This window comes from Lissotriton helveticus, chromosome 1_1, assembly GCF_964261635.1.
Source record: "Lissotriton helveticus chromosome 1_1, aLisHel1.1, whole genome shotgun sequence".
NCBI lineage: Eukaryota > Metazoa > Chordata > Amphibia > Caudata > Salamandridae > Lissotriton > Lissotriton helveticus.
In genome coordinates, this window is record NC_136057.1 from 582243937 (window position 1) to 582316025 (window position 72089).

Consider the following 72089-nt stretch of genomic DNA (forward strand, 5'->3'; position numbering starts at 1 on the left):
GCGGCCAATCTCCGAACAAAGAAATCGACACGGACCCAAGAGGAGCGCGAGGACTCGCGCGTTGCTGAGCAAGGAAGGAGCATAATGCGAAGTAAGGAGGCTGGCAGCAGCGTGGGGGAGAAACCCAAAAAAAAAGAAAAGAGCAAGGCGGATTTGATAAACAAAGGTAATAAAGGAAAAGTGGCAGAACAGGGGAATCTGAGACAGCCACTAGTCTCGGAGGCTTTTCTCCCTGTCCCTGCAGTTAACTATCATATATCTGTTACCGCTGCACCCCCGCCAAACTCTGTGGATTTTGTAGATTTAGACTCTGATCGTGACTCCCATGTGAGGGAAGTAGACAGCAGTCTGTTGGCACCTCGCTCTTCAGCAGAAACTAACAATTTGGGAAATCCTAGCGAGAAGGCGCATATGGGTGCTGATCCACCACAAGGGGGTATGACACAGGAGAAAGAGGAGAACCTTACTGGGCAGGATAAACAGAGGCATGGAAAGGAGAGTGAAATGACAATTGATACTGGCAACGTTAGTAACGTTAATAATGTCTCAAGCAATATTGATGTCGATGTTGTCAACATGGATAATGGCAATATTTTACAGCAGTCTGAGGAAATTACCTCACCTTTAAATCTGGTGTCAGATAATGTTCTGGTTTTGACAGAAGCATTAACAGAGGCATTAAGGGAGGACCAAACCAACGCTAATAGGCACGAAGTTACCGCTTCTAATCTGTTTGTTGCTACAGGGGGTGATAGTAACGGGCCTAGTATGAGTAACCAGGCTGAGATGGGGAGAAGTGGAAATGGTAATAACAGTATTAATAACATCGGTCTTACTGCTTTGATAACTCTAACTGGTTCCCCAACTGACGAATGTTTTTTCTCTGTAAATGAGGGTGAGGGTGAGGAGGAGGGTGAAGAGGTGGGGGCGATCGGGGGAGGGGGGAGTGAGTCAGAGGACTCCTCTATTGCCGAGGAACTGGAGAGTGATCAGACATTGTCAGGTTTGGCAACAGAAACTGTAGCTACATCAGGTTCTGGAGAGGTTTCTGACCAAGAGCTATCCGCAAAACGCAAATCTAAAGTCTTGACTAAAAAAAGGAGTAAAACAAAAGGATCCATAAGCCCTGCAACTATTAATGTCGCAAAGAGACTTGACTGGGACTACGCGGCTACGTCACAGATGTACAAAGAGGGTGCTGGTGGTTTAGATGAAACCCTGGGGTCTCTGCGGGTTAATGAGCAGAGATCCAGGCAAGGCCAATCCGAAATTCAGACCCATAGTCAGGGCCAACCTCAAGGCCATAAGTCACCAATGGGGTTTGAAATGATGTTTTCAATGCTAAAACAAATACAAACTGAGGCAAGGGTGGAGAGCCGTAGAGCTAGACAGGAAAGCAAAAAAATACAAAGCTCCCTACGAAAAGTAAATAAAGCATGCACAGATTTGGCAGGGAGAGTTACAGAGATTGAAGAAAGAACTGGGGTCCTGGAAGACGAAATGAAGGGTTGGAAAGAATTTAGACAAGACCAAGAGAAGACCAACAGTGATGTGTTATGGAAGCTGGAAGATTTTGAGAACAGGCAGCGGAGAAATAACATTAGGCTTTTAGGTATTCCGGAAGGAAGAGAAGGGCAGGATGTTAGAGCTTACGCTATAGAACTTCTCAAGGGCGCACTCCCTGATCTAAAAGGCTGGGACTGGGAAACAGAGATTCAGCGTGCTCATAGATTCCCATTTACACAGAGGAAGGGGGATGTCTCAAAAAAGCCTAGAGCAATATTAATCTATGTGGGCAACTATTTATTGAGAGAGGAGATAATGGCCAAAGCAAGGCCACAGGCAAAGTGTAGATATAAGGAGGTGGAGTTTTTTGCTAGACCAGACTTTTGCCACACTACGGTAGAGCGTAGGTGGAGACTGCGGGAACTAATAGCACCGTTTCAAAGAATTGGTTGTGAGGCATACTTAATGTTCCCCAGTAGATTGAAGGTGGTAAAAGATGGCCAATTTAAAATCTTTCATTCTGAAATTAAAGCGGCTGAATTTTTGGCATGGTTAAAAGAAAGGAATCCACAGAATCATCCACACTCTCAGACACAGGCTGATAAGGAACAAGCGGTAGCTTTGGTGGCTAAAGGCAGTAAGATATAAAGTATGTATGCGGACGCTGGAATTAGAGAAGAAGCACAAGAACAGAGAATTGTACTGTATTGTAATGTAAACTTGTATATAGGTATAACTAAGTGTGCATTTTTGGTTAGTAGGTAGGAAGGTAATAGGAGTGGGGGGGGGGGGCGCGGGGCCCAAGCAGACACAGCTGCCACACATAGGTCCCACGGACCTATTTGCCTGTAGGGGGGGTGGGATAGTCGGGGTGGGGGTTCAGGGCGGGGGGCAAGGGGGGGTGAGGAACACAGAAAAAATTGGAAATATAGCAGACAGGAAATATTCTGGAACAAGAGGATTAATAAAATGGAAGAAATATATGAGCTGTATAAGGTTGTGGACCCAATATGTAGTATGTCTTTTTCTGAAATGAGCAAAATTAAGGGCATATTTGTTAAAAATCCAGGATGAGTACTCGAATAATGACGTGGAATGTGTGTGGCCTTAACGACAAGGTAAAAAGACAGAAAGTGGCATTCTTGATCAAAAATTTAAGACTAGACTTCTTAATACTCCAAGAGACTCATATACAGGTGTCCGAAATTAGGCTGCTAGACCAGCTAGGTCTCACTGTCATAGCATACTCTAGGCAGGGAACCAGGAATAGGGGGGTGGCTGTAATGGCAAGGCAAAGAGACATCATTACTAGAAAAAAATGGGAGGATGTCTGGGGTAGATGGGCTCTAGTAGAATGCCTGGTTGGAGAAACATGGGTCACCCTTGGTTCTATCTACGGATCCACAGGAGATGATCCGGAAATCTTCGAAGAGATCGACATTGAGTTGGCGCCCTGGGCTCCATTCATATTGATAGGAGGAGATTTTAATATCAATGGAGCAGGGGGATTGGGTTTGGGGCTAGGACCCCCAGTCAAATATAAGGGAAGGAAGAAAAGAGTTTTCAAAGCAGTTTATAATTTAGCAAGAAATAACGGACTACTTGATGTATGGGATACCCTTAAGCTAGGCCAAGATGGTTTTACATATTATTCAGCACCCCATAGAATAAGTGTAAGACTAGACTACTTTTTAATTAGTAGTCAAGGCATCGATGGTGCAGATATTGAGAGAATACCAAGGTTCTTATCGGACCATAACCCCCTTATTGCCACCTTAAAGGGAATGACAGCTGAAAGGAAGGTATCGGAGTGGACATTTGAAAAGGCATTGTTAGTGAACGATGCATACATCCAACACATGAAGAGATGGATAACTGAATTCTTGAATATAAATAGGCATACAGCACCTGTAGGGATAGTGTGGGACTGCTTCAAGGCTGGTGTGAGGGGAGAGACTATTAGTTTTGGGGCCAGGAAAAGGAAACAGGAGAAAGAAAGAAGTGATGGGGTAAGGAGGGAACTACTGTTAGCAGAGGAGGAATTAAATAATAGGGCAGACCGAACTAGTAATGGAGCTGTAACGGACCCGGCATATATTAAACTTGCAAAACTACGAATGGAAGCAGAAGAATATATAGCAGAGAGGGCAGCTAAATAATATACGGTTAATAGAGAGAATTGTTACGAGATGAGTGAAAGAGTTGGCAAAATGTTAGCAGCCAGAACAAGACAGAAGGCATCATTTGGAGAGATAAAAGCAATAAAAGATAGCTCAGGGGGGATTGTAACTAATGTACAACAAATTAGGGAAGTCTTCAGGAGTTTTTATACGAATCTATATCTTGAAAGTGATATAAAAGATCCTCAAGATATAATGGAATATCTGAAACATTATGAAGGGAGTCAGCTGGATGAAATAGAGAAACAGAGGATCGATAATCCATTAGATATAGAGGAAATAAAAGCAGCTCTGAAGAGTTTACCTTCGGGAAAAGCGGCCGGTCCTGATAAGATCCCGTTAGAGTTCTATAGGGTGTTCTGGGAGGAGCTAGGAGGAGATATGTTTTATACTATCAAACAGGCACAGAAGGGATGCTCAATACCAAACACCTGGTCTGGGGCTGAAATTGTTGTTATCCTTAAGAAAGGAAAAGTACCAACAGATCCTGGGTCATATAGACCAATCACTCTCATGAATACAGATACAAAGGTATACTCAAAGGCACTGGCAATAAGATTCGCCAGTGTAATAACACCTCTAGTTACCACCACCCAACATGGTTTTATACCGGGACGGGGGACTACGCATCACGTAAGGAAGCTAATAACTCTTATGGACAAAACTGAGATTAGCGGGGTTCCATTTGCGGTATTACTATTGGACGCTGAAAAAGCTTTCGACCGTGTATCATGGGTATATTTGTGGAGTGTTCTGGGAAAAATGGGATTTGGAAATGGCTTTCTGACAGCGATAAAGACATTGTATAGAGATCCAGTTGCCACAATTAGAATTAATGCAGGTTCAACGGAAAAAGTAAAAATTAATAGGGGCACCAGGCAGGGATGTCCATGCTCCCCGCTACTGTTTGCAGTATATTTAGATCCGTTAATTCGGAGATTGGAGTCAAATAGGGATATTCCCCCAATTTCCACACTTAGGGGGGATTGTAAGATCTTGGCTTATGCTGATGACGTGGCGGTTATAAAATCATCACCCACAGAGGCTATAAGATATGTGGAACAGGAGGCAAAAGAATTTGGGAAGGTGTCTGGGTATTCTTTGAATACTGGGAAAACACAAATTATAAAAAATAATAAGGCTATATGTCAGGATTTACGGGTGGTGCAGACGGGAACCTATCTGGGCATAACTATAACCTCAGATTTGGAAAAGATAGTAGAATTAAACATTGACCCAATTGTACGAAAAGTAGGGGGAGAATTAGGCAGATTGAACAATCTCCATCTCACACTGGTTGGAAGAGTGAACATTGTAAAAATGTTAATAATGCCGAAATTTTTATACCTTTTCCGAACAATTCCCCTATGGTTTGATAATTTGTGGTTTAAAAGGATTGAACGTATGACTAACAAATTTATCTGGTCCAAAGGCAAAACTAGGAGAGCAGCAAGACTCATGGCACTCCCACGGGAAAGAGGAGGATGGGCATTACCGGACTTTAAGCTCTATTACTGGGCCGCAGCCCTGCAATATATGGTAGGATTAATAGGTGGCGCAGAAGTGGAAGGAGAAGACCATTTGGGATCACTAGCAATATATGGCATACTGTTGGGAGAAGGAACTAAAAATATTTTTTTGAAAAATTTTGATACGGCTTACTTTAAAAGAACACGTTTCAAGACTATTTTGGGTGCATATAATTTATGGAAGGCTTTTATGAAGAAATTTGGACTGGGGAAGTTTAATAGATATACGAGGATATATGAGAATACGTTATTTCCGGGTGATATATTCTCCGACTCAGTATACACAGAGTGGCATCGGAAAGGGATAATAAAACTGGGGGACCTTATGGTGTCACAAGGGGTGAAACAATTTGCAACTTTACAGACAGAATTTAATTTGTCAACAAGACACTTCTTCAAATATTTACAAATAAGAAGCTTCCTACAAAATAAAAGGGGGGGACTGAGAGGATTTGAGAAAAACAACATACTAGAGATAATACATACTGGAGTAGATTGCACAATTAAAAGGTTTTACGCTGAGCTAAATGATCAAAGACCAGACGATATGGCTAAATGGGGGGAAACCTGGTCGGCGAAGCTGGGCATAGAACAGGAATGTTTTAATATATCACTAGAATTAGGGAAGAATATTTTATGCTCTGCGTCTTTACAGGCACAGCACTATAAGACCTTGTACTGGCTATATTACACCCCTGCGAAACTAGCACAATGGGGGGCAATAACCGGAATAAACTGCCCTAGGTGCACGGGTATAGACGCAGATGCTATTCATATATTCGCAACATGTCCATGCTTAGCGACAATACTGAAGGAGATAGAAGTGTTCTTACAAAGGGCATTAAAACTATCTATTAACTTAACATCTGCGACTATTCTGCTAGGGGTAGACGGAAGCAACGAAAGTGAGGTAGGAAACTACTTTATTTTTGTTGCCATGGCAGTCTATAGACTATGTATCGCTTCAGCATGGTTAGATCAATTGGCACCATCATTCCAGCAATGGTTAGCTAGGTTGTTGAGTATATATAATTTAGAAAGAGCAATCTACTCAAGGAGAGGGAAAAATGCAAGGAAATTAGGGTTGGAAATATGGGAGCCAATAACGAAATGGAAGGAAGAAGGGTGAATTGTATATATAATGTATATAATTTGTATATAATGTATAATGTATATATTGTGTATAATTGGTATCAATATGTAAGCATAAGGAGAGTGACTTCATTCCGATAAGACTGGTTGCTGTAAATATTTAGATATGAAGAAGGATTTTTCTGTTTAGGCTATAACGAGCCATATGGCGGACATTCTTTATGATTATGTATCATTGTTTTTTTGTTTATAGATACTTTCACTTGTTCCTCACCCCCTCTGGGTTCCAGAGGGTGGAAAAATATCTAAAAAAAGAAGTTAAAAAAAATAAATAAATACCGATTCAGTAAATTATTGAATCCTTAATGTAGGAAGCACTCAAGTGAGTGCTTTTCACTTGTAAGGATTCATTATTTACCACCAACTACAAGTTGGTGGTAAATAACGAAAACCTTTAAGCAATTTAACAGTGCCATGTGGCAGACATACATGCATGCATGCATGCATGATATGTGTGGAAACATGATGTGTGGGCTTTTTAAGTTACAGGATAAAGTCTCCTTAAATCCTGTGTGTCCCTGGGGGCCAACTAACCCACCAGATATGTGCAGAAAGTGCCAGAGAGTTGCATTGCAGAGAGGTGTAAAATGGGCCATGGCTTCGGACCACCTCGCTGCAACACAGCTGTATGGTGTTCAATAGAGAGACACGGTAGGCTAGTAGTACCCAGGGACTTTCAGGAGTAAAAATGACTAAGGGGCATATAATCAAGAACAGTGTTCAAATGATCCCCGGTTTAGCGGCAGAAAACTGCAGCTAAAGTGGCGATAATGGGCTTGATAAAATGCCCGGATATTCCAATAGAAGCCCATGTTCTTGATAATATGCCCCTAAATTCCTCAACTTAAACCAAGTCACAGAGTGTGTTTGCACATGTCACATCAGGCCCCATTCCTTCCCTTCACCACTCTATAAACATGTCCTATCACTGTACCAAAACCTAAGTACCTATAAATGTATCGTGTACTCTCTTTGCAGTACTGAAATTACTCTATTTATTAGTCATATACTTAAGGATTGGCCTAGCCACTAACCCTAGTACAAGTCAATTTCTTTTTATACTATGCATGCAGACCTGCAAGAAGTCACAAAGTATTACTACACTCTTCAAAATACTTAGTGTATACCTATGTAGTTTGGAATCTTTCTGCCATAGGATCCCATGTAACCTGAAAAAAAAAAGATTTGATTGGTTCATAATATTTCCCATTGTACCTATTGAAGGACCGCAATGATCTCAAACATTCTTCTTTGAGCTTTTTTGGAGAGATAACTCTATGCTTACCTCATGTCACTCTCATGCAATGTTTCAATCAATCAACTAGAAATATGTTCTAATTGTAACAGTCTGCCAATACCTAAGCACTTATGGGGAAAATGTATAAGCATCCTGTGCCAACAATATGTCACTTTTTGTAACATAGTGATGGCGCCAGACACTCCTTCATATTTACAAGGAGAGGGAAAAGGCACTCTATGTAGCTTTTCTTCTCCATGTAAATACGACCTCATCATACACACAACTTTGTGTTGAAGGGGCGTTCTATACATGTTGCTGTAGGTGTTTGCACACAACACTCATAGAACAAGACACATCTTCAGATTTATCAGAAAACATAATTCTGGACATGTGTGCGAATGCTGCACCATCCTCCAGTTGGTGTAGGAAGGCACAACAAGGAGAATTGTTTCAATGGATGCTGCATTGTACAGCATACATTGAAGGAGAAAAATGCCTTCACTGATTGTTTTTGTGCAGGAAGGTGTGTCATCCTGCACAAAAACAAACTCAGCACGACACAGATATCCTTGCACGATGGTGCAAGGGTGCCTGTGTTACCGCATGGCTGCAGTTTAAGCAGCAGTGCAGAGGGAAGCATAGACTAGAAACATATTTATGTACATATGTTGCATCCCTGTGCTTCGGAAGTACCACAGCACGTTGCAGCTAAAGAGCTTACAGTATCAGGCTGCAGCACATCCTTATAGTTCTGCACTTATACATTCACCATACACTACTAATGCATTCTTTCAGTCAATTATGCACTAAGCATGCATTCAACTAAAGTTTCACACACTATCATACAAATATAACTCTTTTTTTAACCAGAGAAGTTAGTTCTGAAAATAACTTTTTTTTTTGTTTTATTTTTTTTGGTACTTTTTTGAACGATTTTGTTGTTTGTGGTTTTTCTTCAAAAGAAAAAAGAGAACAAGAGGAGCAAACAGTTAACTTCAGGACAAAAAAAAAAGAAATGTCTAACAGTGATGATTTCTCTGTGCTGTGAAAACTAGATCCACAGACTGTTCCCCGTAGCACAGTAGTTAGTTGCACTTGATGCAGTGGAGTTTTACTTGAGCAATTTCTGGTACCAGTAGTACTAGCCACTGCCAGTGGAGGGTTATCTTGCAGTCTTCTGCACTCCTCCGGAGCCAGATTGACGGGGTGCAGAGTCTTCAGGTGCTTGTACATACTAGCTGTACCGTAGGAATATTTCTTGGTTGGATCGCCTCTCGAAAGAACTCTTTCGCAAATTCTGCAGGTGACTTTTGTTGCATTCACCTTTTTTAGGCCTTCTGGATTGGAAACATTTCTCCACACCACCCATGTCGGTGTTTGAGGGCGTGCAGATTGAGGAGAAAATTCTTCCTCCGCAGAATGCTCAGAGTCCTGTGCTGGCTGCTGTCCTGAAGCCATTGTGTGCAGATTTTACAAAATAGCACATAGTAAATCAGCCCAAACAAATTCTTCTTAGGTGAGAGATGTTCTGCCACAGATGGTCTAAGAAGAATGATTGAAATGGGTGAGGTCCTTCAATAGTTTCAATAGGAAATGTTATGAACCAATCAAATCTTTTTTATTCAGGTCACATGGGGTCCGCGCACTGTGCGCACAGGCAGCACGCACCCAACGTGACTTCGCGAAATTACATTTAAAAGTATTATAAGTTTATGACAAGTAAAAATATATAATTTTAATGAATAGCTCAGCTAATGTCTTGCCCTAATATGTATATTAAAGACATATATATATATATATATATCATTTTAGACATGAAATTTTTTTGCGGGAGTCGCGCACCCATTGCACCCAACACGTATATGACATCGCACGGAACCCGTCACCGTGCAAGTGTCACGTACAGTAATGCACATGTGTTGCAAATGCGCAGGAGTCGTGTATCGGTCGCATAGCAATTGCGCATGAAAATACGCACCCCTGGCACGCCCTACACGGATACTTCACAATCCTAAAATGGCGGCTAGGTTCCGTGCAAGGATCGAGAAAGGCACGCTTTGGGTGCGCGACTCTAAAAAAAAATTGTTAAATAAAAAACAATAAAGATAATAATATAAATATATCAAAAGAAATAAATAAAACAAAAAAACAACAATATTTCAGTATCAATATTTTTTTCACCATTCATATTAAAAATATATAATGTAATTAAAAAAATAAAATATGTAAAAATAAATATTTAAACAAATGTAGAAAATCAGTATAAAAAATAAATATAACTATTATTACATTTAAACATTGTCATTTAAAAAAACTTTTGAAATTCACTGAAAGAACGATAAGTTTCTGACATGTTATAGTTAGGAATTAGCATTTAAAAAACCTTTGAAATTCACTGAAAAAAAAAACATAGGTTTCAGACATGTTATAGTTAGGAACTAGCATTTAAAAAACTTTAGAAATTCACTGGAAAAAAACATAGGTTTCAGGGGTGTTATAGTTAGCTGGACATTTCACTCGTGCAAAACCATTGAAATTCCTCTGCTAAAGTTAGTTCTACTACTGCTGATGATGTCACATATTACATCATTCATTACATGGTCAGTGACATCACTGATGACATCACTGATGACTTCATCCACATGACAATCTGATACACCTCATCTTACACTAAAATAACCTTTCATCTCTCACTATAAAATACAGAGTACCACATTTGAAGCCATTGACACACCAATACAAGTTTCTAAAAACCCACTCAGTGATTCCTAAATCTACACACACATCTAAACACTTACCTATAGATTCACTCATACATGCTGACAAAGTTCAATAGAACACTATCAAGTATACTTATACACCTACATCGACATTACACACCAGCACACATCCTATTCACTTATGCAGTCATCCTACTCACTTATGCAAACAATTGATTATACTTACATTTACTCAGCTACACACTTATACAATCACCATTTCATTAATTCATATAGATAGTAACTCATACTTAGTGTGTTATAAAATCACTATTACACGTATAGAGCTATCCATACAGTCACTCATACAATCACTGAGTCTTATGTATACTTATTTATATACAACAACTGTCACATACGCTGCCTTTTATATTTCTACTTTGTTGGACATGTATCATTGAGAGATATATTTGCTCATCACCACACCGATAAAGACATTTACTCACCCAACAACTGTTTCCACATGCAGTCTTAACCTCATATACCTGCTAAATCAACTATTTACACATCTTTGGACAGTCACATACCCTCCACCCGACCACACATACATTCACTCTCCCATACAAATACTCAGTTAACTAATCAATAACTAATATAGACTTTCACATAGCTAGTAACTAACTTATGCAGTAGTTTACACAACAAGAGACAGAGTGATACAGATATTCACACCGTTTAATCACTATCCCATATATTTAGTGAGACACTTTAAATTAGTCACTTAGACAGTCAATCACACTGCTACTAAATCTACGATCCAGACACTTATACATCCACTCATTCTTCAATGAAGATTGCTATGTATATAATACATATTTAAATATCGAACCAAACCACATTCACTGGATGATGTCATCAATGATGTAATTTGAGATGTCTTCAGTGATGTCATCAGTGATGTCACTGACCATGTCACAAATGATGTAATATGTGACATCATCAGCAGTGGATTGCGGGCGCGCGAGTTATAGTTAGTAGAACTAACTATAACGGAGGATTTTCAATGGTTTTGTACGAGTGAAATGTGCAGCTAACTTTTTTTATATGTATATCTTGTGGTCGATGGAAGATGAATGGGTAAATAAGTGTCTAAATGGATGTTTTTTTGTAGAATTGATTGTATAACTGACTTATTAAGTATATCTTAGTGAATAGACGTATTAGCGAGTAATGTTTAAATATTGAAATATCTGTATCAGTGTCTCACTTTGTGTATAAGTGGCAGCATGGGTTGGTGATTAGCTACTTGAGTGTGTATATGGGTTATTAGTTGTTTTTTTAAGTATCAGTATGAGTGTCTCTATGGTTCGGTGGGGGATATTACTTAGCGCATAGATGCATGAATGAGTGACTCACTGTAAGTGTTTTGAAGACAGCATGTGTTCAGGACTGTATGAGTGGATGAGTGTGTGTATGGGTGTGTTAGTGAGTGAATGACTGTCACAATAGTGTCTTTATGAGTAAGTACATATGTTTTAAACTAGAATATGTGAGTATTGATGTATATAAGTGAGTATATATGAGAGTGAGAGATTGGAAGAGTTCCTGTATAAATAAGTATGTGTTTCTATAAGTGATTGTTTAAGAGAGTAAGTATGTGTACGTTTCTGTAGAAGTAAGTGTAGTGGTGTGTGTATAGCTGTATATGCAAGTAAATGGATGTTTGATACTATATTTGCATGTGTGAGTGTGTGTGAGTAACTCTATGGATGAGTGTCGGTGTGTAACAGGATGTATAGGTGTATGAGTACATATGATGAGTGAGTACATGTATGAGTGACTATATAGAACTGTTGGTGAATGAGTGGATGTGTATGTAGATGTTGGAATTACTGAATAGGTTGTTGTAACTAGTATTGGTATCTCAATTTTTTGAAAATTTTAGTTTCTATTTTTGAATATGTGTATCAAAGGTTATATTAGGGTGAGAGGAGGTCTGCCACTCTTTCACAAGGATGATGTCATCAGTGATGTCATTTGAAATGTCATCAGTGATGTCATGATTGAGGTCACTGACCATGTCATGGATGATGTAATATGTGACCTCATCAGCAGTGCATTGCGGGCGCGCAAGTTATAGTTAGCTGAACTAACTATAACGGAGGAATTTCAATGGTTTTGTATGAGTGAAATGTCCAGGTAACTATAACATGTGTAAAACCTATGGTTTTTTCAGTGAATTTCTAAGGTTTTTTAAATGCTAATTCCTAACTATAGCGTGGCTGAAACCCATGTTTTTTTCAGTGAATTTCTAAGGTTTTTTAAATGCTAATTCCTAACTATAACTTGGTTGAAACCTATCTTTTTTAGTGAATTTCAAAGGTTTTGTAAATGATAATTTTTAATTGTAATAATTGTTATATTTTTTATACTGATTTACTACGTAGTTTTAAAGTATTTATTTTTAGATATTTTATTTTTTAAATTACATTACATATTTTTAATATAAATTGAAAAAAATGTTTTTATAAATATTGAAATTGTAATATGTTTTTTTCATTTTATATTTTTTTAATCTATATATATTTTATATAGCAGGCAATGATATCCTATGAAGGAAATTCAAGTTACTGGTAAGTATGGTTAGAATTACTTTTCAGGATCAGTAGTGGGCTGAAAGATGCAGCACTGAGGTCTCTCCTGATAACAGGTGAGTACATCGGAATTCGTAGTTCAGCTGATTTTAGAGGATTTTTTTAAAGTTCCAAAACTCCACACACAGAAGAATTTCCAAGTGAAAACAGTCAATGTTAGACTATGGAAGGAAATTCAAGTTACTGTAAGTATAGTTAGAATTACTTTTCAGGATCAGTAGTGGGCTGAAAGATGCAGCACTGAGGTCCCTCCTGATAACAGGTGAGTAAATCGGAATTCGTAGTTCGGCTGATTTTAGAGGAATTTTTTTAAGTTCCAAAACTCCACACAAACATTAATTTGCAAGTGAAACCAGTCAATGTTAGCCTATGGAAGGAAATTCAAGTTACTGTTAGTATGGTTAGTATTACTTTTCAGGATCAGTAGTGGGCTGTAAGATGCAGCACTGAGGTCTCTCGTGATAACAGGTGAGTAAATCGGAATTCGTAGTTCGGCTGATTTTAGAGGAATATTTGTACGTTTCAAAAATAGACACTTTGAAACTTTCCTGGTGAAAACCACATAATAGATTCCTATGGAAGGAAATACAAGTTACTGGTAAGTACGCTTAGATTTACTTTTCAGGGTCCGTACTGGGCTCAAAGATGCAGCACTGATGTCTCATGATAACAGGTGAGTAAATCGGAATTCGTAATTAGAGGAACATTTTGTTCAATAGTGAAGGAAGGGGACGGGGCCTGAGGTGACGTGTGCAAACACACCCTGTGGCACATTTTACGTTGGGGAATTAATTCCTCTTCAATCCTGGTGTCCCCTGTGGGCCAACTAGCGCACCAGGTACCTCCAGTATGCACCAGGGAGCTGCGTTGCAGAAAGGTGTTCAGAGGCCACGCCCTCTTTTTAATAACACTCTTCAACGCAGCTCGGTGGCGCTTACTGGAGGTACCTGTTAGGCTAGTTGGGCCCTAGGGGACCTCTGGATTGAAGAGGAATTAATTCCCCAACTTAAAACGCGCCACAGGGCATGATTGCACACATATCACCTCAAGCCTGCCCCCTACCTTCACCACTGTGCAAACGTGCCCGTAGAGTAGGGGATTTAGGGCTAGATGTAGGTAAATCTATTTTACCACTTCTTAAATACCGAATTTTACCGATTCGGTATTTAAGAAGTGGTAAAATAGAGGGGGGGAGATGTAGGTAATTCTAGATGTGGAATTACCGAATCGGTAATGTTCGCTATTTACCAATTCGGTAAATACCGAACCGGTATTTCCTATTGATTCCTATGGGCTTCACAGCCCATAGGAATCAATGGGAAATAACGATTCGGTAATTACCGAATTGGTAAAAACCGAATTCTGCAAGGGTGCAGGGGGTGTCACTTTGACACCCTCTGGCACCCCAGAAATTGACATGTGCACCATGTGGCACACAGACATGCCCTAAGGGCATGTCTGTCTGTCACATGGCATAGGTGTGCATGCACACATGTGCATGTTATGTTATGTTATGTTATGTTATTTATTCTTTTGTATAGCGCAACGGCTACTCAAAAAGAGTGTCCCGGCGCTTTAGGTAAGGAGAACTACATCGCAATAACATAACACAGTAAAAGAGAAAAACGAGACAGGGACAATAAAAAGGGCAGTTTGAGAGGCCTACTGGGTGAACAGCCAGGTTTTAAGACCTCTCCTAAAAGCAAGAAGACTAGTGGTCCCCCGGAGTGAGAGCGGAAGCGAATTCCACATCTGAGGAGCCAGCAAACCGAAGGAGCGGCCACCCAGGCGCGCTCTCTTCACTCGCGGGACAGCCGCCAGAAATAAGGATTCTGACCTCAACGAGCGAGCCGAATGGTAAAAGGCAAGTCTCTTTTGGAGGTACTTAGCTCCCACCGCATGGAGAGCCTTGTAGGCCAAAGTCATTGCCTTAAAGGCAATCCGTTTGCGGATGGGTAACCAGTGCAGCGTCTGCAATAGCCCCGAGGCGCTGACTCGTCTATTTAGACCAAAGATGGCCCTAGCCGCCGCATTCTGCGCGACTTGAAGCCGCTGCAGCAAGTACTCTGGTAGGCCCAGGTAAAGTACGTTAGAATAATCTAACCTGGAGCCGATCAGAGCCTGCACGGTCAGCTTTCTATGTTCCTCAGACAGCAGAGGTAAAAACCTCCGCAGCATCTTTAAAAGGCCGAAACAGGTGCCGGTCACCCCGAGGATCTGAGCTTTCATCGTTAGCCCCTTGTCCATCTTAACCCCCAAGTTCTTAGCCATTAGGGAGGAACAGGACGGAGGGAACATATCGATGGGCCACCAGGCCTGCCAACTAGGCTCCGTATCGCACCCAAAGAAGAGTACCTCGGACTTATCGGAATTGCACTTGAGGCTGTTCAGTTGGAACCATTTAAAAACAGCCCCAAGGCAATCCCGGATACTCTCCCCATCAAAGTCTCCACCTCTCTTGCAGGAGAAGAGGAGCTGGGTGTCGTCGGCGTAGGATACGATCCGGGCCCCAAACGACTCCACCAACGCTGCCAAAGGAGTCATGAAGATGTTAAAGAGGGTCGGGCTCAATATAGAGCCCTGAGGAACCCCAACTCCCAAAGGCGGCATCACGGCGGTGTCTGGAGAGGCCCAGACCGTTTGCCGGCGGCCAGCTAGAAAGGAAGAAAACCAGCTGAGCACCGTCCCCCGCAGGCCGATCTCATAGAGTCTTGCGAGAAGGCCATCATGGGGGACGGTGTCAAAGGCCGCCGACAAGTCCAACAGCACCAGCATGACTTTGCCCCCAGTATCCAGCACCCCTTTGATGGTTTCAGTGCTGAGATTTGAACGGAAGCCAGACTAGGTGGCATGCAGGATCTCGTGAGTCTCCAGAAAGTTGGAGAGCACCGTCTGAACGTGCTTCTCCAAAACTTTTGCGAGAGCCGGCAGCAAAGAAATGGGCCTGTAGTTGACTGGGGCCTTCGCATCGAGACCAGGCTTTTTAAGCAGCGGGATGACCATCGCCTGCTTCCAGGCCGGCGGAACCACTCCCTGGCTCAACGAGATATTCAGAAGAGGGTTCGCCAAAGGATTGATCACTTCCGCGATCTTTCCCAGAAATTTAGCAGGGCAAGGGTCCAATGGCGACCCAGATTTAAGGTTGCCCATAAGCGCTAAAGAGGCAGGGGCTGACAGAGATGGAAACACAGCCAACGTGGCGCCGTGCGAGGCCAGAGGGAACAAATCAACCTCAGGTTTCAACGGCCCTGCAGGTGCTCCAGGTGGAAAGGATTCCTGTATGAGTTTGATCTTGTTTGTGAAAAAACAAGCAAGATCCGCCGCCCAGGAATCTGAGGGTACCTCTTCAGATGTAATAGACCGAGGGGAGATGAATTCTCTCACTATGGTGAATATCTCCTTGCAGGAGTTGGAGGCCGCTTCAATCCTCCCTGCAAGATAGGCTTTTTTTCCAAGGCGAATGTCCCGGTGATAGGCCTTAACCGTCGCCTTGTAGGTCAGCCTGTCCACACTATCATAGTGTGCCCGCCATGCACACCTGAATTCGGTATTTTAACACCCAATTGGATTGGGTGGTAAAATACCGAATTTGTAGGGCCTTTGGGACTCTGAAGAGTCCCACCTACATCTGAGATTTACCGAATCTGTAAAAATACCGATTCGGTATTTTGCAGAATCGGTAAATTTACCGAATCGATAAATTTACCGATTCTGTAAAAATGTGCCCCTACATACCGAAAACCCATTTACCGGTCGGTAATGGCCGAAATCGTCCGTTACCGGTCGGTAAATGGCTCCTACATCTGGCCCTAAGTCCCCTTGCATACTGGAGGTCCCTGGGGGCTAACTAGCCCACCAGGAACCTCCAGTATGTGCCAGGCAGCTGCGTTGCAGAGAGCTGTAAAAAGGGGCGTGGCCTCATTTCACCTCTCCGCAACGCAGCCCCCTGGCTTGTTTCTAGAGGGGGAACTAAATCCCCTTGAATACTGGCGGTCCCTGGGGGCCAACTATCCCACCAGGAACCTCCAGTATGCGCCAGAGGGCTGCGTTGCAGAGAGGTGTAAAATAGGGGCATGGCCTCATTACACCTCTCTCTAACGCAGCCCCCTGGTGCATAGTGGAGGTTCCTGGTGGGCTACTTGGCCCCCAGGGATCCCCTGTATTCAAGGGGAATTACTTCCCCCACTGCAAACGCGCCAGGGGTTGCTGTGTAGCCCCCCTTCTTTTTCTTTTTTTTGGGCCCTGGGGACCCCATTGCCCAGGGCCTGACCCCCAAATATATATAAATATATATTTTTAACAGGAAGGGGGCCACATGATAGATAGATAGATAGATATATTCACAGAAAAAAACATAGGTTTCCGGAGTGTTATAGTTAGCTGGACATTTCACTCGTACAAAACCGTTGAAATTCCACCGTTATAGTTAGTTCAGCTAAGTATAACTCGCGCACCCGCAATGCACTGCTGATGACGTCACATATTACATCATTCATGACATGGTCAGTGACAATACTGATGACATCACTGATGACATCTCAAATAACATAACTGTTTTGTAAAAGGGGGCGTGGCCTCTAAACAGCTCTGTGCAACGCAGCTCTCTGGCGCATACTGGAGGTACCTGGCGGGCTCACTATGTTTTTTTAGTGAATTTGTAAGGTTTTTTAAATGCTAATTTCTAACTATAACGTGTCTGAAACCTACGTTTTTTTTCAGTGAATTTTAAAGGTTTTTTAAATGCTAATTTCTAACTATAACGTGTCTGTAACCTATAGTTTTTTCAGTGAATTTCAATGTTTTTTAAAATGCAGTGACCTGCCACACATGCAGAGGCTCATGGAGGACATGCTGCGGCTGGAGGCATAAAGGATGGCACCCACCACTGAACATGAGATGTAGTTGGGATCCACCATGCCCTTCAGATCCTCATCATTGCATTGCTGCCACAAAGCGTGGCTCAGATGAATGCTGCTGCCACCACACCCTCCACATCTCTGCCCCCTGGTGTGTTAGCACCTCACAGTGTGGCAGCCATATGCACTGCGCCCCCTGAAGTGTCAGTGGCACACAATGCGGAAGACAGTCCATCACCATCCACTGATGTGTCAGTGGCACACAGTGTGGAAAACAATCCACCTTTGTCCACTCATGCCTCAGTGGCACACGGTCCCGCAGCTGGTACAGAAAAACCCACAGGTGGGGCAGTGCACACATACAAGGACAAGGACGGGTTTGAGATCACAAGAAGGCACTACGATTCATTTCCGCCACCTGGCCTGTTTATCCTTGGTGCCACCCATGGCCCCACGACCTTCCATTGTCCCAGGTTACACTCTGATGCAGTCACCTTGGCCTGCGACATGGCCTGCCATATCCTCTCCAATGACCAATGACACGGCGACCTCACTGGGGACTGTATCCTTCCAGTTCCACAGTACCTGTCATCCCCAGGTGGACTCTGGTTCACCCTCCCCGAGCCCATTTTGCAAAGTGTGCTTGTCCTGTCCCTCTACCGCTCCAGCTGCTAAACTCCACTGTATGTGCAATAAACATCCAGTAACGCACTACTGTGTTATGTTTTACCTAATTTATGTATGGATATGTGGAAGAATGTAGAGACAGTGATTCACCTTATGTCAATGATGCTCATCTAATAGGATGCCAGTCACAGTATGCTACATAGCCTATTGTGTTTCTGGTGCCGTAAACACTACAATGGGGACACACGCATTAGTCACTTCCTTGTCCGGACATGTACTGAACCACGCCCAGAGCCTCAGATTCATTTGGCTTTCCCTGCCTTGTTCCGTCGTACTCCACGGCACGCCACTCCGATTACATTCCAATGTTGGCCCCATATAGCTACCTCTCGCAGGCGAACTCGCTGTTGGTGTGCAGGTCAGTGGTCTAGTTATCAACATTTCATGGCCACTCCCTGAGGGCAGGTTTGCACACACACAACACTCATCCTGCCCATGCGTCACAGGCCATGTGACCACGCAAATATAATGGATCGACAACGTCACATCCTTTATTGCCGATGTTGACTGGATTGCGGACGCTCCACGGGTTAAAAACAGTCTATGAAAAGTTGCACAGAGGGTTAGTCACACCCTGAGCTGTATGGCTGTCATGAGCCTTCCACCACGTGCCGCGGACTTGAGTTGCACAGGGTTAGTGCCACCTGAAGATGATGTGGCTGTCAGTGGCCTGCTACTATGTGGTACGGACTTGAGTTGCACAGGGTTAGTGCCACCCGAAGCTGATGTGGCCGTCAGGGGCTTACCACCACGTGGCACGGACTTGAGTTTCACAGGGTTAGTTGCACCCTAAGTTGTATGGCCGTCAGCAGCCTACCACCACTTGGCGCTGACTTGCGTTACACAGGGTTACCGGCACCAGAAGCTGATGTGGTCTCCACCATTGATGACTCAGCAACATGTGTGGGATCTGTAAGGCCGCAAAGTCGGTCCACATAATGTGCACCAAGCCATGGTGGTGGGACCGGGCCCTAGAGCTTTCATGGGCACGTGGAGTGCCCACTGGTAGACACTCCGGTGGCAGAAGGTAATTATTTGGTCATGGATGCGCAGGGGCGGCGGTGTGTCTCTCTCTCTCTCACTTCCCTCTCTTCATTCTCTCTCTCACTCTCTTCCTTCCTTTCCTTCTATCTATCTCAATCTCTCTCCCTTACTCACTCTCTTCCTTTCCTCTCTTTTTCTCTCTGTTTTTTTTCCTTCTCTCTTTCTATGTGTTTCACTCCTTTGATATGCACATTACACAGTCCTTATTTTGTGCTTTATTTTCCAGGCTGTGTCGTCAACATTGATGGACCCAACAGGAGAGTTCCGCTTTGTTGTTTTGTGTTTATTTTGTTCAATTTCAATAATGTGTATGGTTGTTACTTAAATGCTGTGTGACTCTTTCTCGTTCTTATTACTGTTATTTGGTGGTGTCCACCATGGTGTTAAATTTTGGGGCACTTATCGCGGGAATAGTGGTGATGTCTGCAGTTTGCACCAGCTTCTGAATAGTGTGTTAGATTTATCTCAACTTTAGTTGCATTAAAGTGCTGATATTGAGAGTAGGCGTTCCCGTGCAAAAACACACGGGGTGCAACTTTGCGATATATTCTTAATACTAAAATCCTGTATTGAATTGCACTGTGGTAGTGAGTGCATTTACATTGTACACACAAAATCAGTGAAGAAATCTCATTGTATTTATATTGATTGGGAATAGTGGGTCAGGTGCTGGATCTTGACGGGATACACTGTCCAGTTCATTTATTTTTCTGTACACGAAAAAACCACATCACAACTTACACAACGAAAGGCAAAAACTGCTATGCGAAACAAATTCCGGCGATAAGCCGCGTTAGCACCAGGTATTTTACATCTCCTTTCTGCTGGTGTTAAGCAGGACAACTACCTTCAGCATGAAAGGGAACACAGCCAAGTGCCACACCGGAACACCCACAGGTGCCATAGTCAATGAGCATGATACACGGATACCCGTGAGGGCCGCAACAACCCCAGGACCGCCAACTCCCCCAGAACCCGCATCTGAGCAAATGTGTCCGTGTGGTCATTGTGTTAGCATGATGGGCACAGTCCCTACAACATCACAGTGTGCTGTCTTCAGCAGGCATTACCATGTCACCTCAGTGTTAGCAGTGAGCCTGGACATGTAGCTACGCACGCATCCTCCTGCATGCACAAGCAGCGAGTGCTGGTCCGACGTATACAGCTCAGCGCAGGGGTGTGCCTATCCGGCAAGGGGAACAGGGTGTCTCGGACATGTCCATGTGCAGGACGTGCAGTAAGTGTGTCTCTGTGTTCTGGTGTGGCCGCCACAAGGGCCGCAGCAGTGGATGTTGTAAAGTGGGATGCACCACCTCCAAAGGGCAATGTCACGGTGTGGTTGGAATGCCGCAGGACATGAGCGAATAGGCATTACAATGGTGTGCCGTAGGAGTGCATGGGATACAACAGCGTTGCACACAAAAGTATGGTGGCTCGTGGGAGGGAGGAGCAGCTGTTTGGCAATGTAACACACAGTGAACTCACCCATGTGCCACATGCTGGGCATCTCATCCATGATGACCAGGGTCGCAGACATCCCACAACACCCACGACCGACCTCTGTACACATCCTGTATGAATGCAGCTGGAGACGTTACTGTAGGGATGAAAGGTTGTTTGGCTGAGTTATCTTGTGCTAGCACATCTGCTGCTCCAAGAAGGAACTTGTAAGTGACCAGCCCCACCTGACAGATAAGATATTATGTGCATCCGTCTCCCACACTACGCACTACCCAATTTGAGAACAACAAGTACACATCCCACACATAAAAGTCCTTCGTCGTAGTTAGCGTGCGTGAAATGGCCTTCACACGTACTCCCACCACACAGACCCGGATCATTGCACAAAGCTGTGCCATTTCATCCACAAGACTGGCACATGGCAAGCCAGTGCAGCTACAAGCAGAGCCACTGATGCAATGGCGGTGCATCCCGAACACATGGTCGACTCCATTCACGTCCACCTATACCTTGCACGTCTGCTGCATGTCCTGGGTGCACTGCCTTTGGCAGTGCTGCGGATCACTTACCGGCTGAGCTTCTGCATTGTAGACGTCACCTGCGTTCAACCTGTGTTGCAATGTTGCACATGCTTATCCAAGTGGTGCATGGACGTGTGCCTCTCAAACGTATGGGTAGCTGATATGGATTACGATGGGTTTGTGTACCCCCTGTTGGCCCATGAGAAGGAGTGTTGTGGTGATGCCCGTTTATGGCATGCATGGATGTTTGGCATGCATGTTGGGAACTGGGCCTGGAAATTGCACGTTTCGTAGTATACAGTGAGAAAATTGACCCACTCCCCGATTCTGCTTTGGGGCACATTGGGTACAGTGGTTGGAGTCAGCAAACTGTCTGGGTCAGCTGATGGATTACGTCGATGACATGTCAAATATTGTGGCCAACTATGACTCATTAGAGATAGTGGCTTACGCAGCTGCACTCGTGTTCATGGATGAGTGACAAGGTACCTACAACCACGACTCAATGTCCCACATTGCACGTGTTCCGCCGCATCATTGCACATGTCCCAAGACGACAGTGGAACACCCTGACCTCATGATTGTACACTGTGGTGGAAACGACCTAGAAACATTGACTGGCATAGGTTTGGAAATGCTTATGAAGGACACCTTTAGACAACTGATGTTGAGGGTTTCTGCGTTTTGTTTTAATGAGCTCACCGGGTGGGTAGGACCCAGGGGCATTTGCCAAAACATAATAGTGGGGCTTCAGTCATGTTGGGAGCTGATCAAAAAATAGATACTTTTTGGATAGTTTTGTAAACCTTTGTCAAACGACACCAAAGTTATAAGCACATGCAGGGCTCCAAGAGGGGGGCCACGCAACACCCCTTGCAACATGACTGAAGCCCCGGAGCTGCGGGGACCACGGCCGACCCCCGCACCCTTAGCAAGCCCCGATATTATTTTTAAGCAAATGCCCCCGGGAGCTCATTAAAATAAAACGCAGGAACCCGCAACATCATTTGTCTAAAGGTGTCCTTCATAAGCATTTCCAAACGTATGCCAGTCAATGTTTCTAGGTCGTTTCCACCACAGTGTACAATCATGAGGTCAGAGTGTTGGAGATGCAAACAGATTTTAACCAAAGGCAAGAATTGGTGCCACTTCACTCCTCTCTGTCCAAAGCATTTAATGTCCACATTTTGTAAACCTAAGTCTAAGTCAACACATCTCTGTTCTGCATACCTCTTGCACCAGAAAACATAGCTATGTCCTATGATCCACACTAGCATTTGAAGGTATGGCTGGAAGGTATGATCTGTAGATCATGCAGTCTGTTCGTAGAATAAGAGATATGTTTAAAGATGGGGAACTACTTTTTTCTCATACAAAACGATAACTGATTGGGAGATGAAAAGCATTGTTTTTTTAAAAGTAGGGTGCACATTCGTTTTGTGGAAAAGCATCTTTGTCATTAGTTCAGAACAAGCACTTTAAACGTGGAGTACATATCATAGGATAGAATTTGCTCAACTCAACCACACCTGCTACTTGCATTTGGAAGGCACTGTTCGAACTTAAAACAATCGTGAACTTTTAACCTGCATGTGCCGTTAAATGTTCGAGAAAATGTTGCAAAAAAATATCGTTAGGTTTTTAAAAATGTATGAACTTTTAACCTGCACGTGTTGTAGAATGTTCTAGAAAAAAAGATTTGATTGGTTCATAACATTTCCCACTGTAACTATTGAAGGACCCCACCCATTTAAATTATTCTGTTTAGAGCAGTTGATGAGAGACATCTCTTCTTCTTCCAGAGCTGGTTTTTGAATTTTTTTGGTGTTTTAAAAAAATTGCATTGGAGAAATGGCATCTGTTTTGCAAGCTCGTCATCATTCTTGAGATGAAGATATCTTGGGCCTGAATCAGTGGTATGGAAATTTTTCACCTTTCCTGCCGGAGAAAAAAAGGTCAATGCAAGAAAAGTCACATGCTTGCTGTGTGACAGGGTAATATCAACAATGGTTCTGTCGGGTTCTCAACCTGATATCTTCAAATTCTGCTTAAATTGCTATACATTTCTTCTCTTCTTAAAGTTACTCAAACAAGAGCTCTAGCTATTTAAGCCCTATCACATGCAAATCCACAATGCTTTCATAAGGGTAAACATTCGTTTTTTTAATTCATCAATTAATTATTCATTGATAAATACATACCCTATCCACAAATGAGAAACACTTCATTTTTATTCATTTCATCAATGGTATAGTACAACGGCACATTAGAAAAGAGAAGTTATTAAAGTGTGACATAACATGCAAAAAGTGACATTCAAAGTGTATTCAATAAACAATAGATCTCAGAGAAAATAAAACATGAATGAACGTTTTTTGGCCAGCTTTTTAACATTCATATATAAACACTCCAGTAATTTGATTTCAATTGGATTATTATTAGAACTGGAAGTCCTATGCTGGTCCAGTCATTAAAAAGTGTCGACGTTTCGACCCTCTGGATGCCTTAGTTGTGGGTCTAGATCGGGTCTTCTTCAGGACATAAAATAGAGGTGTAGCACCTGAAGGGTCAGAAGAATAAATTATCAAAGTGGATTTGCAAATTCGAACTAAGTGTGAGTGAGACTAGGTTAGTTATACACACACTCACCATAAAAAGATCTTTCTACATTTGGACCTAGGATGCAGTAGTGTTGATTTACTCAAGTCTGAAAATTTAGAAAACGTATACAAATATTAGTATATCGCCTTCCATGAGCTATTTCAAAGTCTTACACGATTATGCTCAGTGATTAAAAGTGCACTTACCCAAGTGCTATCTGCAGTTATTCAGGCAGATAGGTATCATAAGCCCTACTGTGTTGTAATGGCTTAGATAAGTTATTGGGAATCACGTCCCTCGTGCAACCTATAAATAATAATGGGTAGGGATGGTGAGCGTTTTATTAATGGTTCTCATCACCTTCCGTATTAGGCATCAAGGAAGAAACTCTATGAGCGTCTTACCTCGAGATTTGGAAATTTGGACCTGGAATGCAGCAGTGTTGATAGATTTAATCGAGTCTGAAAATTCAGAGAACGTGTATAACTATTAGTATAACGACTTCTGTGGGCTATGTGAAAGTCTTACACGTTTGTGCTCAGTGATTAACATTGCACTTACCCAAGTGCTATCTGGAGGTATTCAGACAGGTTTCATAAGCCCCACTATGTTGTAATGGCTTTAGACGGGTTATCGGGAATCACATCCCTCGTGCAACCTATAAATAATAATGGGTAGGTATGGTGAACATTTTGTTAATGGTTCTCGTCAGCTTCCGTATTAGTCGTCAAGGAAAAAACTCTCCGAGCGTCTTACCTCGAGAAACAGTCTTCGATCAAAGTCTTTAATCCAGTGGCAAAAAATGCTCACATAAACATCCGTGAGAGCGGCGGCTTCCGCATTAGTCCACTCGTTCCGCCTGTTAGGGCAAACTCTCGGGAGACTCTAAATGTGTTGAACGCGAGAAAGCAGACTCACGTCCACGTTGCCAGGCAACACTACGTAATGACGCGATCCATTGCCTAGCAGCCATGTCCCCTTGAGCCATTACGTATCCCCTAGTGGTTTAAAGACACATGTACCACTTGATATTTATTGTTAATGCTTATTAAAGATCGCGTAGAAGCGGATTGTATAACTGCCGTAGTTATTATCACTAATTTACCGCCGACCCTAACTGCAATTGATGGTAAAAGGGAGCAGGGCTAGGTTGAACATATTACAGGCAAAAACATTCTTGAGGAGTAAATATTGTTTCATGCAGAAATTCAGTTAAAAACCATATTTACATCATACAATGTATTCCACATTATACATACTCTTATCTGCAGACATGTTTCTAACTACAAATACATGACCATCAATTATGTTCATATATAATACCAAGATCATCAATAACAATCTTGATTATGTCATAATTACTCTCACAACTGCCCCATTTGCTTAGCTGTTTCTTCTCGCTCGTTGAGTCCACTTTGTACTGCATTGAGGGAATATATCCATCTGCACTCCTTAAAATTAAGTGACTTCATGATAGATCCCCCCATAGGGCTAGGTGTCAGCTTCTCCAATACCCTCCATCTGATGTCTTCTGGTGTATGGTTATGAGTAAGGAAATGTTCCACTAGGGGTGCCCCCACTGTACTGCATCTAATTCCGCTCATGTGTTGTAGGATCCTGCTCTTGATTTTTTGTTTGGTCTGTCCTACATAAACCAAGGAACATGGACATAAAATGGCATAGATGACCAGCGTACTATTGCAATTGGTAAATGAATTGAGTTTGTAAGTTTTTGTATCGTGGGTAAAACTCAAGCCCTCCAAACAGTAATCACACGCTTGACAACTGCCACACTTATGATGATCCATTAGAGGTGGCAGGTTCAGTAGATTTCTCACATCCGGTTGTTTTGGGGGATCCAAATATGCCTTTACCACAGCGTCTTTTATGTTCTTGTCCCTTTTAAACGCGAACAGAGGTTGTTGTGTTGTTTGTAACTCCCCTTGTACAAGATTCCAGTACTTCTTAATGATTCTTTGGACACCGTTGCTCTTGGTGTTAAATGTAGTCACGCAGACGATCCCCTTTGGTTCAACCGGCTTTTTCTTGATCTCCAAAAGCTCTTCCCTTGGATGGTACCATGCCCGTTTCTTGGCACGCTTCAATAGACCTTTCGGATAGTCTCGATTTCTCAGCCTCTCTGTTAATTCGTCTGCCTCCTCAAAGAAATCCTTTCTTTTTGAACAGTTCCTCCTGAGGCGAAGGTACTGGCCGAAAGGCAAATTGTCCCTTAGGTTTCTCGGATGTTGAGAAACATACATTAACAGTGTGTTTCTTTCCATAGGTTTGCGGTATAGATCACTATACAGTGCACCTTCCTCTGCCTGGAAAGTCAGGTCAAGAAAGTCAATGGACTCCCTGCTTTGGGCCATTGTAAACTGGGTATCACTGCTCCTGTGTTTAGCCAATGCCAAAATTGATCAAGCTCTCATTCATTGCCCGACCAAATCATTAGGACATCATCGATGTACCTTTTCCAAGCATCGATCTTCTCCAGGAATGGGTTAGCCAGGTCATATAGATGTTCTTCCTCAAACCTGTCCATAAATAGGTTTGCCAGGCTGGGCGCATATGTCGCACCCATTGCCACCCCCTTACATTGGTAATAATACTGCCTTTTGAAGATGAAGTAATTCCTCTTCATAGCTATTTCCAATAGCTTGATCAAGAATTCTGTCGGGATCCAGTGTGGCCTCATTCTCTGGTCCAGTGTTGCTCTTATCACTTCGGTGGCACTGTCCAGGGGGATGGATGTATAAAGAGATGATACATCTAGCGTGACCAGTACTTGCTTACTGCCATCAAAGGCTTGCCCCTCGAGCAACTGAATAATGTGCATACTGTCACGTACGTACGACTTGGTAAGAGGTACCCATGGTTGCAAAAAATAATCAATAAATTGATTCAAGAGCTCCTATATTGAGCCCACGCCCGAAACAATAGGCCTTCCAGGCGGATTTTGTAGCCTTTTGTGTACCTTTGGAAGGGTATAAATAGTTGGTATCCTGGGTTCCAACTGGTTGAGAAAATCACGCTCGCCTTGACTGAGGAATCCACCATCCACTCCTTCCTGGGTGGCCATCTCTATCAATGCTTTAATCTCATTTGTAGGGTCCTTGGGGACCTTGATGTAATTTTCTAGTATTTGTAATTGTTGCTCGATTTCAGAGATGTAGTCCCGTGCATCCTGGCCCACTATCGCCCGGCCCTTGTCCGCCGCCTTTATGATTATCGCATCATTTCTGGCTAAGTTGTTTAAAGCCATTTTTTCTTCCTTACTTATGTTGTATTTTATGTATTGTCTCTTTTCCATCAGTTCCATTGTTTCTTCCAATACCACCTTCTCGAAGGCCAGTATCCTATCACTCATCATGAACGAGGATGGTCTGAAAGTGGACGGTGACCTGAAATTAGTTGCTGTCTGTGGTTGAGTACAGATATTCTTAGTAAAGAAATACTTCAATCTGATTTTTCTGAAAAATCGTTGAAGTTCCAATCTCATTTGGAAAGCGTCAGGTACCCTTGTGGGTACATACGATAATCCCTTTGCCAAGACACCAACTTCCGCCTCCGTCAATTCATGCTCTGATAAGTTTAAGACAGGATCCAAAGTTGGCTCATCCGTTCTTACAGGCAATATGCTGGATCTTTCCTGCTCCATACGTACCGGACCAGATTCCATGGTTACACAGTTATTCAATGTCCGCCGTGTGGAAGAAGTAACGGAAATTGTGTTGGGGTATTGAGGTTCCAAGGCTGGGGCTTCAGGAATATTAATGACTCTATCCTCAATGTTTGTAGTGGTGGTGTCCCCCCCTGTGTGCATAACTACCACCTGTAAGTCTGCCTCCTGGTTGAAATCTCCCCGTGGGCTTCTGCTTGGTAAAATCTGACTCGGGAATTGCCCCGTGTGAATCTCCCTCTCCCCCATCTTCTGGGCCTGTCCCAATTCTCCTGTCCCGTCCCACCTCTGTTGCCCATGGGGTGGCCCTCCCCTAAAAAAGGACGAGGACCTTGATGTTCTGCCCCACTTGTGGAGGGTCTGTCATTATCTGTGTCTGTGCTGCTATCTGCAGAGGATCTGGAAAAAGTATTAAACCTTCTTGGTCCCTGTCTGCCTCTGTTAGTATAGAATCCTTGGCTGTCTTGGAGATAATAGTCATCCGCGAGATATGGGTAAGTCTGTTTCTTGTCGTAATTTCTTACGTCCTGTCGCGAGGCAGTGACAAGAAATACTCCTGTGGAACAGCAAGTATGTATAAACATCTGTGGACCACTCACCCAAAGAATCTGCCGCGTGCAGCAAAAAATCCACCAGCAGGCATTGCTAGCACTACCGCTCCGTCCACTTCAGCACCACCACTAGACATTCGCCCAGAATTTGCTTTTCTGCAGCAGCACTGCACTAAGTGCAAAACCATCATCTGTTATAGTGTACAGTCAGTGGACGCTATTTGTGCAGCTCAACAGAACCACACATGCACATTTGTTTTTGTTTTTTTTGTTTTTGGAATGATGTTGAATTCCAAAAGCTAACTGTTTACCGAGTTCCTTTTTTGTTAAATTTTTAAAAAACACCAAAAAAAGTACAACATTGTTAAAAAACGACAAAAAATTGGTAAACAAAAAACAGTAGAAAAAAATAAAATTCAGAACTACCTTATCTGGTTTAAAAAACGAACTATAATTGCATGGTAATGTCTGAAAGTTTGGCTGAATGTATGTGGCGAGCATGATTGACTGACAGAATGCATTAGTACTGTGAAATTATAGGGGCAGATCTATGAGGAAGTGCTGCAGCGTGACACTGCAAGCCCTTTAGGTGCACCGCGCTGCGGCACTTCTGAAGCACAGGCATGTGACATATTTACATGAATATGTCGCAATTCTGTGCTCCTTCTGCACTAGCACACAAACTGCAGCCATGCAGTGATACTGGCACCCTTGCACCATGGTGCAAGGATATCTGTGTCGTGGGGAGATTGTTTTTGTGCAAGAAGGAACTACTTCCTGCACGAAACAATCACTAACGGCATTTTCCTCCTTCAATGAGTGCTGTGGAATGCAGCATGCACTGAAAGAGGAAAAAATGAGGAGAAATAAAAACATTTCTCCTTGTTGCGCCTTGCTACACCACCTCTATGGTGGCGCACCATTTCACACATATCTACATATTTACACTTTCTCGTAAGTCTTGAGATGTGCTATTCCATGGGTGTTGTGTGGGAACAGACACAGCAACAACCATGGAACGCCCCTTCAACGCAAAGTGCTGCGTTTGAATGGGTCGTATTTAGAAGGAGAGCAAAAGCCACACATGGTGGCTTTTCCTCTCCTTGTAAATATGGAGGAGCCCCCAGCGCCATCACTACATTACAAAAATTGACGTACTGGTGGCGCAGAGGGCTTGTAAATCTGCCCCATAAGTGCTTAAGTATTGGCAGAGTGATACAATAAGAACATAGTGCTGGATGGCTGATTGACGAACTGCATGAGACTGACAGGAGGTATCCTAGGCTGCATGAGTACTACTTCAGTATTTAGTGGAGTGTACCAATAGTATGTATCTGCTTAGAGGTTTGTAGGGATTGTGCACCGAATATTGTATGTGTACTTGTGTTGGTGCCTAGGTCATTCTATAAGAACATCACTAATAACAAGAAAGATGACAGTGCTGCAAACAGAGTGCTCAGTTAATTTATAAGTGCTTAGGTATTGTATCAATGCCTGAGTCATTCTGCAAGTGCATAGACAGTGAATAGGTTCCTAGAGTGCTAGTAGTTGACAGCAGGATACGTTTATAAGCGCTTATGTTTCAGCAGAGTGATTAGATAAGGACATGCTTCTGTCAGGATGATTGTAGGAGTGGACACAGACTCACAGTGTGATTCCAGACAAGCATGACTATTACCTGGACTTTTGCAGGACTTACTCAGTAGTCTTCAAGGGGTTAAGGCACTGCATACATTGTGCACATTTGATTGTACCACTGCTTGTCTCAATGCCTGAGTCATTCTGCAAGTGCATAAACAGTGACTGGGTTCCTAGAGTGCTAGTAGTTGACAGCAGGATAAGTTTATAAGCGCTTTTGTTTTAGCAGAGTGATTAGATAAGGACATGCTTCTGTCAGGATGATTGTAGGAGTGGACACAGACTCACAGTGTGATTCCAGACAAGCATGACTATTACCTGGACTTTTGCAGGATTGACTCAGTAGTCTGCAAGGGGTTAAGGGACTGCAAACATTGTGCACATTTAACTGTAACACTGCTTGTCTCAATGCCTGAGTCAGTCTGCAAGTGCATAGATAGTGACTGAGTTCCCAGAGTGCTAGTAGTTGACAGCAGGATACGTTTATAATGACTTATCTTTCAGCAGATGGATTAGATAAGGACATACTTCTGTCTGGATGATTGTAGGAGTGGACCTAGACTCACAGTGTGATTCCAGACACGCATGATTATTACCTGGACTTTTGCAGGACTGACGCAGTAGTCTGCATGGGGTTAAGGGACCGCATATATTGTGCACATTTGACTGTACCACTGCTTGTCTCAATGCCTGAGTCATTCTGCAAGTGCATAGACAGTGACTGGGTTCCTAGAGTGCTAGTAATTGACAGCAGGATACGTTTATAAGCACTTATGTTTCAACAGAGTGATTAGATAAGGACATGCTTCCCGTCAGGATGATTGTAGGAGTGGACCGAGCTGCTTTAGAGCCATAGATCAGATCAGCAGAGCTGCTTTAGAGCCAGAGAAGCAGGTCAGCAGAGCCGTTGTAGAGCCAGAGACCCAGGTCAGCAGAGCTGCTGTAGAGCCAGGGAACCAGGTCAGCAGAGCTGCTTTAGAGCCATAGAACCAGGTCAGCAAAGATTTTGTAAAGCCAGAGAAACCAGGTCAGCAGAGCTGCTTTAGAGCCAGAGAACCAGGTCAGCAGAGCCATTGTAGAGCTGAGAACCAGGTCATTAGAGCTGCTCTAGAGCCTAAGAAGCAGGTCAGCAGAGCTGCTCTAGAACCAGAGACCCAGGTCAGCAGAGCTGCTCTAGAGCCAGAGACCCAGCTCAGCAGAGCTGCTCCAGAGCCAGAGACCCAGGTCAGCAGAGCTGCTCTAGAGGGTGAGAACCAGGTCAGCAGAGCTGCGGTAGAGCCAGAGAAACCAGGTTAGCAGAGCTGCTTTAGAGGGAGAGAACCATTTCAGCAGAACTGGGTTAGAGCCAAAGAACCAGGTCAGCAGAGCTCTTTAGAGGGAGAGAACCAAGTCAGCAGAGCTGCTCTAGAGCCAGAGAAACCAGGTCAGTGGAGCTGCTTTAGATGGAGAAAACCAGGTCAGCAAAGCTGCTTTAGAGTCATAGAACCAGGTCAGCAGAGCTGCTCTAGAGCCGGAGAACCAGGTCAGCAGAGCTGCTTTAGAGCCATAGAACCAGGTCAGCAGAGCTGCTCTAGAGGCAGAGGACCAGGTCAGCAGAGCTGATTTAGAGGGAGAGAACCAGATCAGCAGCAGAGCTGCCTTAGAGCCAGAGAACCAGGTCATCAGAGCTGCTCTAGAGCCAGAGAACCAGGTCAGCAGAGCTGCTTTAGAGCCATAGAACCAGGTCAGCAGAACTGCTTTAAAGCCAGAGAACCAGGTCAGCAGAGCTGCCCTAAAGCCTACGAATGAGGTCAGCAGAGCTGCTCTAGAGCCAGACAACCAGGTCAGCAGAGCTGCTGTAGAGCCAGAGAAACCAGGTCAGTAGAGCTGCTTTAGAGCAAGAGAACCAGGTCAGCAGAGCTGCTTTAGAAAGAGAGAACCAGGTCAGCAGAGCTGCTTTAGAGCCAAGGGACCAGGTCAGCAGAGCTGCTCTAGATCCAGAGAACCAGGTCAGCAGAACTGCTTTAGAGCCATAGAACCAGGTCAGAAGAGCTGCTTTAGAGCCAGAGAACCAGGTCAGCAGAGCTGCTGTAGAGCCAGAGAACCAGGTCAGCAGGGCTGATGTAGAGCCAGAGAAACCAGGTCAGCAGAACTGCTTTAGAGGGAGAGAACCAGGTCAGCAGAGATCCTTTAGAGCCAGAGATCCAGGCCAGCAGAACCGCTTTAGAGCCATAGAACCAGGTCAGCAGAGCTGCTTTAGAGCCAGAGAACCAGGTCAGCAGAGCTGCTCTAGAGCCTGAGAACCAGGTTAGCAGAGCTGCTCTAGAGCCAGAGAACCAGGTCAGCAGAGCTGCTGTAGAGCCAGAGAAACCAGGCCAGTAGAGCTGCTTTAGAGGGAGAGAACCAGGTCAGCAGAGCTGGTCTAGAGGGAGAGAACCAGGTCAGCAGAGCTGCTCTAGAGCCAGAGAACCAAGTCAGCAGAACTGCTTTACTGCCATAGAACCCGGGTCAGCAGAGCTACTTTAGAGCCAGAGAACCAGGTCAGCAGAGCTGTTGTAGAGCCAGATAACAAGATCAGCAGAGCTGCTCTATAGCCTAAGAACTAAGTCAGCAGAGCTGCTCTAGAGCCAGAGAACCAGGTCAGCAGACCTGCTGTACAGCCAGTGAAAGAAGGTCAGCAGAGCTGCTTTAGAGGGAGAGAACCAGGTCAGCAGAGCTGCTTTAGAGCCGGAGAACCAGGTCAGCGGAGCTGCTTTAGAGCCAGAGAACCAGGTCAGCAGAGCTGCTCTAGCTGACACTGACTGACTGACACTGACTGACAGACTGACTGACACTGACTGACACTGATTGACTGACACTGACTGACTGACTGACACTGACTGACACTGATTGACTGACACTGACTGACTGACACTACCTGATTGACTGACACTGACTGACCGACTGACACTGACTGACGGACACTGACACTGACTGACTGACACTGACTGACTGACACTGACTGACACTGACTGACACTGATTGACTACTCTCTTCTACTATACTACTGTCTACTACTCACTCTCTACTACTCTACTACTCTCTACTACCCACTCTCTACTTCTTTACTACTCTTCTACTTACTCTCTACTACTACTCTCTATACTATCTTTCTACTACTCACTTGCTACTACTCTCTACTACTCATTCTCTACTACTCACTCTCTACTACTCTCTACTACTACTCTCTACTACTCACTCTCTACTACTTTCTCTACTACTCTCTACTACTCTCTCGCTACTACTCACTTTCTACAACGCACTTTACTACTCTCTACCACTCACTCTCTACTACTCTCTCTCTACCACTTACTATCTACTGTTCATTCTCTACTACTCACTCTATACTACTCGCTCTCTACTACTCTCTACTACTCACTCTCCACTACTCACTCTCTACTACTTGCTCTCTACTAATATTTACTACTCACTCTCTACTACTCTACTACTCTCTACTACTCTCTCTACTACTCACTCTCTACTACTCACTCTCTATTACTCACTTTCTACCACTCTACTACTCTCTACTACTCTCTCTACTACTCATTCTCTACTACTCTCTACTACTCACTCTACTGCTCTATACTACTCTCGACCACTCACTCTCTACTACTCCACTACTCACTCTCTACTACACTCTACTACTCTATCTCTACTAATCACTCGCTACTACTCACTCTACTACTCTCTACTACTCACTCTTTACTACTCCCTCTCTACTACTCACTCTCTACTACTCTCTCTCTACTACTGTCCACTACTCACTCTACTACTCAGTCTCTACTACTCTTTACTACTCTCCCTACTACTCACTCTCTACTACTCTCTACTACTCACTCTCTACAACACACTCTCTACTACTTGCTCTCTACTACTCTCTACTACTCACTCTCTACTACTCTCTACTACTCACTCTACTACTCACTCTCTACTACTCTCTACTACTCACTTTCTACTACTCCACTACTTTCTATTACTCTCTCTCTACTACTCTCTACTACTCACTTGCTACTACTCTCTACTACTTATTCTCTACTACTCTCTACTACTTACTCTCTACTACTGTCTCTCTACTACTCTCTCTCTACTACTCTCCACTACTCACTCTACTACTCACTCTCTACTACTCTCTACTACTCACTCTACTACTCACTCTCTACTACTCTCTACTACTATCTCTCTACTACTCAATCTCTACTACTCCCTACTACTCACTCTACTACTTACTCTCTACTACTCACTCTCTACTACGCTCTACTACTCACTCTACTACTCACTCTCTGCTACTCTCTACTACTCACTCTCTACTACTCACGCTCTACTACTCTCTACTACTCACTCTCTACTACTCACTCTACTACTCTCTACTACTCACTCTCTACTCTCTATTACTCACTCTCTACTCTCTACCTCTCTACCTCTCTCTACCTCTCTCTCTACTACTCTCTACCACTCTACCTCGCTACCTCTACCTCTCTACCTCTACTTCTTTACCTCTACACCTCTATCTCTACACCTCTAGCCTCTCTACCTCTCTCTACACGCACACATATGCACATATATATATATATATATATATATATATATATATATATATATATATATATATATATATATATATATAAGCATATACATGCATTTATATATATGTATGTTTATATATTTACATACATATATAAACATTTTTTGGGGGGTTATATATAAAAATCAATAGCTATAATGATTATATGTATTTCATCTTCCTAATGTGATTACTTAATGAGGTGTCATACACTGAATTTGATGAATTTTTATGCAAAAAGGTTTTGTATTGAATTTACCTAATTTTTTCATTTTTTCATTCATCTTTTCATCAATTATTATCTTTTATAATATAACTTCTCGCACTTGCACTTTATAATGAAATATTTTATTGTTGTGAAGCATGTTTACCACACTCATAAGATGGCCGCTATAGAAAAGTACAGCACTAAGCATGATGAAAGTCCATCTTCTATGTCTATAACAAACTATGACGTGTGAAGAGTTTAAATGGTTGCACTTACAAATCGACATTGAAAAAGCTGCGAGGCGAAATGCGTCTGTCGATGGGCAGTGGGAGGCTAAGCACCAAATAAAGCATCTTTGCTTTGACAAAACTTCGTGTGTGCCTTTCATCTGTGAACCAGAAGAGGTTTTCGTTGTGTAAGAAAATTGTAGCGGCTCACCACCGCTGAACAGTGCCCCCAGGAATACGGAGCGGTGGCGGTGGAGGTCCTGTGTTTGAAATCAATATGGCCGCCAGCCCGGAGACTTATGGATGGTAAAACGTCGAGAAAGAATCGAACGTGAAGACAGAGCGATTCTTTGAATTAAAGCAAGCGGATTAACAAGGTGCGATGACAAGCGTACCAGCCGAGTTGAGAAGTGACACAACCCCCATGTGGGAGCTGCGGTGCCGACCTCCGGTGAGTCCGTATTGTAGCACACCTATGACAACTGCTCAATGCTTAGCTCTAAGCCTCGATCCTGAGAAGTCAACTAACATGGTGCATTAAGTCCTCCCTTCCCCCCCCTTTTTCATCACCACTGCGAGTGCGACTGAGGACGCAATTCGTTAAACGCCGAAAACACCAATTAAACCAGGAGGAATGTCTAGTTTAAAAGAACGAGAGGAGATGGCTACGGGGATGTTTAAACCCGGATCCGGAGGTCAACAACAGCAATCTGTGACTAATCAAAGTACAGCTAACCCGGCAAACAATCTGACAATATTATTTCAGTCGTTAGAAAAAGCCCACGAAAGAGAACTGAGAAAATGGTGGGAGGCCACCTCCCTCCAGGGCTATGTGGACTGTGATCGAATACCAAGGGGGCTGAGAATATACACAGTACCGGCCTATGAGAATCCGGATCCTCAGCTTCTTAAAGACTGGGCTGTCTACACTGCGGAGTCAGCAAAAGGCATGGTGAAGATGCTGATTCACTATGCCTGGAGCGACAGGGAGAAAGCCCTCGCAGAAATTGAACGACTTGAAGATATAATCAGCAAGAAAACAGACACGCAAATCGTAAATGATTTGAGAAGCGCCATGCTGAAAAGGCTTAAAGATTATGAAGCGACGATCAGACGTAGAAAACAACAAAAGTTTGAACGTGATGAAAAGGACTACACGTCAGGTCGAATACTGACTTTCGCACGCAAATATGATGTCGCCCGGAAAAAACTTAACAAAGGAGGCGCCACAGCAAGCGGAGGTCAAGAAACGTCCGAATCAGAAGTGGAACTGTCAGATGAGGATCGTTCAAGCAATAAAGCTGGCACGAGCGGAGCAAATGGATTGAATGCGGAAACGGGGACGGAGCCTTCCTTTTTTCACGAATACCAGCTAATCAGAGAAAGCCGCCAACGGCCAATGCAACAAACCCACGCCCCGGTACAACAAAAATCGAAAAACGCAAAAGGCGGAAAACAAGGAGGGGCAGGAAAGGCGGCAGAAGAAATACCAACGCAAAGAGAGACCAGAAGCCAGCGGAACAAGAATACGAGCAAACGCTAAATCAGCAGACAGCGCAGACTGTAGTGAATCTCTCAAATAGAGTTCTAACCAACGAAGAACAGAAGGTTTTAGAATTAGGCCCAAGCTTTTGTCCAACTTCAGGATATGATTATGCGGACGTACGTATAGACCTTTTCAAATATATAAGAAAGCTAAAATTTCAGAGAATTTTCTTGATAAATCCAAGAAATGAAGCGCAAACACCTGACAACTCAATAAATGATAACAATCCAATTGAATCAGAGGACACGGAGAATGCTTTCCGAGCTCTCTCTACACTGCAAGCATTGGAACGTTTGAGTGTCGGAGAAACCACGGTGAACAACACTCAGGAGTCGCTCGAACAAACTGCCATCAAGCAAGTGAGCGGTAACAGCAAATTTAAAAGAAAATCAAGAAACATACCGCACACAACATTTGATGCAATTGGCGTTTTCAATGAGGCAGTAATTACAGATTTAAAAGACCTTGCTAAACATACCAGTGCTGGGATTAAACATTACAACATGCCACGCAAGTACTGGGAAGCAATGAAATCTTTAAGAAATGACAAAACCATCGAGATCAAACCATCTGACAAAGGCGGTAATGTGGTAATTTTCAATAAGGAACACTATCATAGAGAAGCCATGCGGCAATTGGAAGATGTCAAATGCTATACTCCAATCAATCGGAAAAAGTATGTGGACAGCATAATGGAATATCATCGCCTATTGAGCCAGTGGAAAGATGAGGGCATGTTGAATCATGACGAATACCTTTTCCTCTACTGTGATGAACCCATCTTGCCAACCTTTTACCATCTTCCAAAAATTCACAAACACCATAAAAACCCTCCAGGCAGACCTATAGTGGCTTCAATTAACAGTCTCCTGGAAAACACAGCTATCTATGTAGACTCCTTTCTAGCTCCTTTTGTTAGGAACTTGGCATCCTATATACAGGATACACAGGACTTTCTTAAACAAATATAGGGAGTTATGTGGGAACAAGATCTATTGTTAATAACCCTGGACATTACCAGTCTATATACATGTATCTGTCATTCCGATGGTTTGAAGGCAATAAGATGGTTTTTCGGTCAAAGACATCCTAAATTCACGCTACATAATGCAATGCTACTGGAAATGATTTCGTACTGTCTGCACAATAACACCTTTACATTTGCAGGACAATTGTACCACCAAAAACGGGGTACAGCGATCGGTACGTGCTTCGCCTCCAGCTACGCGAATCTTTTCGTCGGCTGGTGGGAGAAGCACATAGTCTGGGGGGAGGCCAATGACCAATGGCTGGATAGGATTGTACTTTGGTCACGATACATTGACGACCTATTTATTATATGGCGCGGTAATCACTCCTCGGCTGAGGAATATATTGCCGCCCTAAATAATAATGATTTAAGTCTAATAGTCACAGGAAACATCAGTGACAGTACAGTTAACTATCTGGACCTACAGGTCTATATTGAGAATGGGACCTTACTGACCCGTCTCTTCAGGAAACCAACGGCAGGAAACTCAGTCCTGCATGCAGGAAGCCACCATCCTATAAGCCTGATCAAAAGTATACCCTATGGGGAATTACTGCGTTTAAAACGTAATTGTACAACTGAGAGAAGCTATATAGCGGCTAAAAATGAAGCATTAGAACGCTTCAAAGAAAGAGGATATAGGAAAGGTGACCTGAAACGGGCTGAAGAGCAGGTAAACAAAATTGAAAGAAAAAAACTGTTGATTTCCAAGAACAAAAATCAGGGTACCATAGATACCAATGTACGAATGATCACCAAGTACAATGAGAAATCAGCTAATATAATTCAAATTTTCTAAAGGAATTGGCACATTCTCAAGTCAGATAACGTGCTCAAAAACCACCTCCCCGAACGCCCACCCATCACTTACAGGAGATGCCCCTCAATAGGGGATCGGCTGATACATAGCCATATCTCCAACTCTGGAACGGCACAAAACAAACTAGGGTTAAATGGCTTTTTTCCCTGTCATAAATGCAAAGCTTGTAAGTACAGTGGAAAAGTTACTACCTTTGAAGGCAGACCTGAGGATCCAAGGCCGATACGAACAAGTAATCAATTTTTTAACTGTAACTCCGAATACACCATCTATTGCTTAACATGTTCGTGTAATAAAAGATACATTGGCAGTACTAAGAACCCCACTAAAAAACGCATATTAGAGCACATGCGTGCTATTACAAACAAAGATCCAACATATCCCGTCGCAAGACATTTCGAAACATATCATCAAAGTAACAGGGACCTGTTACATTTTTATTGTATCGACGGTGTAAAAAAGCACGAAAGGGGCGGAGACAGATTAAAAAAACTCAGAGCCATGGAATCCCGCTACAACATTGAGCTGCAAAGCATGCGCCCAGTGGGGCTCAACAATGATGAAGAATTATGGACACATTTAGAATGATAATGTGAAATGCCAATATCAGGAAATCATACAGTAGCACACTCCCCTAACCCTGCTCCAATTCAGAACTGAATCTCGGAAGAATATAGGAGCGGTAATGAAATAACTAGACAAGGCTAAAAGCCCATTCTGGGCACAATCATGAAATCACATTTGGGTTATATATAAAAATCAATAGCTATAATGATTATATGTATTTCATCTTCCTAATGTGATTACTTAATGAGGTGTCATACACTGAATTTGATGAATTTTTATGCAAAAAGGTTTTGTATTGAATTTACCTAATTTTTTTATTTTTTCATTCATCTTTTCATCAATTATTATCATTTATAATATAACTTCTCGCACTTGCACTGTATAATGAAATATATTATTGTTGTGAACCATGTTTACCACACTGTAAGATGGCCGCTACAGAAAAGTACCGCACTAAGCATGATGGAAAGTCCATCTTCTATGTCTATAACAAACTATGACGTGTGAAGAGTTTAAATGGTTGCACTTTGCACTTACAAATCGACATTGAAAAAGCCGCGAGGCGAAACGCGTCTGTCGATGGGGGGTGGGAGGCTAAGCACCAAATAAAGCATCTTTGCTTTGACAAAACTTCGTGTGTGCCTTTCATCTGTGAACCAGAAGAGGTGTTCGTTGTGTAAGAAAAAAAAAACATATATAAACATATATATATAATCTGCATAACTACATATAAATGCATGCATACATATACATATACATATATGTACATATGCATGTTATGTACATGAAAGTTTGAAAAACACTAATAAAAGCAAAGCTAAAAAGCCACCTAATTACAAACAGAATTGCTTTAACTTAAACGAGGACGAGACCTATTGCTTGTTTACTTTGGTTCCATCAAGAGGGCATTCAGATGTGTCACACATTTGCCATAAATTCTGAATGTTAGCACTCTAGTTGCTCATTAGATCACTGTAGTAAAGCTACTGCTCGCCAGGGAAGTCTGCTGCTGGTATTCAAAGTGCATTTTTCAGTCTGCATGTTAGAAGTTTTTTAATGAAATAATGAGATTTGAGAAGTAAAAATGTGCCCTAATTTTTCTTTCTGTAGCACTAATCATAATTTTTATGACAAAATTAAATGTTTTAAGTGTTACCACTTTATTCCAATCAAGATGGCGTTAGGTGTTCCATACTTTTGTCATAAGTAAGACTGTTAGATCTCTAGTTGTTCTTTAGAACACTCTGGGACATTCTGTCATTGGGCTATTCTTGGGCTTCATCTGGGTGATATTTGTGCTACATTTGGGCTATTTTGTCTCTGGTGGCCATCTTGGGAGACTTATTTGTTATGAAGCTTCCCAATTTCCTCATTTCCTACAGTCTCCTCAATAGGAAATACTTTCTGCAGCACTAATCATACCTTCTATGTCAAAATGAACCCCCTCATTTTGTTACTTTTTAAATTAAATGTTTTAAGATTTACCACTTTATTCCAATCATGATGGTTCAGGTGTGCTATACTTTTGTCATAAGTCATAAGGCTGTTAGCACTCTAGTTGTTCTTTAGAACACTCTGGGAAGCTGCAGTAGAACACAAAGGAATCAACTGACAGTCTCTGCCCTTGTTGGATGCACATGTTTTACTGAGAATGTGAGACTTCATTCTCACATGACTGAGAACGATAATGTGAATTTACAGAAAATATGCTCTCATGCTCTCAGTTTAGATTATAGATCACCTTCCAAACCTCTGTGGGAAAAGCATGAGAAAATAGTTTTCTCTCAAACATGATTCATGATATCCCAGCAGAAGGCTTTTTCACAGGGTAAAATCACCTTAGAACACACCACAAATTCTAAAATGAGTATGGTATGGTACCATCAACAAATGATTTATAATGTAACTAAAGTCTTAAAACCTTCTATTAACTGCAATGCTTTTTATTAGGTGCTATCATGTATATTGGTCCCAAGATGGCTGCCAACACTACTTGGATCGTGTGCTGACAGCCAATCAAATCTCACGATGTGTTGTTAAGCTCCACCCAGATACATATGTATTTTTTCCTTTAATATCTGAAAAACTACTGAACAGATATACACCATTTAACCAAAAGGCACGAGTGTGAACCAAGGACTACCTCTTTGCCAAATTTGGTGTAATTCCATTCAGCAGTTTGGGCTGTAGCTACGACTAAAGGTTCCTATGGAAAATTGCATTGGGAAAACACAATTTGGGCCCCCCCCTTTTTTTTCGGCCCCCGCTTGACGAACCTCCTCGGAGCACCCCATGAGTTTTCAAAATTTCACGAAGATTCATCAACCGGCTACCTACTGGCGACCTCTATATATATATATATATATATATATATATATCTCGCTCCAAATTACCCACAGGCAAGGATGCACTAAACAGCAAGATCACGGGTAAGAGCGAACACCACAGTCCGATATGTTTCCAGCTCTCCTGTCATAGATTTTAGCCTGACGCGTTTCTGAACTTCTTGTTCTCATCAGAGGCTCGACAAATGAGTTCGTGGTGACCCACCCACACTTAAATACCTTGTTTAGCGTCCTTTATGTGCGCAATGCTTTCTGGATTTTGTAGTGTGTGTCATCATTAATCCACAGATGGATGCACGTAATTACCAGCTGCCTTCATTCAAAGCCCTCGGATGGGCCTCAGACTGCGTGCCACTCATAAATCCCATATTGTCAGCTGTTTCACTCCTTGGGCTCGGCAGAATTTCCGGGCACCGTGACCCCCAGTGATCCCGGGGTCGTGCAACCTTCGTGGCTGGGCTGCCGCGTAAACATCTCGCTCCAAATTACCCACAGGCAAGGATGCACTAAACAGCAAGGTCACGGGTAAGAGCGAACACCACTGTCCGATATGTTTTCAGCTCTCCTGTCATAGATTTTAGCCTGACGCGTTTCTGAACTTCTTGTTCTCATCAGAGGCTCGACAAATGAGTTTGTGCTGACACACCCACACTTAAATACCTTGTTTAGCGTCCTTTATGTGCGCAATGCTTTCTGGTTTTGTAGTGTGTGTCATCATTAATCCACAGATGGATGCCATGAGTGATGTCACTGACTATGTCATGAGTGATGTAATATGTGACGTCATTAGCAGTGCTTTGCGGGTGCGCCAGTTATAGTGAGTACAACTAACTATAACGTGGGAATTTCAATGGTTTTGTATGAGTAAATTGTCCAGCTAACTATGACTGATATAAAACCTATGGTTTTTTCAATGAATTTGCTAGGTTTTTTAACTGCTAATTCCTAACTATAACGTGTGTAAAACCTATGTTTTTTTTAGTGAATTTCAAAGGTTTTTTAAATGCTAATTCCTAACTGTAACGTGTGTAAAAGCTATGTTTTTTTTGTTAATTTTGCAAAGTTTTTTAAATGCTAACCCCTAAATAAAATATGTGTAAAATTCTTTGTTTTTCATTATGAATTTAAATACAACATCAAAACACTGAAAGTAGTTTTTTTCTCCTTTCTTTATTGCCTTCCCTTAGTTCTTTAGATCCTTTAACTCACTCCCCTACTCTTAGTCCCCTTTTTTCAGTTACTCTTCAACTCCTCTTTTGTCACTCACCATACTTCCCTTTTCTCACTCATTCACTCAGTCCCTTCCTTTCCTCAGTCATTTCAATCACTCATTTATGCACTACACTTTCAATAAAAAAATGAACGACACAGTGTTTAAGAATATAACTCTTTTTAGAAAATTGAATGAGTTCTGAAAATAATTGTATTTTTTTTCTTTTGTTGTTTTATATTTTTTTTTCTTTTTTTTTAATTTTGAGGGTTTTTTTTTTTGAAGAAAATTCAAGAACTGTAACAAGGAAACTGTTCAACTGGAACAAAATAAATGAAAAATAGAAAAAAAATGATCTCCTTTCAGAGCATTTATGACTCTGAATCATGCGTTCAATTATATTCAGGCTCTCTTCTCCATGAACAATAATATCAAAACATTTGATGCACAGCATTTGCACATGTCCCAAATATGGCCTAACGTCCATTTCTGCTGTTGCTGGCGATGGAGGTGGAGCTGTAGATGCGGTGGCCACGAGTTTCATGCTGATTGGCTGCAACTGTCTGTCAACACTCCAAAACAGAAATGGATGGCTGCCATCTTGTGCCTCAGTAGACTGAGGCACAAGAAAGCAGAAAAAAAGTGTAGTACTCAAAAAGGGGGCAGGGTAGAAGCACCCTGACCCCCTAGGCCTGCTCAGGGGGTCCCACAGGAACCCCCAAGGTGGAAAAAAAAACAACGAAAAATCGCGGGGTGCGCGCACCCCATGATTTTCCCCCCCAAAAAATATTTTTTTTTTGCCTTGGGGGTCCTTGTGGGAACCCCTGAGCAGGCCTAGGGGGTCAGGGTGCTTCTACCCTGCCCCCTTTTTGAGTTCTAAAACTTCTCGAGCACAAGCTGCATGCTCATTGGCTTTCAACACTTCAAACCAGGAAGTGTTGGCAGCCATCTTGTGCTCGGTAGACCGAGGAAAGCAGAAAAACAAACGTGTAGAACACAAGAAGGGGGCAGGGTAGAAGCACCCTGACCGCCTAGGCCTGCTCATGGGGTCCCACAAGGACCCCCAAGGCCAAAAATGTTTTTTTTAAAAACCCCGGTATGTTTATTTAAAAATTACCCCCCAGGGGGACCAAATTGTGGGGGCATAGTGATAAAGAAGTGTGGGGGGTGCCCAATCCCCCACACACTGCCCCGGGGACCGCCGCCCTCCGGGGCAAAGCAACGCAGCCCCCTGGCGCATACTGGAGGCTCCTGGTGGGCTAGTTGCCACCCAGGGAATTAGTTCCCCCTCTGCAAACGCGCCCGTGGGCTGCGCTGCAGAGAGGTGTAAAAAAGGGTGTGGCCTCAGTACACCTCTCTGCAATGCAGCCCCCTGGGAAATACTGGAGGTTCCTGGTGGGCTAGTTGGCCCCCAGGGACCCCCAGTATGCAAGGGGAATTAGTTCCTCCTCTGCAAATGTGCCAGGGGGCTGCGTTGGTCACGTTTGTGACACAGCGGCGGTGCAAAAGATGCACCATGCTGCATGTTATTTACAACGTGACGCATCTGGGAGATAATGTTAGAAAAAAATGTTTGCAAGCCATAGTTCTAAAGTGCCCGTAATTATAGTCTGAGCCACTATAAGCATTTGAAAGCCACCTATGCCCAATAAAGGAAAGGAATATCAATTTTATTTATGAGTTCCAAATTTGAGCTTGTTTAAAAAGGGCGAATTTCTTACAGCACACGACGAGGCCAATTAGTCAATTTTTTATGTTCCTGGCTGGTAGATGCAACATTTTCGTTGCTTGCTTCCGCAGTAGATGGCCCCTGTAGCACCTCCTAGAGTATGTCAATTGAGCACAGATGTTCCATGCTGTCCGCAGCTGGTGCTGGGACAGCCTGTATGCCGTCCAAAGCCTGGCTGTCGGTGGATGAGCCCGTGTTCATACCAACATGTGCAGTTACTACCTGTGGTGGCTCAAGGAATGCCGCCATCAACATTGAATTACGCTGAGGACACTGCAGAACATGGGCCGTTATCGGGTCCAGTAGAGCATTCATGTCCGGTTGCGTACATGATGAGAGTATAAAAAAAAGGTCTAACACACATTCTTTTCCGCAAAACAGGCATAAGAGGACAGGTAAGATGCAGTCCATCCACACTGGTGAAAATGACAAGAACCTAGATGCACTTAGTTGTACCATGAGGTCATGGTTTTTATGCTCCAGGAGTGCTTTTTCCATCTCCTTAGTGACTGGGGCATCCATTGCGTAGCAGATAGAAGATAATCAGGATACCTGCTAATAGTAACAGGATTAGTGGAAGTCCTCCAAAGATGCTTCCGAATACGGAGTGTATAAAGTTTGGTATAACTCCAAGTACTATCTGAAAGGTGCCTAGAAGTCTAGAACCTATGGTCTTAAATAGGTGGACTATGCCTGTTGTATCAGACATGTTAAAGATACGATTTACCATTTCTACAAAATCAAAAGGGCAGTTTGTATGGATAAGCACCTGTATCTCTGCCAAAGACCTTGCGATCTGGAGATCAAAAGTCTCTCGAGCGGAGGTTAAAGGCACATAATTATGTAAAAGTATGGCTTTCATTGTGCTTAGAGTATCAAACTGAACTAAGGAAACATTCTGTGAAGGCCATATCAGCGCCTCCCTGACTGTATGTGTCGGTGGAAACAATACTTACATACAACAAGTAACCCTGGAGCTCACAGTTACTAGATATGCAATGCCTGGGAGCATTCCACAGCAGCCTTGACTCTTCAGCATCAAGTAACTCCCATTTGAAAGTAGTCCGAATGCTGGAGTAATCACTGCAGCTGGGGCACCCCTCAGATGACCAGACAAGTTCACTACAGAACCATTACAAGCCCCGTTCAGCATTATATCCTGACATATGAGGGATCCACTTAAAGCGTTCTCACGGTTTGTACCACTTAGAAACATTTCTCAATCCCCACTCCAGCATCAAAATCTGTATGGTAATTCCCAGGCTTCCTTAATTTATTCCTTATCCATTTTTTCATATCTGCCTGACTGCTTTTGTTCAAGGTAATACTGAAACTGAAAAGTAGTGACCAGTAGAGTTATGTGTCCATGGATTAGCCATTCCGTGGACGGTGATTCAGCCACTGTAAGTGGTAATTCATCCAGTTTTTGGATACTCAGCATTGTATATTTTGCACCCCTTTGTGCCATTTCTATCTGTTTATCTGTTAGATTGTATTCAGAAAACAGAGACCTACTGTTGATAAAACGCCAAGGTACATAGCCTGCATGCAAAGATTGCAGCGTCCAGCTTAACAATATGATAGAACGTAATTGAGATTGCCTGTGCTGTAATATGGCCAAATCTCGTTCTAGTATGTCTATTGTAGAAGATACAATGTTGCCTAAGGAATATATCCTGGAGGTCAATGTTGTTAACCCATTGTCTACCACTGCTAGAGATTTTTCTAGATGTATACGGTTTATCTCCCGTAATCTCTCTGCAGCCTATTGTTGGGATATTTTCCATATTTCATTGTAAGCAACATAAATGCCAGCATATATGAAACGTTTCTGACATGGCTTCCTGGGACCTAGTAAAAAATCCCTAAGATCCACATCCTGTGACAGAAAGGATAACTGTTGTTTCACCTGTGTTGAGGTTTTTAGCCAATCAGGGCAAATTTTCCCAACACTGTAGGATGTCACTGCCCCTTGATGTTCTCTCTGTACATAGCGTGTATCTGGCCTGTGGATAGCGAACCCTTTGGTTTTACCCATGAATCTTGCCTGACAACTATTGGTGTCTGTGGGCCAAATCAACCATTTCTCCCAATCGGGATCTGATCTATTGTATTGAATGACGTGATCTAATGTAAGCTCTGTTTGTGATGTTTTGTTACCCTTGATGGTGTTGGCAGCCGAGGTGTGTTCAAGTCTTTGTTCTTGGCTAGTCCAAGGCAAGAAATCTGTTGCACTTCCTCGTTCAAAAACATGATTTGTTGAGGCGTAAGGCATCCTCTAAATAAAGCATCAGTTCCCAGAACTTGCCATTCTCTAGTACCCCAGACTGATTCAAGTCTACGGTGTCTTTCCATAAGTCGTAACCTTGTTCAGACAACTGGGCAATCAAGGATGCAGAGTAAATCTGTTTAGTGTTTGTTATCATATTTTTCTGTACTGATGTTGGTGCAACCTTATAAAAATATTAGTTTTGGTCAGACATATTAAACCATGAAAAATATTGAAAATGTGTGCAACGGTTTTTGAACTGCCTTTTGGCGGTGTTGGACAATGTTCCCACTGATGGTATGTGAACACATTTCTAGGATTAGCAGATTTGTGCAAAAAGTGATGACCATAATGTTGAAAACAATACAAAGTTTCATTATCTGGGGTGCTTTCCAATGTTTCACTATTAGAAAATGCAGCAGATTTTTCTGAATCAGACATGTTATTTACAGTTTCAAAATCCCAATCACCAGAAATTGTCCTTGAGGTAATGATATCACTTAACGATATTTTAAATAAGTGTAGAATTTTATTAATTTCTGTCGGGCCAAATATATTGAATCAGCCTTGTCCCAAACTATACCATCTGGTATAGGAACTGCTTTAATGTTCACTGATGACAAGTCTCTTTGTTCTCAATGAGATGATTGACATGGTTTTAAAATTAAATTCAACTTTTGGGCTGCAGAGCTTTGTCAAATGTATTTGCCATTAACAAGCATCCTAAAAACTATTACTAAGCCTTACCAGAAAAGAAAGAAATGTATTCCTGTCATTACCCATAGTTCTACCCAAGGTGATACCAGGTAAGTCTTTTTAAGAAAGTTTAAAAAGTCTTTAACTTGCTGCTTGCGTGATTTTTGGGCTGGCATTGTTTCAGGTTCACTTGGATCCAAAGAAAACGTATTAAAGTTTATGAAGTTGCCAGAAGCAGTTTGATCAATTGCTGGTATTGTATCCGGATTTGTAGAAATTAGCTCGCTCTTGTTGAGGCATGTTGATGTAGACATTAGTATTTGGTCGAATTGAAATTTGTTTATCATTTTGACTCTGAACTTGAATTTCAGGGTCAAGAGGAACGCGTTCCATAGCATTATTGCATTATTGCGTAGTCCATCATTCCGTACAGGAGACTCCTTGAACATGATGAGTCTTTCTGTTTTAAGTTTTTTAATTGTAGCGAGAGGAGGGAGTCTGCTACTTTGAAGTCCACGTGGCTTACTACTCAGTATCGGCCACATAGTGTGGTTTGATTAGGGCAATTGAGACAAATCTTTTTTCCTTTTTTCCGGAAAGAGGCGATAGAAGTACAATTCTTGTTCCTTTCACTGCTAGGACCTGTACAGGCTTTCTGTAGGATGGCCCAAATTCTTTCTTGTCTGCTATTTTCTCACTGACCAGATCCCCGACTTTTGGGATACAGACAGGTCTTGCCCTGACTGATTTGACTTCCCAGTGGCGGTCTGCTTCAGGTGGATATTACTTTGTTGTGTCCGGGATACATTTAGATCCTGTAAAACAGCCAAACGATCATGGATGTCAAAAGATTTTTCATCTGCCACTGCGCCTTCACAATCAAGATCAGGTACCCCTATTTTTTTCCCAACTAGGACCTCATATGGAGTGTCCCCCTATAGAACTTCTTGGCATATTGTTCAAAGCCTGCTGCACTCCATACAGATGTTCTACCAGGCTCTCACCCGTGCCTAAATCTCTAGCTGTTAAAGACTGCTTTTAGTCTTGGTTTTTCCTCTCCACACGTGAATTTTCCTCAGGATGGTACAGAGAGGAGTACCGTAATGCTACACCCAATGCTCGCATGGCCTCCTTGTAAGCCTGAAAGCTAAACGCAGGGACCTGATCAGAATGTAATGTGCCAACTGCGTATGTCCCTATGAAGACTCTCAAATCTTTTATAACACTTTGAGCATCAGCCGAGCTCTGGGGCCACACCCATAGGAATCTTGAGCAGTAATCCACTGCATTCATGATATATCTGTAAGCCCCATCTCATTTTAAGGGGCCACAGTGGTCCAAGTAAACACACTCTAGTGGTTTGTCAGATATTAAAAATGGTGTCTGCGCAGGACGTGTTACGGTGGAACCTTTCATCTGCTGGCAGATGTTGCTTTTCAAGACATAATTCTTATTCTGATTTGTTAATCCAGGCCACCAATAGCGTTGTTTCAATAAAGAAACTGTCGCCGATACTCCTGCTTGTGCAGAACCTATCCCCTCGTGTGCTGCTAGAATTAAACCTAACCTACGATCCATGTTTGGAATTACTCTATCCCCCACTCCAGGAATCTGAGCAAATGAAAGGTTATTGGCATCTAACTTGTAGGAGTATTTGAGTGGAAATCTTTTTGGAACAGCACTGCTGTTTTTGCGTGAAGCAATAACCGCTACCATAATCTCACCATCTATTTTTGTTTTAGAACGAGTGATTGCAGCTACGGAAGCCGTGCATACAGCCCTCTTTGCGGCATCATCAGCCAATGAATTCCCTTCAACGTGAATGCCATCACGCTGATGACTCGGTGTATGTATCACATGAGCCCTTGGTAGTTCGGTTTTCAACTCCACTACCTGCTCCCATAGCATTTTATGCTTAATTGTGCCACCTTTTGCGTCTTTGAACCCTTTCTGAATGCAGTGTTGCAAGAATTCAATATATGACTGTACACAGTAGAACGATTCGCAAATCCCAAAATTATGGTATTCACCCTGTTTAAGTGTTCCTCTAGGTCATCATCCATCAGATAAACATCATCCACATAGGACAATGCTTCTTCATTAAATTTTTGAAGTAACTCAGTTACTCTGTCCGAAAAAAACACCGGCCTGATCTTACACCTTTGGGGGAGTCGACGAAATTGCCGCTGGGACCCTAGCGCTGAGAATGCTGTTAGATACCTGCTTTCAGGTGCTATGTTTTGGCAGAAAAAAACATTCGAGATATCAAATGTCGTTTTATATTTTTTCTGCACAATGCTATTCATTAATGCTGCACTGTGTGCATTTTGGATTGCAAAGTCTTAGTGCAAATATTTAAATGTCTGTAATCTAAAACTAGGCAATATGGATTGTCAGGTTTCATGACTAGAAAAAAAGGATTGTTCATTGACGAGGTGCAATTTTCAATCACCCCTTGGTATTCAAGTTGATCTAAGATTTCCCTGACCTGTTTTTTAGCTTCTTGCTTTATTCGATACTGCCTCTGTGCAGTTGGAGTATGTTTTAAAGGAATTATGTGGTGGGTTGAATCCTCATCCCACCTAACATGGTTTTTGTATAACGCTGGAGCCTAGGCTACCACCCACTCCTGCGCGTATGTGTGTTGCAATTGCCTGGGAATATGATCTGAGAATGCTGGTAGAATTACTGTTTCTCCTTTAGGGCAATTCATGACGAATGCTGGCGGACAATCTTGTTCAGCTAACAAAATGTCCTAGCCAACCGTAAGATTTTCCCAAAAACGACCTCTCACTGTTTTACATTTGTCCCCCTCTACCTGGAGCATTATTTCATATACTTTATGTGGGACACTTATGCTAGTATCGGTGTGTTCCTACTGTGATATAATCATTCAAGTCCGCTATCACCAGTAATTCCATCTGGTTCTGGCGAGCTAGTGTTACTTCTGCCGCACTGTCTAACATCGTCAGAGCCCATTCCCCGTTCAGTAGTCAAGTCCTCAGAATTCTGGGCATGTATTATCTTTAGACTGCAACCTTCTTCTTTTTGAACTATGGCTTTTCCTTGGGTTTTCTTCTTTTTTTAGAAGTGTAATCTTGAGCGTGCTGCTTGTCTCTGGCCTTTGTACGCTCTCCTCGTCTTTCTGACCGTTCCTTCCCTCTAGGAGTTTTTTGATGAACCCTGAAAGGAACGAGAGGAACGTGTATCAGTATCCTGATACCTGTCAGGTTTCCTAGTATTATCCCTATTCCTGAGGTTATACCTTTTCTCAGAGGGCTCCTGTGGAGGAGATATACCTCTGGAATGAAATCTGTTTCCTTTAAATGTTTGTTGTTTCTTATTGTCCCACTTCTTTTTATTTGAAGCAGTTGTCTGCTTGGAAGTGTCCTTTTCAGAACTGCCCATCAGTTGTGGTTTTAAAGCTTTCCCACTCAAACTGTCTCTGCCTAATTCTGCACATGCAGTTTCCATTATTCGTGGTAGTTTGTGTTTCTGTTCTAAAGAACTGAACTCCCTTAGGCATTGACGAGTAGCCCCTGAAGCTGCTTCCCGTTTAATATTAGCTAATATTATGGCTGATACCTGGGCATAGTTACCTAGTAACTCCATCCCTAAGTTCACAGCAGGCTCTACTCCGTATTTGTTTTGTATTTGTCTTAATACATCTGGTATCACTTCTAATGATGGAATACCATGAGTCCTGGTTTAAATGTCAACAAAGACTGTACCCCAAGTGGTACAATCCTCTACTTGTGGTGTTATCCCCATGAGCAAGCAGATTGTTAGCATTCTGTGTTTTTCATACGGGGTAGTATTCAGGAATACTGCCTCTAATGCTGTTATTTTCTGAGCTACCCAGAATGGCATTTGTTCACTTTTTGTGGGCATTTTTCCCATCACTGCGTGTATTGTTTGTGGTGTGATTTTTAGTACCCTATTGCTGGTTGGACTGTAAGTGTTCTCATGACAAATTGCGTAAAGTTGCTGTATATTTTTATCACTTCTTTGCGTTGTGTGAGTAAGTCTCCTACTGGCATTGTTTCAATATCAGGATGTCGTATGTAGGCCGCTAATATCGGCCATGTTGCCCTTTCTCTTCTGAGCGGGCTGAGTCTCACTCTTCTTCTTATGTGGGATAGGGAACCTTTAAACCAGTATAAGGGTTCCTGGTACGTGAGCTGAACTTCAATGTCCTCGAACGGACACTATTCCTCTGGTGCATCTCCTTCTGTGTAGAAGTAAAATGTTTGTGTTGTGGCATTTGCTGCTGGGAATGTAACCCATGAATAAAATACCTCTGTTCTGTATGATTTGTGTGCCTCAATCACGAAAGCTACTATACCAAAGCTACTAAACCATGGTCTAGTAATTTCAGGGTGTCTGTATTTCTGAAGTTTTCTGCAATTTGTATTGCATCTGCATCTTCTTCTCCGGCTGAGATGTTCAGATTTACTATTGCGTCATCTCTGCTCTCAGTCATTTTTGTAAAGAAGAAGTTTGTCCAAGGGAACTAAGATAAGGTTTTTTATGCATGTCATGTTACAGATATTTATTGAGTGCATTGATTACCCAAGGGTGTCCTGGCGCTAGTTACCTATCTGTCATGCAAGAGTAGCGAAAGCAGAGTTACTTATCAAAACGCCATTTGTTTTCAAACCCTTCCTGAAGACCAACAAATCGGTAGCGTTTCTAAGGTGAACCTGAAGGTCATTCCAGGCTTTGGCTTCCCCAAAAACGAAGCCTCGGTTACCCCACGTCCCTTTCTTGTAGCTGGAACACTAACCAGCTTAGCTCCCATTGAACGTAAATTTATTTCGGTATGTACCATTTAAACTGTTTTTTAGAAAGTCAGGTCCTGCTCCTAAGAGTGCTTTAAAAACAATACACAGGGATTTAAAACGCACTCGGTTCCTCTCCTGGAACCAAAGCAGTTTTTTAATTCCTTTAGAAATTGGGGAAAACGTAGGCGTTCTCGCGAGTAGCCTTGCAGCCTAATTTTGTAGCCTTTGAAGTTTAGTCATGAAATGTTCCTGGATGTTTAGATAGAGACCGTTGCAAAAATCTAGCCACAATAGGACTAGTGCAGTAACCACCGTTTGCCTGCTGTAAGCTGGTAGAAACTATAGTATTTTTGTCACTGTTTTAAGGACATATCCTGTTGAGGAGTAAACTGCATTTACTTGGTCCCCAAAATGCAGTCTCTCACCTACTATTACTCCCAGGTACTGCACTCTTTTCATGGTTATAGGGAGAGGGCTCACAGAAGCTGGCCACCAGTTTGGGGTCAAATTGGCATCATTTCCAAATAAATAGTATCACTTCCGTTTTCCTACATTCAGTTTTAGGCAGTTTTTCACGATCCAGCTCCCACAGATTCCATACAGTCCTGGAAGCACCTATCTATGCCCACCTCCTGTCCTGGAAGCAGAGACATCACAATTTGGTGACCCGGTCGCATAGAAGTTGAGACCAAAACCGAACGCACTGATGATGGGAGCCAAAGATGAGACATATACAATAAACAATATGGGGCTCAACGATGACCCTTGAGGGACACCACATGGTTAGACAAAAGGTTTCGATTGAAAATCTCCCAGGGATACAATTTTACTCTATCTGTTAAAAATGACTGAAGGAGTTTCCATGCTTTCCCCTGGATCCCACATGCCCTTAACCAGTCCATCAAGAGATCATGACTGTGTCAAAGGCCACAGATAGATCCAGTAGGATCAAGGCGGCTTTGCCACCTTGATGCACGGTCTTCCTGATCTCATCCGTGGCTTTGATGAGGGCTGACTCCGTACTATGTCCCTCTCTAAAATCATACTGGGTGGGATCCAAGGCTTGGGACTCGCAAAGAAAAGCACTAAGTTGTATGTTCATAGCTTTTTCTATCATTTTGGCCGGTAAAGGAAACCTCGAGATAGGATGGAAGCTATTAGGGTCCTTGGAGTCCAGACTGGGCTTTTTCAGGAGGGGCAGAATCGATGCCACCTTCCATAATTTGGGAAAGTATCCTGTTTCAATCATTGCGTTAAAGATAGGCAAAAGTGCTAGGGTTACTGGTTCCATGGCTAATTAGGCCACTTCAGCTGGGCATGGGTCATAAGGTGACACTGAACTTACTGCCATGAGCAGGCTGCGAGTTTTATCCATTGATAGTGGCTTGAACGTGTCAAAAGAATAGGGAACACATTGAGAGAATTATGTTCTTCTTTAGCTGTGTCCCACCCCGCTGCATTTGAATCGTTAAACACCGAAAAGCTGGTCTCCACTTTATATAGGAAGAATTTAGCTAAATCTTTGCAGAATTCCTGACTGAACTGAACTTTAGCTGGGTGTGGTGATGCCAAGCTGGAAACAGTCCTAAAGAGTTCTTTTGTCGAGTTTTTTGCCAAGTAGATTTAGTTGGCAAAGAACCTTTGTTTGGCCTTAAACAGGAGTTATTTATAGCTCACAAGGCTATTTTTAGAAGCCTTCTTCTCTGTTTCCCTATATTCTTTCCTCCATCTCTCTTCGAATCGTTTAAATTTGAGTTCTTCATGTCTCAGTTCTTCCGTAAACCATGGAGCGGAGGGGAGTGCTCTTCTGGGAAAGAAGGTTTTTACTGGAGCTCGTTTGCCACAAGCTCTCTCCAACCATTCCGTATATGCAATAGTCCCTTCCTCCGGCCCCTCAAACATCTGGTCTGGGGTTGACTTACGGAGAGTCTGAAATGTATTACCATCCACTTTGTTCCAATTTTAGGAACAATGTGTCCTTTAAGCTTGATTAAACAACAGCCAATAGATAGGATGTTTTCGTCTACCCAGCTGTGGCGGAGTTTGTGCCAACCGACTCTAGACGTCTCTGGTTTTTTGTGAGTAGGGGTTCTCTGAGAATCGCATGACTGAACTACTCAGATTCTACTGTTAAATAAGTACTCAACCAACGTTGCCGGCGCCATGTCTTGTAGTTCCTATATACCCTATACAGGATCTGCACGTTTGGATAGCATAAATTGCGGGATTGGTGGCAGACTGATTCCATGCACCCCCACCCGATATGTTAGCCTGTCTGTATCATCTAGCTCACAGTGCCGCTATAATGTCCTCTTACCAAGGAGAGAATAGATTCAGGCAACCTCAGAACATGACAACCCTGATCCCTCAGAATCACGGAAACAATATACTACCTTTTGCTCAGTCACTCGTGCTCACTTAGTTTGTCTCAGAGACACACAGAATAAACATACTGGACATTTGTCAATAATAATTTATTGGACAATTGTTATTCTAGTGTAGAATAGATGTGCTGTAACAACATTTAGACAATAGCAGAGATATATGATTAGCAGTACCACGAAAGTAAAGCGAAGGAACAGTTCTACCATTTTGCAGTGATCATAAATACATAATAAATAGTGCGTACTCCTACCATGCCTCCCTAACTAGATGTACCTAAATGTATCTAGCATCTGTGTAGGTGGTATGCCAAGAATCCCTCTAGGATTTAGTCAACCCCATTAACTGAGAATGAGAGAATATGGGACCCCTGCCTGGTCTTAAGTTGTACACCTTTCGAGGGATGTTAGACCACTGCGAGCTGGAGTCTCCATGCAGGAACCTCAGTGTCTCTGGTCAGCGTGTCAGCCGGGAAATCATGGTCTCCTCTGTCTTTCTAAGCAAGACATGATGTATATATACCCATAGGTCTCCCCAGGGGTCCTACCGTGCAGTGTTACTGTGTCGGCCTAAAGGATGATGTCGGACCTGAACTTTATACAGAGATATTATACAGGATATGGTAGTCCTGCTAGTCCTGCTGTGCTTAAAAGAAACCTCATGCATAATGTATGAGATTCAAACTATGGGAAACCTGCGTTCTGAATGCAGTGTTGTATCTAGGTAAAAGGACCGTCTCTAAGAACCGTTATGTATGAAATGTAGGGGAGAATACAGGTGAAAGGTTGCACTGTTACCAGTACCTATATAGTATACCTTTATGGAATATAATAGGGTGTGGGTTCTCTGCAAAGAAATGTTCACAGTACAAAGGCTATATGTAGCAGAGGCTTAACCACCTAACAGTGCCTGAAGGGAGTGGGCTTTCAGGAAGAGCTCTGTTTAGAGTGAAGGCTGTGCATAATACAGAGTGTGACCACTGTTAGTCCTGGCATCCTTAGCATGTTGTCCCCCCAATTGTTTGCATTCAGACCTGTTTTTACTGACTTTGTTTTTGCTGGCCTAAGGACTCTGCATACTTGACCACTGCTAACCAGTGCTAAATTAAAGGTGCTCACTCCTCAAAACGTGGGAACATTGGCTTATCCTGAATTGGGATATTTATTTTACTTGTAAGTCCCTAATACAGTGGTACTCAATATGCCCAGGGCCTGTAAACTAAGTGTGGCTAGTGAGCCTGCAGCACTGGTTGTGCCACCCACTTAATGAGCAATTAAAACATGGCTCAGGCCTGCCATTGCAGAGCCTGTGTGTGCAGGTTTGAACCGCCATTTCAACCTGGCCAAGTAAACACTTTGTCATGCTCAAACCTGCCTAGGAGAATTTTCTGAGTAAGAACAGGTAATCCCTTAATGTTTGGTGTTTCTGAAATTCTAATTTCAAAAACTAACTTATGGTGAAGTCTGATTTTTAAAATACAATTTTAAAAAGGACACTTTTCTTAGCTTGCTTGTGTTCCAGGTTCAGGGAGGTCCTAGCCTGGCAGTTCGGGCAAGTTAGAACTGGCTTTTTCTGGTAGGCTAAGGCTGACGCCAAAGCCAGGCAGAAACCACCATTCTATTCAGGGCAAGGGAGTCACATGCCAAGATAACCCCTGCTCACCCCCTTGGTAGCTTGGCACGAGCAGTAAGGCTAAACTCGGAGGCAATGTGTAAAGCATTTGCGCCAGCACACAACAGCAACAACATCCTAGGCACACCACAAAAGGAACTCCACACAAGGTTATATAAAAATAACTTCTGCATTGTCAAAATCACATCATATAGAAATCACAAATGTACATTGTGCCAACTGGCACGGGCAATATTCACAAGGGATTATTCACAAGACAGGGCCACATGGGCCACTGTCAGGATCAATACTTTTAGAAATAGAAATACTGTCAGAAATTAGAATAAAAGGATATAAAATCACTGTAGCACAAATTTTGCAAGTATAGCACACAACCAGTAACTACTGGTAACAGGTAAGTACCACCTACGCAACCCTAACCACCTTAGGAGAATGTCACGCAGGGGACCAGGACCTCACTAGGACCACCTGTACAGGAAAGAACAACCACCTAAGAATAAACTACATTTAGGGATATAAGCAAGAACACATTACACATGATGCATCAAACATTCAGAGGTGTAGGGAAAAAGGTAAACACATGATGTATAAAAACACATTCAGCGGTGTAATAATAAGGCACATGATGCTTCATAAACACATTCAGAGGTGCAGGGAAGGAAAAACACATGATGCATAAACCAACACATTCAGAGGTGTAAAATCAAGGAAGACACATGATGCATAAAAACATTCAGAGGTGCCAGAACATAACTCAATAGCGCAAAAACACATGATGCCTAAAAACATTCAGAGGTGTAAGATCAAGGTGCGTAATCATATTAAATGCATTACATTTCCTAGCACCATATCACATTGCACAAAACTCACATTAGGCAATTACCATCCCATAGATAATCCCATTGCGCCTAAATAAAATCACATACCAGCCCCCATCTAATAAAAAGAGCCCGGTGTCCAGAATGTCAGGGCGCGCTGCCATGCAGCGCCAGTCAGGGGTGCGCCACTGGCGCAAAACCTAAACGTTGCAGGTGCCCACTACTTGCTGGGCACCTGGGAACATCACAAGACCTAAACGGTGCAGCTGGGAATCAAAAACTGCGACAGGGTCCTCACTGACCCTGATACAGAACTGCACCAAAATGTAGGAGCCACACAGGCTCTGGGCAACACTGCGCAAAACGTTGGAGCCACACAGGCTCTGACACTACACCTAGTCAAATGCTGGAGCCACACAGGCTCTTGGGACTATAAGGTCCACGTGGGAGCCACACAGGCTCTTAGACAAAGATACAGCCTCACTAGGCGGTGGGGTCTCTCACGGGGGACCCGGGAACACTTGGGGCGCCTTGAGCTTCTCCTGGACTCTCAAAATGTACATGTGGTGCTTCTGAGCCTCTCTGGGCTCTTGAAACCAAACCTCTCGCAGGCAGGAGGGGGCGGGCACCGGCAATGTGCCCCGACGCCCCCCCCTAGCTAAAATGGCCCCGGAGCCTTCTCATGGCTCCAGAAAAATGTGGGCTGTAAGCCTCTTTGGGGCTTGTAGCAAGGAATGCCCCCGGAGCCTATCTAGGCTCTCCAAACAAGTATCAGGAACGTTGGAGTCCCGCTCGGGGGACTCTAAACCAACAAATGCCCAAGAGCCTCTCCCGAGCTCTGCATCACAAGTGCCACCACAGGCAACACGACATCCGCCCGGAGCTTCCCGCCTACCCCCCAGCCCTTCAACACTCACCGGGCTGGTCGGGGCGGCTCCGCTTCACTCGCGGCATCCTCTCCTCTCCGGGCGGCGGTGCTTGCCAACAGGCGGGGCTCTACCGTAGCACGGGAGCCCCGTAGACGTCACCGGATCTTCTCCCTCGGCCGCAGCATCTCCGGTCTCCCTCCATCTAATGGGAGACCGGCAACGAAACGAAACGTTCCCCCGGGCAGGGGGAAGCGGAAGTTGCCTCAATCAGGCCCCGCCCACGTCTTCCCTGAACTTGCCTATCTTCCTGTGACTGGGGGCAGCCAATGGCAGCGCGGCCCTCGGTCGGGAGGCGGGCCCAGCGCCCTCGAGGCAAACTCCGGGCTGGCGGCGGCGATCTCGAGGGGTTCGCTCCCTCGTGAAAAGTAAAAATATAGCGTCAAGGTCCCCGGCGGGGTGGGCATCTGGCAGGGGCTTAACTGGGCATTAAAAAGTGGGCAAAAATGCCGGGTGGGCACTGGCTATGGTCGTAAAGCGCTTCCTCAGCGCTATTGGGCAATAAAGCGCTCCAAAGCGCTAGAAGGGCAATAAATCAGCGCTCCCAAGCGCTAATGGCCAGCAAAGTCCTTCAGGGGATAGGAAGAAGGTCCAAAGGATCCCAGGGCAAAGCAAAGTTCCCCAATCAGCCCAGGCAAGGCAGAGGGGTCCCCCAGAAGTCCTCCAGGCATCCATCAGGTATCCAGGGGCTGGGCAGGGCTCAGGGAGGCAAGCCTTCCCCTGAGCCCAAGCAGCAGCACGCCCCTGGCAGGATTCAAGTCAGAAACAAGAACATTTTGGAAGGGGACACAGCCCCTTTTTATACTATAAAATCCTTTGTCTAAAGGGTGCAGACAGTGTGAGAACCAGCTAGAACTGGTTATAGGGAATTCCTTTCACTGACCAGGCTAGGGACATCAGACACACCCCAGGGGGTGGAGCCAGCATTGTGTGGGGAAAACCAGCCTCACTCAGGACCCTCAGACCAGACAGTCAATCCACAAGCAGGCCCAGGCTCACTCCTCCCCTCACATCAGCATGCTAAACACTCCATTCACCACCGGGGCAGACCCTCCCAGACTCTTGGAGCCAGGCTCACCAGCCAGCCTCAGCCAATCACACGCCAGACACAAATTACACAAATATGCCAACTTCCAAAAGTGGCACTTCTACACTAGACACAAGCATGCCGCATATACCATTGCGCAGCATTCACTCTCACGAGTTTGCACATATCAAACTTGACACTGCACTCCCCACACATCAGGAACTACCATGGGCATACAGATTCCCCATTCATTCCTATGGGAGAGCAGGTCACTCACCACACATACACAGAGAGCTCACGCACTTTACCCTGTACCACAGTGAAAAAGTGCGCCAAGGCCTAAAATCACCAAAACCAGGTTCCAGAAACAGGCTAGGAAAAAGCAAAAAGTTTAGGGGTGAACCTGCCAAAAAGGGCCAGGTCCAACAGGGCTGAACTGTTCCCACAAAGAGCAAGGTCAAGACTGAGTTGCATATGGTTGGGTCTAAACTGAGGGGGTATGGTGGGCAAAAGACGATGGATTGCAAGGCGACCTGAGCAATTGCCAGTGGATGAGAATAATTCAAGCATTCCATCCATCGCCTTGTTATTTTTACATTTGACAATCTAAGTGCACCAATGTCAGAGCCACAGCAGTACGCGTTCAAAGGCCCACTCGAACCAAGCCAATTCACACCCCAATCACTCCATTATGCAGGCCACAATGGGCTGCTCCCTGATGTAAGGTGCGCAACGCTTGGAACCTTTCCTGTGGGAATTGAGAATTGTTTCCCAAGGCCTGTGAGCTGGTGACTGCTCTGTCCTAACCACCTACAGTGACCATTGATGACTGAAAGTATTGTTGATGTGCTATATTACATTCTGCCAAGGTTTTCATGTGCACTGTTTCTTTCCTTGCAGTGCATTAATACATGAGTCTATATATCCCAGCTGCACCAGTGAGGCGGCTATCTTGTTTGTGGCTGAACGGATAAAGAGCAACCCCGCACTGCATGGGACACTCACTATTCTCCTGCTCTTGTTGAGGCAGGTGCTCCAGTGCCATCCCACTGTCATCTATGTTTTCAGAAGTGGCATTTCCCTCCTGAGAGAGTATTGGTTTCCTGCTGCGATTGGAGCGCTAGACGCACAACTGTGTTTCAGAAGCTCCAAGCTGCCCTGCCAGCTCCCACTCCATTTGTTGAGGTGCAGAGGTGTCGGCAAGTATTGCCTGCCATTCTTGAGTTATTAACAAGGCAGGCCCTGCCCTATGGAGAAAGACTATTCTTTACACAAACAAACACATGGAAAGCACTCACATTCCAAACGCCGGCTCAGAATTGTTGGCCTGCATTCATATCGACCAGAGTTTACCAAGCTTCCAGTATTATGGCCTGCTTGGGCTAGATTCATATTTGGCATACAGTATAAGGGATATTTGACGTGTTGATGCCATTAAGCAGTGTCTAAGCTGTTCTTTGTGTGTATTGTTTGAAATGTGGGATTTGAGGTGAATGTGACACTATAATAGATGTGAGCCATTTCATCACTTCTGGTTAAAAAACGATCCTCTTCTGACAAAAACAGAGCACTTCAGCTGAAGAGCTGCATTTGAAAATAAGCATGGCCAATACTATGCCGCATGATGATTTCCAATACTCAGTGCTACCAAGGCAGTCTCGGTTTGAGGTGCCTGGAGGTTGGCCCCATATGGTGCCATGCGGAAGATAGAGGAAGACGCCACCTTAATAGCAGGGTATGCCCAGACATGGGTCCCGAGCGCATTGTGTCACTGGAACCAAGCTATACCTGGCTCAAGAGCACTAAGTAGCGTGAATCTGTTCTAGGGTGCTTGTGTTCCAGTTCAGGGAAGACCTGGCCTGGCAGTTTGGGATGGACTGTCCCCATGAGGAGCAGGGTCAATACTGATTTGCATATGGCTGGGTCCAAATTGAGGTGGCATGGTGATAAATTCAAGTATTCCATCACCCAATTGTTATTGCACTTCTAGAAAGTTGAGATTTTAATCCATTAGCCATTTGGTGCCTGCAGCCTGTCTCTGGGTCGCATGAGTGAGCATGTGGTGACAGTTGGGCTTTGTGTATTCCTCCTAGACATCCACACGTAATGCGATGCTTAGGTGTGACTGGATGGCTCATCACTGGCATGATGAGAGGGAATAGCTGGGCTCAGGCCCACTTACACTTGAATAGTATGTGTCCTGTCTCCACATAAAGGGCTACCATTTTGGTCTTGTTTTATCTATTACATTTTTCCTTGTTTTCCTAACTTGGTGTGGAAATATTTTTGTGTGGTGCTTTTACTGGTTTACTGTTTGAAAGGATGTACAAATACTTTACACATTGCCTCTAAGTTAAGCCTGACTGCTTTCTTTCAAGCTACCAGAGGGTTGACCACAGGTTAATTTAGAGTTGGCTTGTGCCTTACCCTGACAAGGATTGTTATTGCTATTTGACCAGAGCTCATCCCCCAGTCAACTAACAATCCAATTTCCCACAACCACCTAATAGGACTTGGGTGTCTGCAGGTAGTGAAATCTTCAAGAAAATGTGTGCACATTTCAAATGGGGTGCATAGTAGGAAGCTTGGCCACCTAATGGGGCTTGTGTGTCTAGAGGCACTGGACTACAGTGTAACTATTTTACATAAGCGTGTATGTTTATGTAATTTATGCTTACCTGATTCTGTGTCATTTAATACTTTTATGTATACAGAATGTAAATATGCATAAATTAATACATACTTCAAAGGAAACATTGGTTTGTGCAGTAAATTGAATGGCAGTATGTTGGACCATGTCCTCAGTGATGTCATCAATGATATAATTTGAGATTTCTTTAGTGATATCATCAATGATGTAATTATTTATGTGTAATATGTGAGATCATAAGCAGTGCATGGTAGGGGAGCAAGTTATAGTTAGCTTTCTCAACTATTATTGCCGAATTACTGTGTTTATTTGTTTTACAACATTACATTATCACTGACAATATATAATGTCCCTTTCACTTTGATTGTTCAGTGAATTTCTATTTTTTTTATAATGCTATGTAAAAAATGAATACCACAACAACCTTATGGCCACTTTAACCTATGTTTTTCTCAGTGAGTTCCCAGGTATTTTTTTTTTAAACAATTTTTATTGTTTTCATTCCATCAGCAATTTGAATCAATTGTATACATAATAAATCCATAACACATCTCAGTTCAGTAATATACAGTCCTGCACAGAGTATACATATGCTATCCCTCCGATTGCTCACCGTTTCCTTCCCGCTCAGTCCCTCCACCCCCTTCCCTTCACTGCTCATCCATTCCCGAGCTATCACTGTCATTATCTGCTAATACCCCCCCTGTAATCATTCCAAGCCCCCCTAATTTTAGACCATTTTCTGGGGCATCCTCTATTACTAAACACTGCCTGCTCAGTTATCATAGCCTCATCCATGTTTGTGCACCATGCTGAGAGAGAAGGCACCTGCCTCCCTCCCCATCTCTGTGCTATATTTCTCTTAGCTATCATTATTCTGAACGTGACCCAAGTTTGCACATGGCGTGTAAGATAATTGGGCTCCCACACATTTAATAGACATCTGCGTGCTTCAGGTACAAGCGACACCCCCTGCACCTGTGACACAGTACGCATCACCTGGGTCCAGTAAGTTGCTATTCTGGGACATTCCCATATCATGTGAAAGAACGTTCCTTCTTCTCCGCACCCTCTGAGACAAAAGGGGTAATCTATTTGTTTCATCTTGTGTAAAACTAGTCTGGTGTATTATGAATGGTGCAGAATTTTTAGCTGTACTAGTCTAAGGCGTGAGGGTATTCCCACCTCCCTCGGGGATGCCAACGCTTCCTGCCACTCAGACTCATCCATCTCGCCCATGTCCTGTATCCATTTAACTTTCAGGGGGCCTGTGGGATCAGGTAAGTTGTTTATTAATTTACGATATGTGAAAGATGTAGCCTTCTTATGCATGAAATCTGTCAACAGTCTATCCTCCATAGGTGACACTTCAGTGATATCAGTTTCAGGAGGTATCACCGACATCAGGGCATGTCTAATTTGTGTATATCTATACCGTTCAGAGGGCCCCATGTCGTACAATTGTTGGAGACGTTCGAACGACACCATTTCCCCTCCCTGCCACAGGTCTCCCACTGTCGATATTCCTATGTCATCCCAGTGAGCAAAGCCCTTACTGTTTCGAAGCTTTCCCAGTTTTTTGCTGTCCCATAGTGGAGTAAGTTGCGTCAATACCCCCCTCCATCCCAGTTTGGTCTGTGCAGCATGCCACAATAGCAGCGTATGCCTCAGTGGGCCGAACATTGTCAGTGCTAATTTGTTATCATTGAGGGGACTGGTACTTGTGCCGAGCTGCGCTCCATCTGCCTTATACGCTGGGTCTGAGTGTGGGATATGTAGCCAGTGATTAATCACCTTGAGCTGTGCTGCCCAGTAATAGAGCTGTACATCAGGGAGCGCTATTCCACCATAGTACCATCCTTTCACCAGTTTGACCTGAGCGATTGCGGCGGTTTATTACCCCATGGGAGGCTAGAGACCTGCACTGTGATAGCTTTGAAGTTGGTAGGTTGTACCTGATATGGTGTGTTTTCCAGCACATAGAGAAAGCGAGGCAAAGCCATCATTTTAAAAAGCGCCGCCTTCCCCAGCAATGTGAGTGGTAGTGTCTCCCAGTGGCGCACATCCCTCCTAAGACGCTCCAGTGGGGGTTGTAGATTTTTAGCGAAAAATTCCCTGGAATCAGCGGTGACGTGAATCCCTATGGATCGTCAGGGAGGAGTGGTGGAGGGCCATGAAGCACGTAGGGTATGGATTTCGACCAGTTGATGGTATACCCTGAAGCTACACCATAGGCCGTACACACATCCAGTAGGGTCATTATAGATCGCCTCGGGTTGGTTAAGTAGAGCAGCAGGTCGTTGGCATAGAGGGACACTCGGTCCTCCCAGTTGTCCGTCCATTTAAGGCCCTTTATTGTTGGCTCCCTCCGTAGCCACGCCGCCAGAGGCTCAAGGACCAGTGCAAAAAGCAATGGCGACAGTGGACAGCCCTGGCGTGTGCCCCGTGCCAGGGAGAAGTAATTTGATATGTGACCATTAGCAGTAACATGTATAGAGGAGTCGCACCCTTGAGATAAATTTAGGACCAAATCCCAAGTGTTTTAACACCGCGAATAGGAATGGACACTTAACCATATCAAAAGCCATATGGGCATCCAAGGAAAGTACCACTGCCGGTTCCTCCACGTACTCCGCACGGGCTATTACTCCGTGCAGTCTCCGTAAATTCAAGGCCGCGTTCCTCCCCGGCCTAAATACAGACTGGTCTGGATGTATGAGTGTTGTGAGGTGCGGCGTGAGTCGCTTAGCCAACAATTACGCGAGGATTTTGGCTTCTGCATTCAGAAGGTGGATGGGTCGGTATGAGGTACACCTATCTGCTGGCTTCCCGGGTTTTAAAATTGCTACAATTGTGGCCGTATGTTGGTCTAGGGCAGGGTTCTTCAATCTGTGGGGCGCGCCCCCCTGGGGGGGCCCGGCACCATCCCAGGGGGGGCGCGGGCTCCACTCCGATCTTCCCTTTGTGCCCCTTCCTTTGTCTGGGTGATTCTCCCAGGAGGGGGCCAATTCACGGAGTCAACAGCTTCGTCTGCGGTGCGAGGCAGGGGTCTCCTCTGCTAAAAACGAAAGCAAACAAACAGACACGCTTTCAGTTTTAGCAGAGGAGACCCCTTGCCTCCCACTGCAGCTGAATCTGTCAACTCCGTGAATTAACCCCCTCCTGGGAGAGTTAGCTCTTCCCAGAAGGGAGAGAAGGTTTTGCAGAGGTTTTGAGGCACGGGCGGGGTGGGCTCTGGCCCAGGGCCCCAGCCTTTCAAGGGGGGTGGGAGTGAGGGGGAGTTGGGGTGGCGGGAGTCCTTCAGTTATTTTGGGAAGGCAGGGAGAGGTTGCAATCCGGGTTTGGTCCATGAATCGGGACAGTGTGCTCTGGTCTGTGGTCCTCAACTCATGAGGATCTTTGTGTGGGCACCGAAGTGTCAGTGTTCAGGGATGTTGACTGCAGATTCGAATTTGAATGGGTGGGGTGATGGGTGACATGGTGGATGTGTGGGTGACATGGTGGATGTATGGGTGGGGAGTGGATGGATGAGTGAGGGGATGGATGGTGAGTAAAGGGGTGAATGGATGGTGGGAGAGAGGATGGATGCATGAGTGGAGGGATGGATGGGAGTGGATGGATGTGTGTATGGTTGGAAGGGTAGATGGATGGGTGGAGGGGTGCATGGATCAGTGAAATGGTGGATGGATCAATGGGGGGTGGATGGTGGATGAGTCGGTGGGTGGATGGATGAGAGAGGTGATGGATGGATTGATGTATTGATGGGTGAAGGGGTGAATGAATGAATGAATGAATGGATGAATGGATGAGTGAAGGGGTGGATGTGGGGATGGATGGGTGATTGAGGAGGGTGGATGGACGGGGGATGGATGGAGGAGTGAAGGGGTGGATGAGTGGTCAGTGGATGGATTCATGAGTGGATGAGTGGATGGATGAGTGGGTGGATGGGTGAAGGGTGGATGGAGGGATGGGTGGCTAGGTGAGGGGGGAATGGAGAGAGAGGGGGAGGATGGATGGATGGATGAGTGAGGACATGGATGAATGATTGGCAGAGTGGATGGGCAGGTGTGTGCATGGATGGGTGAGGAGAGGAGCATGGAGATGGATGGGTCAGAGAGTGCATGCATAAGTGGGGGGGAGGGTGGAGAGCGGGATGGATGGGTGGATGGATGAGTGGGGGGTTGAGTGGGTGGACGGATGAGTGACTGGGTGGATGGATGAGTGGGTGGGGGGATGGCTGGATGGGTGAGAGGGTGGGTGGTTGGATGGATGAGTGAATGGATGGATGGGTGGAGGAGTGGATGAATGGGTGGAGGAGTGGATGAATGGGTAGAAGAGTGGATGGATGAGTGGAGGAGTGGATGGCAGAGTGGAGGAGTGGATGGATGAGTGGGAGGATAGCTTGGGTGAATGGTTGGATGGATGAGTGGGTGGATGGATGGGTGGAAGAGTGGATGGATTGGTGAGGGGATGGATTGGGTGAAGGGATGGGTGGATGATGGATGGATGGGTGAGGGGGTGGATGGAGACATGGATGGGTGAGATGATGGATGGAGGGATGGATGGTGGATGGGTTTGCAAGTGGTTGAAGGGGTTTGGATGTGGATGGGGCTCAGATGGAGGGACGGAATGAATGGTGGGGGAGTTGGTGGATGACAAGGTGTACATGATGGATGGGGAGGGTGGTGATGACTTCCTTTGCTTTCTTGGTGCCATGGGAGCTGTGGTTCAGAGTGGAAGGTATTTGAATTGTTTGGCTGCTCCCTTGCCTATGTGTTACTGTTCTGTATTCTATGTGTGCTCATGTGTGGGATCTATGCATCATGCGTGTGACATTTTGCGTGACGTCCAGCTGCCACTTGAATGCGGGGCCCCCATGGGCAAGGTCGGGTTCCATGTTTTGGGTTCCGCTTGGTGAAGCACCCATGGTGTGTTCCCTATAGTGGGTTCATCATGACGGTCCTCCCTTTGGTTCACTTGTGCATGGTGCTTTACATCCTACAAAGTATTTGTTTATTTGTTGGGGAGTTTGTGAGATTGGGTTCTCAGCACTTGCAGTGTTGAAGACTAGGTACCGTTCAGGACTGGATGTGGAGCACAGCCTGAGGATGGCAGTGGCAGGGATCCACCCACAGATTGAGAGTCTAGGTGTGGCTGGGCACCGGCACACCCGTCACATTCATGTTGGTGGTGTTGTTGTTGATCTGTGTCCTGTGTAAGGCAGGGCATCCTAGTGGGAAGAATTTGCGCACATTTTGTCTTGGAGGATTGTGTTTTGAGATGTGTGGTACGCCTCTGTCGTTTCGCCACACCCACTCACAGGCCTGCAGTTTGCTAGGCACTCTTGTTGTGTTGAGCATTGTTTGCCGGATATGGCCCGTGGTGTTTTGCGTGGCAGTCGATCATGTGGTGTGCCGGATTCCCGAGGTTTCTGTCGGGTGGTGGGGGGGCCCAACATCTGGGGGAATTCAGCTGGGGGGGCTCAACCTGGAAAAGTTTGAAGACCTCTGGTCTAGGGGTAGTTCACCCCTTTACAGACTGTCAAGGAACATATTCAACATGTGAGGCGCAATGTGATCCGCTGCACTTTTATAGAATTCAATCGGGATTCCTTTCGGTCCCACAGCCTTGCCTGGCTGCAGTGCCCCTATGGCTCCCGTCAGCTCACTTAACGTCAGGTCGCTCTCCAATTCGTTTGCCGCTACCGGCGTCAATTTGGGCATATTGAGATCGTGGATGTACTTCAGCGCCTCTTCCTCGGTCATTGCTGAGTCGGAGGAATAAATTGTGTGAAAGTGACGTGCCAACATGTCCACTATCATGTGTGGGTCAGTCGTGATTACCCCTCCGTCCGCACGAAGCTGCGCTATCCATCTGTCACTTTTTTCTCTTCTGTCTAACCATGCTAGCAACTTCCCTGCTTTGTCCCCTACATCATATATTTTGTGGCGCGTATTCTGTATCTGTTGCTTTAGTCAATGTGGTGAGATGTTCCTTATGTCTGAGCTGCCGGCGGCGGAGGTCATCAGCCGTATCAGGGGTGGGATCTCTAGCATGGGAGGCTTCCGGTGCATATAGTTTGGACTCTAAGTTTTGTACGTCTGCCTGTCCCTTCTTTTTATGTGTCGCTTTGGAAGAAATGGCCCGACCCCTGATCACTGTTTTAAAGGCCTCCCAAAGGGTGGTAGGGGAGGCCACTGAGCCCACATTTTCGTTAAAGTAGTGTTCAATCCCTTTTTTAAGCCCCCTCCTGATTTGTGGTAGCTGCAAATATCCAGGGCGAATTGGATATACCCTACGTCGTTTCTGTTGGCAGTATGTGTACTGGAGTAGTCTGATTTCTATAGTGTCTATATTTTTAAGACTACCCAATGAGCCTAGGAAGTAATCAATCCTGGTCAGACTGTTATGTACCCCCGAATGATACGTCAATTGGCGTTCTGTAGTATGGCTTCTCCTCCAAAGATCTATAAGGCCCATAGCCTCCAGAAAACTCTCCAGGCGCGACCCTCCAGATGTACCCACTCTCACAGGGAGTCTGTCCAGGGTGTCATGTAAAGTTGCGTTAAAATTACCACCAATAAGGAGTTCTCCCTCGGGAAGGTCAAGTAGGAACTTACTGAGGTCCGGCAGAGCTATGGTATGCAATGCCGGGGGAACATAGACTGACACAATGTTAAGGGGCCGTCCCTCCCACTGCGTACTAATAGCTGCAAATCTCCCCTGTGTATCTATTTTAGTACTACGCACTATCAGCGGGAACTGTTTCTTCAGTAATATGCCTACTCCTCGTGAGCCGGACGTAAATTCTGAGTGGACTACCATTTTGTATCCCCATCTATCCATCGCCTTACTAGCCATACCAGTTAGGTGGGTTTCTTGCAGTAGTACAACCGCCGAACGCGTTCTCTTGATGCTCTGTAAAACTATTCCTCGCTTTATTTTGTCCCCTAGACCCCTCACATTCCATGTAAGCAGGGAGAGAGTAGGCCGCATGGCGTCCTCACCGTACCTTTCGACGACACTCTTGCCATGTTTACCGGGACTATCGCTATCAGGTAGGATAAATTGGGAGTATCGCTCTATGTGCTGTATTACTGCATTACTGACTGTGTGCTGATTCATAAGATAACTTGTTTGAAAACAAACATGTATCAATCCCACCCTCCCCGAACACCTCCCTGCCTCCCTGCCTTACGGACTCAAAACTGCCCGCCACCCCAACTGCTTGATACCCAACCCTTTAAACAGTACTTGCACGTATGGGAGCGGGAAGTCCAAGGTTCCCAGCTTCCCACGCCCCAGAGTCTGCTTCAGCTATAGTTCCATTGCCGGTAGATCGCCAAGGAGTGTCGGAGTCCATTTCAGCTCACATCGTCATCCAGTCTCGTCTGTGACTGCTTGTTGTTGTCTCGAGTTTGCTCATCCTTCTCTGGATCTTCATGTCTTCCAAGAGGTCGTCTACCTTTTGGTGCTTTGCCGTCTCTTCCAACCACTCTCCACCCCTCCAACCAGTCATGGGCCTCCTCCGGCGTTTCGAAGAACCAGGTCTTGCCGTCCGCTACGACACGTAATTTAGCCAGAAATAGCATGGGTACGGCAGTTCACGGGCCCTTAGCGCCTTCTTTACCTCCAAGAAGCTCCTGCGCCTTGCCGTAACTGCTGCAGTGTAGTCTGGAAAGAAGGAAATGACAGAACTCTCTACCCTAACCAGCGGTGCCACCCGGGCCGTCTGCAGTATTGCATCTCATTGCATCTCTGTACCGAAAATTGAAGATACTGGCCAGCACCGTGGAGGGGCTCTGGGTTTTGGACGTCCACCCGGCACCCTATGTGCCCGTTCCACCGAGAAGAAGGCTGAGAGACCTTTCGGTTGCAGGCGTGATTTTATGAGTTCCTTAACGTATAGGTCCATTACAGGGCCCCCTTCTGTCTCCGGAAGCCCCGTAATCCAAATGTTGTTGCGGCGGGAGCATCCTTCCTGGTCGTCGAGCCTCGCCGCCATTCTTCTATTTTCGTCCTCTAAGCGCGTAACTTTCTGAATCAGGAGTGCAGAGTCCTTTGAAAGGGACATTGTCACTTGTTCAACGTCTGTTACTCTGGCGGACATTTTCTGAAAATCAGCGCGCAGGAAAGTGATGTCTGACGATATGGAGCCCACCGTCGTCTGAACGCTGTGGAGGGCCGCCATAATTTCCTCCAGTGTAACCTTGGGCCCCCTGACACCACTGTGTCTTTCTTTGGTTGGTCCGCCTTATCTGAGAGCGGGGGGAAGTCTTTTGTGTAAGCATATTGATCCAATTTGCTCTGTTGGTTCGCACGAGTTCCCCTACCACTCATGATGCTGATGGTTGGTACGCAAGTGTTCGGTCCTGCAGGTGCAATTCACAACAGCCGGTTATTTGCGGGGTTGCACCACAGTGGTAGCGCTGCAGCGCTTTGTCGTTATCTGCTGTAAGCAATGGTCACCTCACTGCAGGGGGGTTTGGGGGACCCAGGATAGTTCAAGTCCAGTCCTTCTTTAACTACAGAGCGCGATCCGTAGGTGGCCTATCTGTGCGTCTGTGAGAGTGGTTCTACCCCTCCTCCAAACTCTGAGCTGGGTCTTCGCTGTTCTGCCAGGTATTGTGTGCACCTCCCCGCCTCTGGGACACATCGTGGGTGCAATTCAGTACAAGCCGGGTGGGGCCCTTAGTCTTCTCCCTTTGCGCCAGTGGAATATAGTATGCTGAACCTGCTAAGTATCCAAAATGTCCCCAGGTGCTCCTACCGGCGCCGTCGCCGGGCAGCGTTATGCTTACCGCCTCGTAGTGCCTTGGGAATCCCGACTGTCCGTGATACAAAATGGCGGCCGCGGGCCGAACCGGCCGGCCGATGTCTCCGTTGGAGGTGGTGCTGCCGTGTCCGCGCGGGGCCTGAAACGGTCCTTGGTGCGCTCTTGTAGGTGGCGGTGGGCAGCTTTCACACTCAGCACCCCCTCTGGCACGCAGGGTCCCATTCCTACTGCAGTCTCGCGGCTCGCCGGTCTCCCCGCAGGTCCCGGGCGGCTCGTGGCTAATTGAGGCCCCGGCTGCAGTGGTATTCCTAGGCCTCACCAATCGGAGATCGCCTTTTACGTTTCTGGGGATTCCCCGGCTCTGGAATTAGACCAGTGGACGTCGCTCCGTCTCCGGTCTGTGTGCAAGGACTCTGGGTGGAATTATGGCTGCGCATTAGTAGGCGGATTAGTGGGGAAGCGATCCTGTCCCTGGACCTCCTCTAGGCTGCGGCCATTTCTCTTGGCTGCTAGCCATGCCCCCTTCCCAGGTATTTTTTAAAGTGAAGTAAGATAGTACCGCTATACCTAACCATATGTTGTAGGGCACAGCTTTCCAAACTGTGTGTCCCGACACAGTACTGTGTCGCCTGCAAGTGGTGGGTGTGTCGCGGGATGACACCACCAGTATTAAGGGCACTTAGCACATAACTGCTGCTAATTAAGAGGCATTCCTTCAGGTGTCGGAAGAGGGTGGGGGAGTGAACGAGTTTTGAAGAGGAGAATTTGGTGTCGAAGTAGTCTATGATATAGGTATGGTGGAGTGAGGTGACACAGGGAGTAAGACAGAGAGAGAGGGAGACAGAGGGAGCTACAGGGAGTAAGACAGAGAGCGAGGGAGACAGAGGGAGTAAGAGAGAGAGGGAGCTAGAGGGAGTAAGACAGAGAGAGAGGGTGACAGCTGGAGTAAGACAGAGAGAGAGGGAGACAGCGGGAGCTAGAGGGAGTAAGACAGAGAGAGAGAGAGGGAGCTAGACAGAGAGAGGGAGCTAGAGGGAGTAAGACAGAGTGAGAGGGAGCAAGACAGAGAGAGGGAGCCTGATGGAGTAAGACAGAGAGAGCGGGAGCTAGAGGGAGTAAGACAGAGAGAGAGGGAGCTATAGGGAGTAAGACAGAGAGCGAGGGAGACAGAGGGAGATAGAGGTAGTAAGACAGAGAGAGAGGGAGCTAGACAGAGAGAGGGAGCTAGAGGGAGAATGGCACAGAAAGAGAGAGGGAACTGGAGGGAGTAAGACAGAAAGAGAGAGCTAGAGGGAGCTAGAGGGAGCAAGACAGAGAGAGAGGGAGCCAGGCAGAGAGAGGGAGCTAGAGAGAGTAAGATAGAGAGAGGGAGCTAGAGGGAGCAAGACAGACAGAGAGGGAGCTAGAGGGAGTAATAGAGAGAGAGGGAGCTAGAGGGAGCAAGAAAGAGAGAGAGGGAGCTATACGGACTAAGACAGAGAGAGAGGGAGCTAGAGGGAATAAGACAGAGAGAGGGACTTAGAGGGAGTAAGGCAGAGAGAGAGGGAGCTAGAGGAAGTAAGACAGAGAGATAGAGAGCAAGAGAGAGAGGGAGCTAGAGGGAGCAAGACAGAGAGAGAGGGAGCAAGACAGAGAGAGAGGGAGACAGAGGGAGCTAGAGGGAGTAAGACGGAGAGAGAGGGAGATAGAGGGAGTAAGACAGAGAGAGAGGGAGCTAGAGGGAGTAAGACAGAGAGAGAGAGGGAGCAAGACAGAGAGAGAGGGAGCAAGACAGAGAGCGGGAGCTAGAGGGAGCAAGACAGAAAGAGAGGGAGCTAGAGGGAGCAAGACGGAGAGAGGGGGAGCTAGAGGGAGCAAGATAGAGAGG